Consider the following 72,089-nt stretch of genomic DNA (forward strand, 5'->3'; position numbering starts at 1 on the left):
GAGCTTCCTTCAAACTTTGCAAATGTTCATGACGTATTCCATGTCTCTCAGCTTCAAAAGAGCTTCAAGACTCCTGACCACACAGTCAACTTCGAGGACATTGAGCTCCAAGAAGATCTCTCCTATCATGAGCACCCAGTTGCTATTCTTGAAGAGACTGAACGCAAGACTCGCAACAAGTCAATCAAATTTCTCAAAGTCAAGTGGTCACACCATTCCGACCGTGAAGCTACCTGGGAACATGAGGATCACCTCTGTTCTGAGTACCCGGAGTTCTTTCAGTCCTAGATCTCGGGACAAGATCTTTTCTTAGTGGTGGAGTGTTGTAACACCCCGGATGTAACTTTCCCAATTTGTATTCCAACTCTTGCCGTTTCCGGCGTTAAGTTATATTTATTTCTCGGGTTCGGGTCTTTGTCTCTGTGTGTTGTTTTCGTTGTCATGCATCTCATATCATGTCATGTGCATTGCATTTGCATACATGTTCGTCTCATGCATTCGAGCATTTTCCCCGTTGTCCGTTTTGCATTCCGGCGCTTCGTTCTTCTCCGGTGGTCATTTCTAGCTTTCTTTCGTGTGTGGGGATTAAACATTTCCGGATTGGACCGAGACTTGCCAAGCGGCCTTGGTTTACAACCGGTAGACCGCCTGTCAAGTTTCGTATCATTTGGACTTCGTTTGATACTCCAACGGTTAACCGAGGGACCGAAAAGGCCTCGTGTGTGTTGCACCCCAACACCCCTCTAATTTGGCCCAAAACCCACCAAACTCTGCTCCATGTCCTAGAGCGTTCGATCACGATCGCGTGGCCGAAAACCGCACCTCATTTGGACTCTCCTAGCTCCACTTATGCCTATAAATAGACACCCCCCCCCCGAATTCGGATCTCTCCCTCTCCCCGAAACCCTAAAACCACCCCGCACCGACGGACGTGTCCGGCGCGGACCGGACAACGTCCGCCCAGCCCCACCACCGCCACGTGTCAGCGCCGCATTCGCCGCGCCCGGCTCCCAGCTCGCCGCCGCCGCCGGCCCGGGAGGCCCAGGAGGGGCCCCAGCGAGCCCATCTCCGCCGCCACCACGGGCCGCCCCGCGTCGCCGTCTTCTACCGCCCGCGCCGCCGTCCTCCGCTGTCCGCGCCACCGCAGCTCCACGCCGGAGCCGGCTTCCCGATGCCGGCCGGCGACCGCCGCCCCGGCCACGGCCCGAGCCGGCCCCGCGCCACCGCCGCCATCCTCGGGAGCCGCGCCAAGGCCGGCCTCCTCCTCTCCTTCCCCCGGCTTCTTCCTCTCCTTCCCCGGCAACGACGAGCTCCGGCAAGAGCTCCGGCGAGCACGACCTCGACTCCGCGACCTCGGAATCCGTGCGTGAACAGTGCTCTCAGATCTGGATCTGAGAGGATCGGTTGACTTTTTCGTCCCTAACCCTAAATTTTTATGCAAACTTTGACCTGTCGTAACTTTGCATCCGTAGCTCCGCTTTGGGCATATAACATATCAAAATGTCCGCCTCGATGAGTACATCATTTCATTCCATTGCATCATTTTTATTTGAGCTCATCTTGATGCCCAAAATGCTGTTAGAAGGGGCCTTCGTGAGTTAATTGTCAGATCTACTAGTCCATCTTAGACATTTGTCATTTTTGCCATGATTATTGTGTGCATGCTATGCCTGTGAGTCCTTCATATGTTTTGTTAAGCATTTTTTCTTCTTTCCAGAGGTGCAACCCATGCATTTTTAGGATGTGTGTGGTGACTTGTGCAAGCTTGCAAAGTGAGGCACCCGGGAAATCTGTTTTCAGAGACTTAGTTGTTTTCACTGTCTGGGATTATTTAGTTCATGATGCCATATGTTCAGCTTGTTTCCTAGTGATCCGTGCCTCTTTTGGGGTTGATCAGTAAAGGAGTTTTGTTAATCATGTTATGCTCTATCCATCCATGTCTTTTTTTGCAATTATGGAGCACACTAGCTTGAGTCAATCGAGCTCTACTTTTGCTTCATGGTGAATCTGGGCAGATCGTCAACTCGTTTGCGATTTTGCCGATGTTGTTGTAGTTGATCCGTGCATGCTATGCCATTGTTCTTGCCATGTATAGCTTGTATTTTGTGCCTTCTTAATGGATGTATGATTGCCTTGCCATGACTTGCACCGTAGTGAGTGCATCGAGCTCGTTTACATGCCTTCGTGAGTTATATTTCAGCATGTCCCAGTTTTCACTAAGTCTGAAAACTGATTGTGTTTTAGCTATGTTCGTGTGCCCGTTAGTGTATTTTGTGAACCCTTTTGGCCTCAGGTCACTTTGGGTCTTTTGTTAAGCTTGTTGAGTAGCTCCATGCCATGTTCTTAATTGTCTTAATCAGGTCATGTATCATGTTGTTTTGCTACTCCGAAGAGGCTTCGTGATCTGAAATTTCAGACGAGTGTTAATTTCACTAAGTCTGGAATCTGTTTTGCATTTGCGTTTTTGCCATGCTTGTTTGAACCTCTTAATGGATGAATTGGTCGAGGCTCAGTGCTAGTATTTTGTTAAGATCTTGTGTGCATCCCTGCCATGTATTTTGTTGTCATGTTTGGTGGCTGTAGCATGTTCATCTCATTGCATTTAGGTGCCTACTTGCTGTAAATTGCAGACCGGTGTCAATTTTGAATCGCTTGCCATTTCCAAACCGTAACTCCGATTCCGGCGTTCTTTATATCGTTTTCAAGCGATTTCATCTCATCTTTCCAGTGGCACCCTTGAAATTCCAAGTTGAGGCCAGGTTCATGCATTTCCTGTCATATCTTGCATTTTGCATCCCGCATCGCATCCCGCATAGCATATCATCATTTCGTCATATTGCTTGTTCTTGCACGTGGTTAATTGTATCCTTGTTGCTTGTTTGTCTTGTTTGGGTAGAGCCGGGAGACGAGTTCGCTACCGAGGAGCCCGTTGAGTGTGCTTTTAAGGATCCAGTCAATTCTGACAACTGTGCAGGCAAGATGATCATACCCTCGAAATCACTACTATCTTTGCTATGCTAGTTTGCTCGCTCTTTTGCTATGCCAATGCTACGATGCCTACCTTTTGCTTGTCAGCCTCCCAATTGCCATGTCAAACCTCTAACCCACCTTGTCCTAGCAAACCGTTGATTGGCTATGTTACCACTTTGCTCAGCCCCTCTTATAGCGTTGCTAGTTGCAGGTGAAGATTGGGGGCCGTTCCTTGTTGGAACATCTTTCATTTACTTGTTGGGATATCATTATATTGTCATGATTATCTTAATGCATCTATATACTTGGTGAAGGGTGGAAGGCTCGGCCTCTCGCCTAGTGTTTTGTTCCACTCTTGCCGCCCTAGTTTCCGTCATATCGGTGTTATGTTCCCGGATTTTGCGTTCCTTACGCGGTTGGGTTATAATGGGAACCCCTTGATAGTTTGCCTTGATTAAAGCTTTTCCAGCAATGCCCAACCTTGGTTTTACCATTCGCCACCTAGCCTTTTTTCCCTTGGGAGTCGCGCATCCCGAGGGTCATCTTTATTTTAACCCCCCCGGGCCAGTGCTCCTCTGAGTGTTGGTCCGAACTGAGATGCCTGCGGGGCCACCTCGGGGAAACTTGAGGGTTGGTTTTACTCGTAGCTTGACCTATCTGAGTGTGCCCTGAGAACGAGATATGTGCAGCTCCTATCAGGATTTGTCGGCACATTCGGGCGGTGTTGCTGGACTTGTTTTAACCTGTCGAAGTGTCTTGAGTTACCGAGATACCGAGTCTGATCGGAATGTCTTGGGAGGAGGTCTATTCCTTCGTTGACCGTGAGAGCTTGTCATGGGCTAAGTTGGGACTCCCCTGCAGGGATTGAACTTTCGAAAGCCGTGCCCGCGGTTATGGGCAGATGGGAATTTGTTAATGTCCGGTTGTAGATAACTTGAATTAAACTTAATTAAAATAAATCAACCGTGTGTGTTACCGTGATGGCCCCTTTCCGGCGGAGTCCGGGAAGTGGACACGGTGTTGGAGTTATGCTTGCGCAGGTTGTTCTTCTAGATTCTCGCTCGCGCTTTGCCTCCTCTTCTCGCTCTCTTTTGCGTATAAGATAGCCACCATATATGCTAGTCGCTTGCTGCAGCTCCACATATATTTGCCTTATCCTTCCTATAAGCTTAAATAGTCTTGATCGCGAGGGTGCGAGATTGCTGAGTCCCCGTGGCTCACAGATACTATAATTCCAGATGCAGGTCCAGGTGATTTCGCTCCAGGTGACGAGTACGAGCTCAAGTGGGAGTTCGACGAGGACTCTCAGCGTTATTATGTTTCCTTTCCCGATGATCAGTAGTGGTGCCTAGTTGGGGTTCGATTCAGGGCCTTGTCGCATGTTGGGTTTTCTTCTATTTTGGCTCCGTAGTCGGGCCATGAATGTTTGTATGATGGATGTTATTTATGTACTTTGATGACTATGTTCTTCCCCTTTTATTATATATTACATGGGATGTTGTAATGATTGCCTGACTTGCGACATTGCTTTCAATGCGGTTATGTCTCTAAGTCGTGCCTCGACACGTGGGAACTATAGCCGCATCGAGGGCGTTACAGTGTTGTCTACGTACCCACGCAGACCGACTGCGGAAGTGTTGACACAACGTAGAGGAAGTAGTCGTACGTCTTCCCGACCCGACCGATCCAAGCACCGTTACTCCGGCACCTCCGAGTTCTTAGCACACGTACAGCTCGATGACGCTCCCCGGGCTCCGATCCTGCAAAGCTTCGGGGAAGACTTCCGTCAGCACGACGGCGTGGTGACGATGATGATGTTCTACCGATGAAGGGCTTCGCCTAAGCACTACAACGGTATGACCGAGGTGGAATATGGTGGCAGGGGGCACCGCACACGGCTAAGGAACGATCACGAAGATCAACTTGTGTGTCCTAGGGTGCCCCCCTGCCCCCGTATATAAAGGATCAAGGGGGAGGGGTGCGGCCGGCCAGGAGGTGGGCGCAGGAGGAGTCCTACTCCTACCGGGAGTAGGACTCCCCTCCCCGTTCCTTGTCCAACTAGGAGAGGTGGAGGGAGAATAGGAAAGGGGGGCGCCGCCCCTCCCTCCCTGTCCAATTCGGACTAGGGGGAGAGGGGGCGCGCGGCCTGCCCTGGCAGCCCCTTCCTCTTCTCCACATTAGGCCCATAAGGCCCATTAACCCCCGGGGGGTTCCGGTAACCCCTCCGGCACTCCGGTTTTATCCAAAACTTCTCCGGAACCCTTCCGGTGTCCGAATATAGTCATCCAATATATCAATCTTTATGTCTCGACCATTCCGAGACTCCTCTTCATGTCCGTGATCATATCCGGGACTCCGAACTAACTTCGGTACATCAAAATGCATAAACTCATAATAACTGTCATCGTAACTTTAAGCGTGCGGACCCTACGGTTCGAGAACAATGTAGACATGACCGAGACACGTCTCCGGTCAATAACCAATAGCGGGACCTGGATGCCCATATTGGCTCCTACATATTCTACGAAGATCTTTATCGGTCAGACCGCATAACAACATACGTTGTTCCTTTTGTCATTGGTATGTTACTTGCCCGAGATTCGATCGTCAGTATCCAATACCTAGTTCAATATCGTTACCGGCAAGTCTCGTTACTCGTTTAGTAGTACATCATCTCACAACTAACATATTAGTTGTAATGCTTGCAAGGCTTATGTGATGTGCATCATCGAGAGGGCCCAGAGATACCTCTCCGACAATCGGAGTGACAAATCCTAATCTTGAAATACGCCAACCCAACATGTACCTTTGGAGACACCTGTAATGCTCCTTTATAATCACCCAGTTACGTTGTGACGTTTGGTAGCACCCAAAGTGTTCCTCTGGCAAACGGGAGTTGCATAATCTCATAGTCATAGGAACATGTATAAGTCATGAAGAAAGCAATAGCAACATACTAAACGATCGGATGCTAAGCTAATGGAATGGGTCATGTCAATCAGATCATTCAACTAATGATGTGACCTCGTTAATCAAATAACAACTCTTTGTTCATGGTTAGGAAACATAACCATCTTTGATTAATGAGCTAGTCAAGTAGGGGCATACTAGTGACACTCTGTTTGTCTATGTATTCACACATGTATTATGTTTCCGGTTAATACAATTCTAGCATGAATAATAAACATTTATCATGATATATAAGGAAATAAATAATAACTTTATTATTGCCTCTAGGGCATATTTCCTTCACCCCATTCCCAGAACGCCGACAGATAAGTTCAAGGAGTTGACTACGATGAGACTTTCTCACCCGTAGTGATGCTAAAGTCTGTCCGAATCATGTTAGCAATTACCGCATTTTATGATTATGAAATCTGGCAAATGGACGTCAAAACTGCACTCTTTAATGGATTTCTTAAAGAAGAGTTGTATATGATGCAACCAGAAGGTTTTGTCGATCCTAAAAGTGATAGCAAAGTGTGCAAGCTCTAGCGATCCATGTATGGACTGGTGCAAGAATCTCGGAGTTGGAATATACGCTTTGATGAGATGATAAAAGCATATGGTTTTATATGGACTTTTGAAGAAGCCTGTATTTACAAGAAAGTGAGTGGGAGATTTGTAGCATTTCTAATATTATATGTGGATGACATATTGTTGATTGGAAATGATGTAGAATTTCTGGATAGCATAAAAGGATACTTGAATAAGAGTTTTTCAATGAAAGACCTCAGTGAAGCTGCTTATATATTAGGCATCAAGATCTATAGAGATAGATCAAGACGCTTAATAGGACTTTCACAAAGCACACACCTTGATAATGTTTTGAAGAAGTTCAAAATGGACCAATCAAAGAAAGGGTTCTTGCCTGTATTAAAAGGTGTGAAGTTGAGTAAGACTCAAAGCCCGACCACGACAGAAGATAGAGAGAGAATGAAAGTCATTCCCTATGCCTCAGCCATAGGTTCTATATGATATGTCATGCTGTGTACCACACCTGATGTGTGCATTGCCACTTATCTGGCAAAGAGGGTACAAGAGTGATCCATGAGTGGACCACTGGATAGCGGTCAAAATTATCCTTAGGTGCCTTAAATAGGACTAAGGAAATATTTCTCGGTTATGGAGGTAATAAAGAGTTCGTCGTAAAGAGTTACATCGATGAAAGCTTTGACACTAATCTAGATGACTCTAAGTCTCAATCTGAATACATATTGAACGTGGGAGCAATAAGCTAGAGTAGCTCCATGCAGAGCATTGTAGACATAGAAATTTGCAAAATACATATGGATCTGAATGTGACAGACCTGTTGACTAAACCTCTCTCATAAGCAAAACATGATCACATGTTAGTACTCTTGGGGTGTTAATCACATGTGATGTGAACTAGATTATTGACTCTAGTAAACTCTTTGGGTGTTGGTCACATGACGATGTAAACTATGGGTGTTATATCACATGGTGATGTGAACTAGATTATTGACTCTAGTGCAAGTGGGAGACTGATGAAAATATGCCCTAGAGGCAAAAATAAAATGGCTATTATTATATTTCCTAAATCATGATAAAGGTTTATTATTCATGCTAGAATTGTATTGATCGGAAACCTTAATACATGTGTGAATACATAAACAAACACCGTGTCCCTAGTGAGCCTCTACTAGACTAGCTCGTCGATCAAAGATGGTTAAGGTTTCCTACACATGGATATGAGTTGTCATTTGATAACGGGATCACATCATTAGGAGAATGATGTGATGGACAAGACTCATTCGTTAGCTTAGCATATTGATCGTTCAGTTTTATTGCTATTGCTTTCTTCATGACAAATACATATTCCTTCTATTATGAGATTATGCAACTCCCGGATACTGGAGGAATACCTTGTGTGCTATCAAACGTCACAACGTAACTAGGTGATTATAAAGATGCTCTATAGGTATCTCCGAAGGTGTTCGTTGGGTTGGCATAGATCGAGATTAGGATTTGTCACTTAGAGTATCAGAGAGGTATCTCTGGGCCCTCTTGGTAATGCACATCATAAGAAGCCTTGCAAGCAAAGTGACTAATGAGTTAATTACAGCATGATGTATTACGGAACGAGTAAAGAGACTTGCCGATAACGAGATTGAACCAGGTATGTAGATACCGACGATCGAATCTCGGGCAAGTAACATACCGATAGACAAAGGGAATTACGTATGTTGTCATAATTGTTCAACCGATAAAGATCTTCGTAGAATATGTAGGAGCCAATATAGGCATCCAGGTTCCGCTACTGGTTATTAACCGGAGAGGTGTCTCAGTCATGTTTACATAGTTCTCGAACCCGTAGGGTCCGCACGCTTAACTTTCGTTGACGATATAGTGTTATATGAGTTATATGATTTGGTGACCGAATGTTGTTCGGAGTCCCGGATGAGATCACGGACATGAGGAGTATCAAAATGGCCGAGAGGTAAATATTGATATATAGGACGATGGTATTTGGACACCGAAAGTGTTTCAAGACATACCGGGAAGGAATCGGGTCACCGGAAGGGGTTCCGGGCACCCCTCGACAAGTTATGAGCTTAATGCGCCAAAGGAAGGGATAGACCATCCCACTAAAGGGCTGGTGTGCCCTCCACTTGTTTGGGCAGCCCTAGAGAAGAAAAAGGGGGAGGGCTAGCCCCTCCTGGCTTTCCCTCTCATGGGAGAAAGGAAAGGGAGGGGCGCCACCCTCCCCTGCCTTTACCCGCAGTCCAAATAAGGAAAGAAGCGGACGCGGCTTGGGAGGGACCCCAAGTAGGATTCCTCCTATCTCGATTGAAATTGTTTTGGTTAGGGTTAAAAAATGGTTCAAGTTTGAATTTAATTCAAACTTGAATTATTTTTACTTCCTTTAAAAATCTCCAAACCAATTTTGTTAAATAGGGCATGAATTCAGGGTCATGGGGATATTTTTATATTTCTCATACACCTCTCTTTTTTCCCTGTGCTTTTCTCTTTATTTTCTCCTTGAAGAAAATTAGAGATAAGACTAGTGCTACTTTAGGCCAGCCACAGCCCACTTGGGCCTCCCTCCAAACCGGCCCACCTAGGCCATCCTCTCCCACAAGCCCAGCTGCCAAGCCTCCCACGCCAGCCCACCTATACTTCTCCCGTAACCCTAGCCCAATCTGCCCTCAGTCCTCTCCTTCCCTTCGTCCACCTCCAGCGCCGCTCGCGCACGCAGCCAGTGCCAGGAGCCCGCGTCCCCTGCTCGATCCTCTCTCTCCTTTCGCTCTCTCCCTCACGCTTGCCTCCCCTTGCGCCGCTCTCTCCCCTCCATCCTCCTTCCGCCGCCACGCACACACACAGAGAGGAGCGAGAGCTCGTCGCGCTCAATCCCCATGGCGCCCCGTGCAATAGCCGGCCGTGCGACCCACCTACCGCGACGAGCTACGCGCCCTTCTCCTCCCTGACTCCTCCTCACCCACGACCTCCAACCTCCTCATCGCCCTGCTCTGCCTTGACCTTCGCTCCAGCTCCTCACGCCCGCTCCTCGTGTGCCGCACCTGCAAGCTCCCTGATCCGCCGCCCCTGCTATGGCCGCCGGTCCGGTCAAGTTCCTCGCCGGATCAGGCGACCTTCGCCTTGAACCCGCCGTCTCCGTCCCGTTTCGTGCCTTCTCCGTCCACGCCCTCCTCCACCAGCAGCGTCGCCGCCTTCGCCCGGTACCTCTCACGCCGTCGCCCTGTTTTTCCCCTGCTTCGAACGAGAAGGTGCAATGCCGCGCGTTGAACCCTTCTCTGCCTCGCACGGAGTCCAGCTCCAGCAACGCCCGTGGACCATGAACCGTGCCAAGACCAGTGTCAAACCTCTGCTTCGTCCTGTACCGCGCCCAGTACCACGACCATCGCGTTCTGTTTCTTCAATGCCAAGGCCGAGGGAACGCCAAGTACCAGGATGATGACGACCCGTCAAGTTCATCTACGCGCGTGTACCACTATGTGGAGACCTTGGATGCACCAAGTTCCACTACCGCAAGTCAGACCCCGAATGATCGACGTCTCGTGGACCGTGTACAACTACCATTGCCCGAAGATGTTGGAGTCATCGAGTACCTCTCCGAAAACGAACGTGGACGACTATCGTCGCTAGAACGGGACCGGAAAGTCTGAAGACCCCGAGTACCACGACTACCCTCGAGGACATTGGTTCCATCAAGTTCGACTACAACATGTGTACGACTACCGCCGCCGTGATTTTCGACAAGACGTCGTGATCCTCTACTTCCGCTACCGCTCCGATGATCACCGATGAACGATAGGACGACTACTTCGACTACCGTCGCGTGAACCACTACTTCCCTCGACGTCCGAGAACGTCTACTTTCACTACTTCCTCTATGCCGACTCGATACACTTCGAAAACGCACACTTCGAAGGTATAACCCCGAGACGATCGTCCGAGAACGAATGCTTGTGTTGTATGAGGTGCACCCTTTGTCTGCACCGTGTCCGGAGTGTCTCTCGCTTCCAGTCCATCGACTCATGGGAACCCGGTTACCGGGATCACCCCACCATCTTTTGCACGCTCCCGTCCCTTCCTTTTGCACCAGTATCCCCGTGGGCTACCGGATAACCGATATGTTGCCGTGGCAACATTTTCGTATTCGTCGCCATGGCACCCCTTTCCTTTCCACCACGGTGACAAATGCTTCATAATGCTCTTGTCAACTTTTAATAAAAATGGCATAAACTTGCACATGTCATCCGCATCATGTTTATAACATTTAAATGGTTAAAATTGTTGTTTGCATTAAATTGCTAAATGCACATGAGGATTTACCGGAATTGTTGTTTGATGTTTCCGGCCTCATTTAAAATGCCTAACTGTGTATTTTACTCATGTTTCACCTCTTGCCATGTTTAACAACATTTAATATTGTTGGGTATATAAATGAGAGAGAACTAAATAATTGATGTGGTGTTCCGTCAATATGCAACTCGTTGCATATTGAGCTCCACTTAACTTGTAGTTTTGTTTGTGCCCTTTTCCATGCCATGCATATTTAAACCGGACATGCATCATACTTGGTTGTGCATCATGCCATGTTGATGTGATGGTTGTTTACTATGTTGTTTGCTTTCTTTCCGGTGTACTTCTTCTTGGTAATCCGGTAACATCGCGTTTGTGAGGACCCGTTCGACTACGTTCGTTTGTCTTCTTCATGGACTCGTTCTTCTTCCTTGTGGGATTTCAGGCAAGATGACCATACCCTCGAAATCACTTCTATCTTTGCTTGCTAGTTGCTCGCTCTTTTGCTATGCCTATGCTGCGATACCTACCACTTGCCTATCATGCCTCCCATATTGTTAAGCCAAGCTTCTAACCCACCTTGTCCTAGCAAACCGTTGTTTGGCTATGTTACCGCTTTGCTCAGCCCCTCTTATAGCGTTGTTAGTTGCAGGTGAAGATTGGAGCTTGTTCCATGTTTGGAACATGGATATTTTGTTGGGGTATCACAATATCTCTTATTTTAATTAATTCATCTATATACTTGGTAAAGGGTGGAAGGCTCGGCCTTATGCCTGGTGTTTTGTTCCACTCTTGCCGCCCTAGTTTCCGTCATATCGGTGTTATGTTCCCGGATTTTTGCGTTCCTTACGCGGTTGGGTTATAATGGGAACCCCTTGATAGTTCGCCTTGAATAAAACTCCTCCAGCAAGGCCCAACATTGGTTTTACCATTCGCCACCTAGCCTTTTTTTTCCTTGGGAGTCGCACATCCCGAGGGTCATCTTTATTTTAACCACCCCCCCCGGGCCAGTGCTTCTCTAAGTGTTGGTCCAACCGAGCGATGTCCGGGGCTACCAGGGGCAACTCTGGGCTGGCCTACCCGACGTCTTGCTCATCCGGTGTGCCCTGAGAACGAGATATGTGCAGCTCCTATCGGGATTTGTCGGCACATCTGGGTGGCTTTGCTGGACTTGTTTTACCATTATCGAGGATGTCTTGTAACTGGGATGTCGAGTCTGATCGGATTGTCTTGGGAGAAGGAATATCCTTCGTTGACCATGAGAGCTTGTGATGGGCTAAGTTGGGACACCCCTGCAGGGATTTGAACTTTCGAAAGTCGTGCCCGCGGTTATGGGCAGATGGGAATTTGTTAATGTCCGGTTGTAGAAAACCTGAAACTTAACCTTAATTAAAATGCATCAACTGTGTGTGTAACCGTGATGGTCTCTTCTCGGCGGAGTCCGGGAAGTGAACACAGTGTTGGAGTTATGCTTGGCGTAAGTAGACTTGGATCACTTCTTAATCATAGTTTATCGACCGTGCTTTTGCCTTCTCTTCTCGCTCTCATTTGCGTATGTTAGCCACCATATATGCTAGTCGCTTGCTGCAGCTCCACATCATACCTTTACCTTACCCATAAGCTTAAATAGTCTTGATCGCGAGGGTGTGAGATTGCTGAGTCCCCGTGACTCACAGATACTTCCAAAACCAGTTTGCAGGTGCCGATGTTACCGAGCAGGTGACGCAACCAAGCTCAAGGAGGACTTCGATGAAGATCTTGTCCTTTGTGTTGTTCCGTTTCTAGTTGATCAGTAGTGGAGCCCAGTTGGGACGATCGGGGATCTGTGTAGCATTTGGGGTAGTCTTCTTTTATTTTGGTTCCGTAGTCGGACCTTGATTGTATCTGGATGATATAATGGTTTATTCATGTATTGTGTGAAGTGGTGATTGTAAGCCAACTATGTATCTCTTCCCCTTATGTATTACATGGGTTGTGTGAAGATTACCTCACTTGCGACATTGCTTTCAATGCGGTTATGCCTCTAAGTCGTGCTTCGACATGTGGGAGATATAGCTGCATCGAGGGCGTTACAAGTTGGTAATCAGAGCCTTCCCCGACCTTAGGAGCCCCCTGCTTGATCGAATCGCTGGCGTTATTGAGTCTAGAAATGTTTTGAGTCATTTAGGAATTATATATATCGGAGAGTTAGGACTTCTTTTTACTTCGCAGTCCCTTTGTCGCTCTGGTGAGGCATCCTGACGTAGAGTTTTGACTCTTCTCTTCTCAAATTTCACTAAAAAAATTAGGATCACGCGGGTATCTTGGAATCATTCCGATGGTTTTGTGACGAGAACATTGTTCTTGGTGCCTCCTGACATTTAGGGGTTGTGGCAGTGTCCCGGGGAGTTGAGCTTCGAGGTGTTGTCGTCACAATTTTATCGTTGCAGTTCTGGAATACCTGAGTTTAGTTTCGCCGACATCGAAAATCTCTTTTATGCAGTTGTTGGTGAGATAACCTCGACGCCACCCAGTACTGGGGCGGGAGTTCGGGAGTATTGCCATAACTCGTATAACGGATGCTTTTCAAAGGTTGAGGTAAACGATTTCCGAAGGTTTCTTGGTTATGTGTTGAAGGATGGATACAGCTGGATGTAGGATTTGCTAGTTTTGGGTGCGATATTATGCTTCCCCTGTATCCCCAACACCTGATTGCATAACCGGAAAATTTAGGGAGTTTATAAGTGGGAATTCAAGTAGTTCTTAGGATATCTTTCCGACAGATGTATGATATGAAATTGGGGTTCGACGTCTAGTGGTCCGCCTATCCACGGTTGGTTTTACAATGGTCTCGTTGTGTCTTAAAGAGTCCTTGGCTATGCCGACTCGGGGACGCTTCGTATGTCATGTGCACTGCCTTGTACATGATGGTGTTGTACGATCGAGCCTGTGTAGGCCCCACCACGAAAACTTCGGACGAAATCTCTATCATATGTTTGTTCTGGCTTATTTTGCAAGCCAATCCTTTGTTTTGTTTTGAGTTGTGGTATTCGAGTTGCTTCAATGTCAAGTGTTGATTCCATACCTTCCCCAAATGGTGTTTTCATACTCCGATGTGGATGCTAATCCTTCTTGATAATTGAGATTGCCATGTCAATCCTTTTTCAACCGGTGTGCTTCTCTTCAAGTGGATCCGATCATTTCAACATCCGCAAGATCAATTATCAGTTCTTCTCAACGATGTTTGTTTCATCCGTCTCCAAGTTGCTTTTGTTTTCCCGCCCACCCACCCTTCTTCTTCAAGGACTTAGTTTTCTTAATCAAATATCCATTTTATTCATGTAAAGTCTCTTCGTTCTTTTCAGTCAATGTTCGTATCCGGTGATTGTCATGAAGATTCTAACGGAGCTTCTAGTTTATCATTCTTCGTTCTTTTTCTTCTCCGGTGGATTCAAGTCAAGCCTTGTCGATCATATCTTTTCCTCGTTCCAAATGTTTTCTCTTGCCGGTGCACCTCATATTCATTCACCTCTCGCTATCCATTTGTTCCGGAGTGCTCAAGATATCTCTAAGATTCGTGTTTCCACTCTGCTTTCGTTCCAGCTCTTTCGAGGATGTTATCTCATTCAAGCCATTTAATTCAACCGGTGCAATCTCTCTTTTCAAGTAATCGTTCTACGGTGTTTCTTTTGAGTGGGCCCTAACCCACAGGTCTTTTCCTAGGATCTTACCTGACTCTTCTTATTTTTCTGGAGTTATTCTCAAATTCATTTCAAAATTAACGTAAGAATGAATTGTCATCAGTCAATTGCCTTTCTCCAAGATCTTTCAAATTCTTTTCATCATTGGCCCAACCTTTCCATTTTTCATCCCGGAGTATCTCAACAATTTGATGGTGTTTCTCATCGTCATTCCCAGATATTGAAGACCGAAGAAGAGTTTCTCTTTAATCTTGCTCCATTCTCTTCAAGATTCATGATTCTAGCTTGATGCCTTCCTCTCATAATTGTTTTCGATTGTGAGAGTTCTTTTCACCCATCCGGAGTAATTCAGAGTATTTTTAGTTTGATTCGCCGAAGGCCATCATTTCAGGATTATTCATTACAGCTTCCAGCTCTCATTTTCAATTCTTACCGGTGCATCCTTCAAGTGTTCTCTAATCAGTTCGTGATCTCTTCGTTCTCTTGTATCTAAATTCCCTTAAGCATCTTCATTCATTTTCTAATTCTTCCCGGTGTTTCTCTATCTTTCCTTTGTCCATTTTCAATTCTTACGGTGGTTTGCTCAAGATTCTATTCCATGGTTATCATATCAACCCAATCGTTTTTCGTGAGTGCCAGGTTGACACCTTATAATTGAAGATGTATTCCATAAGACCATATCAAGATTATTATTTTCGTTGTTGGTTTTCCAACAACTCCGTTCTAGTATTTGTTGTAAGTGTGCTCTCTCAAGATCGTGTTCCCCGTCGTTCATTCCATTCCATTCTTACTTTTGTTCCGGAGGCATTGTGATGTTGCTCTCTTCAACCCATCTTCTTGTTTTTGTCAGGATCGTGTTCTTTTCTTGGTTATCCATTTAACCGGAGTGTTGTGTCCTCTGCTCAAGATCTTTCATCTCGTTTCTACCGGAGTGTTTGGATGTACTTCTTGTCCATTGCAACCCTTTCTCTCATGTCTTCCAACCTACAGGGTTCTCGTGATGTTCCTTGTCCCTCTTTTCTAACAGAGTGCTTTCAACTTTGTTCATCTTCGTTGTTTTTTTCTTTCTTTCAATTTGCTCAACCTCGCAAGGTTCTTTGGTTTCACTCATTTGTCAAAGAAGCAATTAGTTTGACCTCTTCTCTTCATTTTCTGCTTTCCCTCCGGTGCCATTCTAGATCTCGAGTCGAGATCCTCTCGTAGTGGTGGAGTGTTGTAACGCCCCAAGACCGGAGCTTCAGATACCTTCCGTGGTTTCCAGTTTTCGTCGTGTGTTTTGTTTGGTTCGTTGCATTCTTCATTGCATCATGTGCATTGCACCATCCTTGTTGTTTCCATGTCCATCATGTGCATTGTCATATTCATGCATGTTGCTTTGTTGCATGCTCCATGTGTGGTTCTTGCACCGTCACTCCTTCCCTCCCTTTTCTTCCATTTCTGCAAGTGCCATTTTTCCCCTTCTCTTTTGATGTTCATCTCTTCCCCAATATTCTAACACCATGTACCTAGCCTCTCTGTCAAATTTCATCTCGATTGAAATTGTTTTGGTTAGGGTTAAAAATGGTTCAAGTTTGAATTTAATTCAAACTTGAATTATTTTTACTTCCTTTAAAAATCTCCAATGCAATTTTGTTAAATAGGGCATGAATTCAGGGTCATGAGGATATTTTTATATTTCTCATACACCTCTCTTTTTTCCCTGTGCTTTTCTCTTTATTTTCTCCTTGAAGAAAATTAGAGATAAGACTAGTGCTACTTTAGGCCAGCCGCAGCCCACTTGGGCCTCCCTCCAAACTGGCCCACCTAGGCCATCCTCTCCCACAAGCCCAGCTGCCAGGCCTCCCACGCCAGCCCATCTGTACTTCTCCCGTAACCCTAGCCTGATCTCCCCTCAGTCCTCTCCTTCCCTTTGTCTGCCTCCAGCGCCGCTCGCGCACACAGCCAGTGCCAGGAGCCCGCGTCCCCTGCTCGATCCTCTCTCTTCTCTCGCTCTCTCCCTCACGCTTGCCTCCCCTTGCGCCGCTCTCTCCCCTCCATCCTCCTTCCGCCGCCACGCACACACACAAAGAGGAGCGAGAGCTTCTCGCGCTCGATCCCCATGGCGCCCCGTGCAACAGCCGGCCGCGCGACCCACCTACCGCGACGAGCTACGCGCCCTTCTCCTCCCTAACTCCTCGCCCGCGACCTCCAACCTCCTCATCGCCCTGCTCTGCCTTGACCTTCGCTCCAGCTCCTCACGCCCGCTCCTCGCGTGCCGCGCCCTCAAGCTCCCTGATCCGCCGCCCCTGCTATGGCCGCCGCTCCGGTCAAGTTCCTTGCCGGATCAGGCGACCTTCGCCTTGAACCCGCCGTCTCCGTCCCGTTTCGTGCCTTCTCCGTCCACGCCCTCCTCCACCAGCAGCATCGCCACCTCCGCCCGGTACCTCTCACGCCGTCGTCCTGTTTTTCCCCTGCTTCGAACGAGAAGGCGCGCTGCCGCGCGTTGAACCCTCCTCTGCCTCGCACGGAGTCCAGCTCCAGCAACGCCCGTGGACCATGAACCGCGTCAAGACCAGCGTCAAACCTCTGCTTTGTCCTGTACGGCGCCCAGTACCACGACCATCGCGTTCCGTTTCTTCGCTGCCAAGGCCGAGGGAACGCCAAGTACTAGGATGACGACGACCCGTCAAGTTCATCTACGCGTGTGTACCACTACGTTGGAGACCTTGGATGCACCAAGTTCCACTACTGCAAGTAAGACCCCGAACGATCGACGTCTCGTGGACCATGTACAACTACCAATGCCCAAAGACGTTGGAGTCATCGAGTACCTCTCCGAAAACGAACGTGGACGACTACCGTCGCTAGAACGGGACCGGAAAGTCCGAAGACCCCGAGTACCACGACTACCCTCGAGGACATTGGTTCCATCAAGTTCGACTACAACATGTGTACGACTACCGCCGCCGTGATTTTCGACAAGACGTCGTGAGCCTCTACTTCCGCTACCGCTCCGATGATCGCCGATGAACGATAGGACGACTACTTCGACTACCGTCGCGTGAACCACTACTTCCCTCGACGTCCGAGAACGTCTACTTTCACTACTTCCTCTATGCCGACTTGATACACTTCGAAAACGCACACTTCGAAGGTATAACCCCGAGACGATCGTCCGAGAACGAATGCTTGTGTTGTATGAGATGCACCCTTTGTCTGCACCGTGTCCGGAGTGTCTCTCGCTTCCAGTCCATCGACTCATGGGAACCCGGTTACCAGGATCACCCCACCATCTTTTGCACGCTCCCGTCACTTCCTTTTGCACCAGTATCCCCGTGGGCTACCAGATAACCGATATGGTGCCGTGGCATCATTTTCGTATTCGTCGCCGTGGCACCCCTTTCCTTTCCACCACGGTGACAAATGCTTCATAATGCTCTTGTCAACTTTTAATAAAAATGGCATAAACTTGCACATGTCATCTGCATCATGTTTATAACATTTAAATGGTTAAAATTGTTGTTTGCATTAAATTGCTAAATGCACATGAGGATTTACCGGAATTGTTGTTTGATGTTTCTGGCCTCATTTAAAATGCCTAACTGTGTATTTTACTCATGTTTCACCTCTTGCCATGTTTAACAACATTTAATATTGTTGGGTACATAAACGAGAGAGAACTAAATAATTGATGTGGTGTTCCGTAAATATGCAACCCGTTGCATATTGAGCTCCACTTAACTTGTAGTTTTGTTTGTGCCCTTTGCCATGCCATGCATATTTAAACCAGACATGCATCATACTTGGTTGTGCATCATGCCATGTTGATGTGATGGTTGTTTACTATGTTGTTTGCTTTCTTTCCGGTGTACTTCTTCTCGGTAATCCGGTAACGTCGCGTTTGTGAGGACCCGTTCGACTATGTCCGTTTGTCTTCTTCATGGACTCGTTCTTCTTCCTTGCGGGATTTCAGGCAAGATGACCATACCCTCGAAATCACTTCTATCTTTGCTTGCTAGTTGCTCGCTTTTTTGCTATGCCTATGCTGCGATACCTACCACTTTCTTATCATGCCTCCCATATTGTTAAGCCAAGCCTCTAACCCACCTTGTCCTAGCAAACCGTTGTTTGGCTATGTTACCGCTTTGCTCAGCCCCTCTTATAGCGTTGTTAGTTGCAGGTGAAGATTGGAGCTTGTTCCATGTTTGGAACATGGATATTTTGTTGGGGTATCACAATATCTCTTATTTTAATTAATGCATCTATATACTTGGTAAAGGGTGGAAGGCTCGGCCTTATGCCTGGTGTTTTGTTCCACTCTTGCCGCCCTAGTTTCCGTCATATCGGTGTTATGTTCCCGGATTTTTGCGTTCCTTACGCGGTTAGGTTATAATGGGAACCCCTTGACAGTTCGCCTTGAATAAAACTCCTCCAGTAAGGCCCAACATTGGTTTTACCATTCGCCACCTAGCCTTTTTTCCCTTGGGAGTCGCGCATCCCGAGGGTCATCTTTATTTTAACCCCCCCGGGCCAGTGCTTCTCTAAGTGTTGGTCCAACCGAGCGATGTCCGGGGCTACCAGGGGCAACTCTGGGCTGGCCTACCCGACGTCTTGCTCATCCGGTGTGCCCTGAGAACGAGATATGTGCAGCTCCTATCGGGATTTGTCGGTACATCTGGGTGGCTTTGCTGGACTTGTTTTACCATTGTCGAGGATGTCTTGTAACCGGGATGCCGAGTCTGATCGGATTGTCTTGGAAGAAGGAATATCCTTCGTTGACCGTGAGAGCTTGTGATGGGCTAAGTTGGGACACCCCTGCAGGGATTTGAACTTTCGAAAGCCGTGCCCGCGGTTATGGGCAGATGGGAATTTGTTAATGTCCGGTTGTAGAAAACCTGAAACTTAACCTTAATTAAAATGCATCAACCGCGTGTGTAACCGTGATGGTCTCTTCTCGGCGGAGTCCGGGAAGTGAACACGGTGTTGGAGTTATGCTTGGCGTAAGTAGACTTGGATCACTTCTTGATCATAGTTTATCGACCGTGCTTTTGCCTTCTCTTCTCGCTCTCATTTTGCGTATGTTAGCCACCATATATGCTAGTCGCTTGCTGCAGCTCCACATCATACCTTTACCTTACCCATAAGCTTAAATAGTCTTGATCGCGAGGGTGTGAGATTGCTGAGTCCCCGTGACTCACAGATACTTCCAAAACCAGTTTGCAGGTGTCGATATTACCGAGCAGGTGACGCAACCAAGCTCAAGGAGGAGTTCGATGAAGATCTTGTCCTTTGTGTTGTTCTGTTTCTAGTTGATCAGTAGTGGAGCCCAGTTGGGACGATCGGGGATCTGTGTAGCATTTGGGGTAGTCTTCTTTTATTTTGGTTTCGTAGTCGGACCTTGATTGTATCTGGATGATGTAATGGTTTATTCATGTATTGTGTGAAGTGGCGATTGTAAGCCAACTATGTATCTCTTCCCCTTATGTATTACATGGGTTGTGTGAAGATTACCTCACTTGCGACATTGCTTTCAATGCGGTTATGCCTCTAAGTCGTGCTTCGACACGTGGGAGATATAGCCGCATCGAGGGCGTTACACTATATATATGTGGGAGGGGGGCGCCTAGCACACACCAGACAATTGACTAGCCGTGTGCGGCACCCCTATCCGCCGTTTACATCTCCGGTCATATTTTCATAGTTCTTAGGCGAAGCCCTGCGAGGATCACTTCACCAACATTGTCACCACTCCGTCGCGCTGACGGAACTCATCTACTACCTCAACATCTTGCTGGATCAAGAAGGCAAGGGACGTCACCGAGCTGAACGTGTGCAGAACGCGGAGGTGCCATGCGTTCGGTACTTGATCGATTGAAGCGCAGATAAGTTTGAATACATCAACCGCGTTGTCAAACGCTTACGCTTTCGGTCTATAAGGGTACGTAGACACACTCTCCCCCTCTTGTTGCTATGCATCTCCTAGATAGATCTTGCGTGAGCGTAGGATTTTTTTTGAAATTGCATGCTACGCTCCCAACAGGGAGAACCAATTGTGACAGACACCGAGAGGCTCCTGCCAATCTCGGGGCCAAGAGGGTGGTCAGGTTTGCTTGAATCTCTTGATTGCATGCATTGGAAATGAAACAATTACCCGATGGCTTTATAAGGGCAATATCAGAGTCATGTTAAGAAGCCCACCATCATTCTTGAGGCAGCTGCATCACATGATCTTTGGATTTGGTACGCTTGCTTTGGCATGCCTAGGTCTCACAATAATATCAATATGCTGCAATGATCGCCGTTGTTTGCGAGGCTGACTGAAGGAAAAGCTCCTCCTTGCCACTATACTGTTAATGGACATGAGCTACTATTTGGTTGACAATATCTATCCTTCATAGGCTAGCTTTGTCAGCACCATCTCAAACCTAGTTGACGAGAAAAAGACTCACTTTACCCAAAGACAAGAAGCAGATAGAAAGGATGTCGAGATGACATTTAGAGTTATTCAGACCCGTTTTATAGTTGTTTGTGGACCTGCAAAACAATGAGATCCGAAAACCTTGTAGGAGACGATGACATGTTGAGTGATCATGCACAGCATGATCGTCGAGGATAATGGTGACGATCCTGCCACAACTCTGAAATTTAAGAACATGGTTGATCCTATCCAACTTCCGGACCAGAATCCGGCCACATTTGAGAAGTTTATTCAAATGCATCAATAAATTCAGCATCAACCAACTCACGAGCAGCTCAAGGAAGATTTGATTGAGCATCAATGAGCGGTAAAAAAGGACAACAATGCTGGGATGTAAAATATTTGAACTTTTTTAAAATTTAACTAGTGCTGCGTGCGGCTACTTGAATTTATGTGCCCTTTGCATGCGGCTACTTGATTGTGTAGATTGAATTTTTTTTAAAAAGCCAGATGTATACGGCTACAGTTGAATGTCAACTTTTCACATCTGTATATGTGGACTGGTCACTTTTGTGTGGTTGTCGTAGGAGATGCCTTTATTCATACTCATGTCGGGAGCAAAAACCCTCGTTGTCTATGCATAAGCTAAAAACTCCAGCGTGATACTTTATCACGGCTTCCGTGGGCGGCGCAGGGTGACTCGATCGTAGGAGGCTCGGGTTGGCATGGACGGCCACCTTTCGGCACCCAAAGACCCAGATTTATGATGCATGCAATTTTTAGAATTCCATTCCATCCGTGGCTGTTGGATTTATATATATATATATATTTTTTGCATCGAATATACTGTACGTGTGTATATAAGTATAATAAAATCATACTGTATGTACGCGTCGTGTCGGCCTCGGCCATACCCTCACCGAATCCGAACATTATTCCTCTTCTTTCTCCTTCTGCTTTCCCGTTCGTATTTACTCCTCTCCTTCTTTTCGAAATTCACAAATTACGAACCTCCCCATAAAAGCCACGCCTTCGTGCTCCTCCTCTCTCTTCCTCCTCGCCCCCCACCCACTCTCGTCCCTCTCCCCCGTCCTTCGCCGCCGACGCCGACGCCGACTGCCACACGGGGGCCCTCCAGCGCAATCTCCACGGTGCGTATCCACCCCCCTCTCGTCTCCCCCTCTCTCTCGCTGATCCGATCAACGCTCCTCGGATCGCTCCCTGACTTTGTCCCAGGGTCCCGGATTTCGATTCCCCACCTGCTTTTTTTTTGTTGCTCCTCGTGGCGCACGGTGATTCCTGCCGAATAGGCGACCAGATCGATGCGGGGAGCTGCTCCAATCCCCGTCGGTGGCGCCGGGCCGCTAGATTCAGCTGGCTCCCCGTTCGGTGTTGGGGGTTTATGCCTGTCGGGCGATTCCGACCCGCAGCGCTCGATTCGCCTCGAGTCCGGGGCGCGTGCTTGGATCGCCTCCCGCTGGATCGTATCGAAAGGCTGCGCCTTTTTTTTAGCTCCCCCCCTCCCGCCCCCCCCCCCCCCCCCCCCCCCCCCCCCCCCCCTGATTTCGTGATCTCTCCGGCCGTACGATCTCGCTAGGGTTAATGATACTTGCGGCAGCACTGTCACTGTAAGTTGCCGTAGAACTCTCCTTCTGGGAGCATATAGGATCATTTGATCCGCGTAACATGTATTCCTGGCTGGGTTGTTGTACGTTCTGCGATCTGTAGTAATAATTGTAGTAGTGAATCGTAGTTTGACCCAGAGGAAAGCCGTATGAGCGCACGCATCCATCAATTTGCTCCCTCAGTACAGTATTAACATTTGACTGCCTATAGCTCTCTCCCCCCATTTAATGCTCCCGCTCATTTCACAGGCTTAATGCAGTAATCATCATCTGATAATTTCCAATACTTCTCTTATTGACATTTTTTTTTGTACATGCTCCAGAAACTACATTATTGAAGGACTTGAACTAGAATCTGCGTGTCTTATTTATCCCATCCGTTCTTTTAAAAAAATCTGAAGGCTCTATGCGTTGAAAATCACACTCTTCACTTCTTGGTGTCCCATTCCCTAGCTTAAATGTGATAGTCTCATACGTTTCCTCTCTTGCAGAAATGGAGGACCCCTGTCTTTCTACGCAGCTTATTGATGGAGATGGTGTTTTCAATGTTTCTGGATTGGAGAGTTTCATGAAGGAAGTTAAATTGGCCGAATGTGGGCTCTCATACGCTGTTGTATCAATAATGGGCCCACAGAGTAGTGGTATGCGACACTCTTTTCCTCATCGTTTCCATCCTGCTTAACTTTAAGCCGTTAGATGTTATACCATTGGTCTTCAATCCCTCCCTCCTACCCCATCCGAATCTTTTGCAGGAAAAAGTACACTTTTGAATCATCTTTTCCGCACCAATTTTAGGGAGATGGATGCTTTCAGAGGAAGGTGTGTTGGCATTCTTCTTATATGCCTTCTCTATATATGCTTTCGCGGCTTTGATGGAATCAATTTACCCTCTACGCCTATTAACTAGCATTTATTTGGAACTTCAGGTCACAGACAACCAAAGGTATATGGATGGCGAAGGCCCAGAATATTGAACCGTGCACCCTTGTAATGGATTTGGAAGGCACTGATGGAAGAGAGAGGGGAGAGGTAATGAAAATCAAGAATTCCCCAATTCAGATTTGATTGAACGTGCAATATCACAGAACACACATGTTAAGATTCACCTTTTCCCCCAAAAAAATTACTAGATGAAACATTTTCTTCCTCCAATTTCATAGTTCTGAGTTAGGGGGTCAGCCAGGGCATCTCCAGTAAGCCACATTATAGCTCTTCCAGTTTGCAAGCCTGCAAGGCCCCTCCCATCGGTTTCTTGCATCATATTGCCAACTTGTAGTGTAAGGAGAGCTCTAGTTTGAGTAAACTTTATCGTATGTTTCATGTTTGTGTCTGGACTTCTGCTTGTAAGCTCACAAGCTGAAGCTAACCCCGACCCCTGTGATTGCTTGCACACATCAGGGTATGAGATGGTTGCAAGTTACTACGTTTTGCATTATGGAGTTTTTTATTCCACATTGTATTTGCCTAATTCATCCACAAAATTTCAGGATGACACAGCCTTTGAGAAGCAGAGTGCATTATTTGCTTTGGCTGTTTCGGATATTGTGTTGATCAATATGTAAGTTTGTTTTTCTAAGTGATGGATGTTGAACCTATAATTCCCTAAATTGGACACTATATTTAATTGATCGTTTGCTTTTATTCCTTAGGTGGTGTCATGATATTGGGAGAGAACAGGCTGCGAACAAGCCTCTTTTGAAGACTGTTTTCCAGGTTAGTTTGTTAAATACGCAGTGGGGTGTTTCTGTATTAACTCTTTAGTGGTGTGGAGGCATTATTATGCCCTAATATTTCTTCTGTCTGTACAGGTCATGATGAGATTATTCAGTCCTCGCAAAACAACAATGCTATTTGTTATTCGTGACAAATCAAAGGTGAGCACTGGCAGGGTGCATTTTAGGATGCAATGAACTATGATATTTTCCAAAGCAACTGCCAGTAATCTTTTTTTTTTACTTCCTGAACCTAATTTTGTGTATGGTGATATATACAACCTTTCTGGTTTTAAACAGACACCTTTGGAAAATCTTGAACCTATTTTAAGAGAAGATATTCAGAAGGTAATTTACTTCCTGGTAGCCTGTGTCCTACTTAAATCTGACATTCGTTGTGTTTTCAGTATGCTAAATTGTTTTCATCTGTTTGCAGATATGGGATGGTGTTCCTAAACCCCATGCCCATAAAGATACTCCACTCAGTGAATTTTTCAATGTAAAATCCATTACCTTAATTATATTTGTTTGTTGAACTTGTATGCATCTGCTAGATTTACTCACTATCCAGAGTATATGTTTTCCACATACAGGTGCAAGTGGTGGCCCTTAACAGTTATGAGGAAAAGGAAGAGTTATTTAGAGAGCAGGTTGGTGTAACTACAATGTCTATTACTATATGATACTCCCTCCGTTCCAAAATCGATGACTCAACTTTGTACTAACTTTAGTACAAAGTTGAGTCATCTATTTTGGAACGGAGGGAGTACTAGGTAGATGCTTGCTGCTGATTTTCTTAGAAATATGAATAACACAATACATTACATTTCTGAAGGTTTCCAACTTGAGAGATAGGTTTCAACAGTCTATTGCTCCTGGTGGACTTGCTGGAGATCGGCGTGGTGTTGTTCCAGCATCAGGTTTTTCATTTAGTGCTCAGCAATTTTGGAAGGTTATCAAGGAGAACAAAGACCTTGACCTACCTGCTCATAAAGTGAGTATCATCCTCCATTTTCTAATTCAGCTATTGACATGATGAATATTGAGATATTTTTTTATGCATCAATTTTTTAGGTTATGGTGGCTACTGTGCGTTGTGAAGAAATCGGCCATGAGAAAGTTGCCACTTTTACAGCTGATGAGGTGATTATACTGTATATTATTAAGCTTAATAAATGCTGCATAGACTCATAAAACCAACTGATACTATATATTTATATGTATTATGTATAAAGGAATGGCAACAATTTGAGGAGGCTGTTCAAAGTGACTATGTACCAGGTTTCGGGAAGAAAATCAGCAGCCTGCTTGATAGATGTTTATCAGAGTGAGTTCATTGCCTTTTTATGGTCAATAGTGTTCCCTTTATTCTGGTTTTGGTATGTCCGATGTTCAGAAACTTATGTGGATTGGTTACAGCAAAATTTATCAGCCAGGCTGGTTGGTGGTGGGATCTCAAGTACCAGTCAGTTGGTTCTAGATTCTAGTCAAGTTGGTGAAATACATAGTCACACATATTTTCAGTAAATTACTGCATGCCATACAGTTAAGAACCCTGCGTGTGTTCCTTTTGTTTGTATCAATAACAAACACTGGCCATCCCAGGTTCTGGCCACCGGGCCACCCTTACGAAGGTGCAATTCTCCTTTTACAGGATATATGGCCCATTAGTTAGCCTAATTTCATGGGTTAGTAAAGGCAGGCTGATTCTTAAGTAATCGGGCAACCCCCCCCCCCCCCCCCCCCTAATATTTGGTTCACCCTCCGCTACTGATAGCAAGCATTTCACGCCAATTGAGGGTTGGGTTCTGGCAAATGGAAAAGCAGCCCATAAAGCATATTTAGTGTTTGCTATAGATGAATTATTTACTAGGTTATACCATCCTTCTGAGATGCAAGCCGTGCATATTTTTTTGATGGAAAACTGTAAGGGAGACCTCAACAGTTATGTAATGAGTTACAAAATAAGGTCTCGAAACTTTTCCGTGGCTTCAATTATTTTGATTTTGGTTAAATTGCAGATATGACATGGAGGCTATTTATTTTGATGAAGGTGTCAGAACATCAAAAAGACATCAACTTGAGTCTAAACTCTTGCAGGTTCCCCCTTATATTTTTTGGTCATACTCATATATCATCCATTGTATCAACTGATAATTACTTGTTCCTCACTTCCAACCATTTAATCAACAACCGGCATGCACACTTGAGGTATATATGCCATGAACCAATCAGTCATCTTCGTACACAGATGCATCCAACCAGTAATCCCTAGTTAACCCTGAGGGCAAACCTTTATGCTAATTTCATACTATTAGTGGAACAACATCATACCAGTATATCTTGAAACTAACTCAGCGAGAAAATCTTGATGCAAATATTTTAATAGAGGTGCCATATTTTGATAAGAGATTAGTAGAAGAGTGGAATATTTTGTAGTAAGGGTGTGTTTGGATCTATGGACCACACTAAGCCACATCAATTTTTTGGTCATGCCTGATATTTTGGCTCTTGCTTGGATGGTTGCCAATATTTTGGCATGCCCATGCTCCATAGCAAACTCTAGTTTATTTTTCTTGCCAACATTAGCCAAAACATGGGCAGCCAAAACCTTGGGAAAGATATTGGTTAGCTGGATTTTTGGTGGGTTAGGTTGGGGTCAAATCAAATACACCCTAAAACTAAAACCTAGTCCAATAGAAGTTTTCCTGCCATGTATATTATGTCCATAGATTTTTTTTCTTGATCCTGACTATAAATTTTATTCATTGTTCTTATCTCATGTTCCGTTCACTGTTTAGTTGTTTTGTCTTGGATTTATGCATTGTCGCCACAGTTAAGCGCTCTGTTGCATGACATAATTCTCACATGAATGCCCTTTCCTTGCCAGCTTGTCAATCCTGCGTACCAATCCCTTCTTGGTCATTTACGGACTAGAACTTTAGAAGCATTCAAAGAGTCCTTTGATAAGGCCGTTGAAAAGGAGGGATTTGCTGTTGCTGCTCGCGATTCTACCCAGATTTTCTTGGAGAAGTTTGATAAAGGATCTGAAGGTATGTCTCTAGAAATGTTGGTAATGTATTTGCCATATGCTTGTAGGAATCAGTGATCCGCTGCCGTAGGAAGTAGGAAACCAGTCAATTTCAGGTACTGCTGGTTTATTAGGCTGTACTTGGTGTCGAATTGGCTAGGTTATTGCAATTAAACAGGAATCTAGCGTGCATCTTTTGAGGTTCAAATGTAGAAAACTAAACAGCCCAAGAGTAATCAATATTCCAATTCAGTCATCCACGGAACCAACTATTCGACACTGGATGCTATGCTTAATTTTATAGCATTTAAATGTCTCAAATGGCAATTATGTGTCACATTCCTGTTGGGAAATGGTACCGGCCAGACGAAGCTGGGAGTAATTTGTAAATATGTACTCCCTTGGTTCCAAAATAAGTGTCGTGGTTTTAGAACCATGCCACTTATTTTGGAATGGAGGTAGTAGTAAAAACTTGTTAGAAACATCAAAGACTTGCTGTTATTTTTCTGCCTTTTATGTCAGCTTTGAGATACATACACTACTGATTGTCTGAGATACTGCTCTTGCTAGAAGTACTAAATTGGTGACAGCATTCAAATACCAACTACAACTTTAGTGTACCAAAAGCAGCGACAAGTAATATGGATCGGAGGGAGTAATATATTAGCTAGTATTGAACACATACTTTTAAGTATACTATGGTTACCCTTAAGGAATGTTATTTCTTATCTTATTGTCACATATCTGGATATTATTTGGCAGATGCTACCATTCAACAAGTGAATTGGGATCCCTCGAAAGTTAAGGATAAGCTTAAGCGTGACATTGAGGCTCATGTGGTGTCAGTTCGTGCTACAAAGCTTTCTGAACTTTGTGCCACATATGAGGTTGCTTGCAGTTTCCAATTCCGTTTGTTTCTCTAATCAAATGATTGGTGTAATTGCCAGTCTGTCACGAAAGGCACATGTATCTTTCTTTTTTTATAACTTCAGACCTGTGGTTTCAGGGCAAACTTACCAAAGCTCTTGCAGAACCTGTTGAAGCTCTTCTAGATTCAGCCAGTGAAGACACCTGGCCAGCTATTAGAAAGCTTCTTCAGCGTGAGACAAAAGCCGCCGTTTCAGGTCTTGAATCTGCTATTTCAACTTTTGAGCTTGATGAAGCTACTGAGAAAGAATTGCTCTTGAGGCTGGAGAATCACGGAAGGAGCGTTGTTGAATCAAAGGCAAGAGAAGAAGCTGCAAGGATCTTGATCCGCATGAAGGACAGGTGAGTGCTGCTTCATATCTAACTCAGAGAAGGTGACATCTTCTGCACGGAACTAACTGTGGAAAAGTTTACAGGTTCTCGACGTTATTCAGTCGTGATGCCGACTCGATGCCAAGAGTATGGACAGGAAAGGAAGACATCAAAGCAATTACTAAAACTGCTCGTTCAGCTGTACGTAAATGTTAATACTGTCTATTTGAAATAGAAGAACTCGTTTGAGAACTGAAACTTGAGACTCCTCTGTTACAGTCCATGAAGTTGCTTTCTACGATGGCTGCAATTCGGTTGGAAGAAGATGGTGACAACATTGATACCACTCTTTCCCTTGCTCTAGTCGATGCTGCGAGGCCAGGGACTACAGATAGAAGTATTCAATCGCTTGATCCACTCGCCTCCAGTTCATGGGAAAGGGTGTGTGGGCAATGCATCATATATATATATATATATATATATATATATATATATTTATTTATTTATGCTTGTGTGCTGAAGCAATACACTGTTCTTTTTTACGTAGACCAAGTTTTGGTACTTGCTAAATAGTTGTCGCTATTATGAACAGGTTCCAGAGGAGAGAACTTTAATCTCCCCTGTCCAGTGCAAGTCTCTGTGGAGGCAATTTAAAGCTGAAACTGAGTATACCGTCACTCAAGCCATAGCTGCTCAGGTATCCTCATAAACAACATTTCAATAACTATTCATTTTGTGATACCCGAAATTATTCGGTTGTTTCCATGTCAAAGCTCTCCTGTTTATACTCCAGTACTCCAAACCATGTATACTTCTGGAGTTCTTTTTAATTGAGGTTGGTCTACATGTTTTTAAGTGTTGTACACTGTCATTAACCATTTACTGTTCCCCACCAAAGGAAGCAAACAAGAGGAACAACAACTGGCTGCCTCCTCCATGGGCGCTCGCTGCGATGGCTGTCCTTGGTTTCAATGAGTTCATGACATTACTGAGGTATTATTTTCTTCTGTGTACAGAAACATGCATAAGTTTTGGTTAAGGCATCTACACAATTGATATGACCGGGAATTAATTTGTTAAAACAGGAACCCATTTTACCTGGCCGTCATGTTTGTAGTTTTCCTAGTCGGGAAAGCCATGTGGGTACAACTAGACATTGCCAATGAATTCCGAAATGGATTTGTAAGTATTGACCCTGCAGTTCTGTCATGCTACTATTTTTTGCGAGGAAATAACATCTGACCTAGTATTATTATTTATTGCTTGAATGTTACACAGCTTCCAGCTCTCCTTTCGCTGTCGACAAAATTTGTTCCGACAATTATGAACATTCTGAAGAGACTAGCTGATGAGGGGGCAGCGCCCGCAGCCCCAGAGAGGCAGAGAGAGACGGAGCTCCAACCAAGGAATAATAGTTCAAACAGCAACGTGACATCAGCAGGTTCCTCCAGCCTAACCTCTTCAGAGAATGGACCTGAATATTCAAGCCCGGTAGCACAATGATGAGTGGATCCCTAGCTTTTAGCTGAAAGCTCTACTAGCTGTAGCTGCAACGGTTTGAGCCTAGGAGATTGAAGTGCCTTGCGGTTTTTGTACGCTCGCTTGCCCTTCCCAACCTGATGTATGAAAATTATGTGGAAGAGTCCACAGCTGTTATATAAGGAATTTTGGGGCTGGGAATCGTTTGTAAGAAACATTGTAGAACAACTTCCGTTTCACTTTTATTTTTGTAATATCTTATATGATGGTTGTATAGAAGATTTGTGATTATTTTTGTTATATCCACCCAACCCATGAGGACAGGAAAAACAAAGTGGCCCATTTCTACACACTATGGTATATGGTTGGTTGCATAGATTGCAATTTGTGCGTATCCATTTGTAGATGTTTTTGAACTCTGGATATTCGCGTTTCTGTGATATTTTATGTTAATACCGACCAGTAGCTACAGCTTGAATGTACATTTTGCATGATTAATATATGTGCTTCACGTGATGATTTGTTCGACATTTCATCTAGAGCTTATATAAACTGCGCAACTGCTGCACAGAATGAAACAGAACAGTGCGACCATCTCAAAATTTGGTGCTCTTGGATTCTTAGACTGGTTTTTCTTAAACAGTGGAGCTTATAAGAATAAACAGTCTTTTATTAAGCAGCGGTGCTTATTAGAATAAACAGAAAATTGATGCTCTTGGATTCTTAGACTGGTTTTTCTTGAGCAGTGGTGATTATAAGAATAAATAGTCTTTTCTTAAGCAGCGGTGCTTATTAGAATAAACAGTTTTCTCTTAAGTAGCGGTGCGTGTTTCTATAGCAGATTCCCAGCTAAGCTTCTGTTCTACACAAAACACCGATGCATAAGACAAAACTTAGTTCGTTCTGGCAAATATCTGCCTAAGCACATCTCCAAAGGCTAATTTGACATCCTATTTGTCCACGGACACGTCTGGACAGTGTCCGGGTGTGTCCGCTTTAAACCCTGCATATATGATTTGTGGGGCAGCCCATCCATAAGTGATGCGGAGCATCCTATGGTCATCCCCATGGACTTATCATCGTCTTATCAAGAGCCAAGAGGACCCATGACACGAGCACGAGTTAGAGCTCTCGAGAATGAGGTGACCTCCTTTCTTAGTGATATCTCATATGATCCCTTCGAGACATGTCTACTCCTTAAAGTCGAGATGTTGTGCATGATCAGGTATCAAGAGGACCCTCCCGAAGATGCACGTGAAAACGGACAAGCCGCCAAGTCCACGAATGAAGAGGAACGCCGAGAGGAGAAGAAGGCAGCTCCAGGACCCGGACATCCGGCCGCTGGAGACTTCAACTACAACAGCCTTCCAGCCGCCGCGCATCTACAGGCCCCGGACATCCGGCCCGGACCGGAAATCCGGCCTCAAGCCCGGATATCCAGACACCACCAATCCAGAGAGTAGCAAGGCCAGCGCCTCCAGCCCGGACATCCGGCTACCCCAGCCCGGACATCCGGCCCCTCGTGAGAGCCTGGACATCCGGCCCGACGCTCGGATGTCCGGCGCCGCCTGCGCACAATAAAAGGCCGAAGCCCATGTACCCTTTAGCCCCTAGACTATATATACTCTCCTCCTACCTACGTTTTAGGGTTAGCAAGGGATTAGCTCATATTTGTGTGAGAGCTTTGCTCATCCACTTGATTACCTTCTCCTCGGAGATTGCACCTCCTTCGGAGAAGATCCCCCAAATGGATTTAAGACCCCTTTACGGGAAGAACCTCAAGACCTCCTCACGGAGAAGACCGGCTACCTTTGTATCGTCCTTAGTTGTCCGTGGATCGTGATCTCTTGTGTACTCGAGGATCTAGCACATGTGTGACTATTTCTTGTTGGTTTAGTGATCCTCTCGTGTTTCCCCTCGTGGTTTCCCTCGTGTTCTTCGTGTTCTTCGCGGGATCCGCTTTGTTCGTGAAAGATCGACCGTATAGGGTTCCACCCTACATCATCTTGGTATCTAGAGCCACGTTGATCATGATTTCGGAGCCTTCCCGTTGTGTTTCTAGCCTTGTTTTTGTTGATTTTGTCCCTAATTCGAAAATTCCCCACAAAAATATCCCCAATTTTTTTTGTGATTTGTTGGTGTGATGAAGTTTTATTGGATTTGATCCGCGGATTTCATGTGTTGCAAGTAGATCTAGCTTTCCATCCACTTTTCCCCAATTTCCGTCCATAAATTTCTCCGAATTTTGCCCGGATTTGCCACCTTCCATGCGGAGTTCGTCCGGATCCAGAGCCCGGACATCCGGCCCGACAGCCCGGACATCCGGCACCCCGGACATCCGGCCATCCGACCCCTGGCAGCAACATCTCCATCCACCGCCCCGTTTTCCATCCATATTTCGCCAAATTTTGTTCCGGTTCCCACATACACTTCCGCATACCACCACCACTTCCGCATAGCACCGCCATATACAACATACACCACCATCGCATACCATTTCCAACTCCGACAATTTTGTCTCGTTTTGTCTTGAGAATTTGAGTTGCGGTTCCGTGTACTATTGTGTTTCGTCTATTTAGGTACTGTTCGACATCAACATCACCGCCGCTCATCTTCGCCATGGACGCGTCATCGACAACAACCACTTCACCATCTTGACACCATACCGTAAGCAAGAAGCGGTAACCTCATCTTGGTATAGTGATACTTCAATCTTGCCATTACATTGATAGCCATCATAGCCTTACTCTTTCGCGTCGCTTACCCATCGAGACTAGCCTTTGAGTATTGCCGGCAAAGTGACTTGTGCACATTAGTGATCATACTTCCCATAGCATACATACATCATTGGTGCATATCTTCGTATCATCTCTTGTGTCACAAGGTTGTCATCGCATACACAATTGCTATCTTGGTTCGTGAAGCATTGCATGAGAAAAGAGCTCAAACAACAAAGAGCCAAACAAGCTTTTAAGCAAAAGGGAAAGATAAGCAAAGAGCTTTTAAGCAAGAACCATAGCATCATACAACTTTAAGATTGTCATACTAGATCATCTTGGATCATAGCAACGAAACACCATACATAGAGCATACTTTGGATAGAGGTCGTGGCATTTTTGCTTAGTAGGTTGTGCACAAGTCTTCGTATTTGCCTATTGTGCAATCGTGCTAGCGTCTCTCTAGTGTTGTGCAACAAGAGCATTTTCGTGGATTCCACATTTTGGCTCATCCTTGGTTGCACGACCCCACTTATCTCTTTGCGTGTGTGTTTCCGTGTACCTTATATTGCTTGGTCTACTTGTTGCATTGCAAACTTGCGAATCTTTTCCAACATTATTGAAGTTCACTAACAATTGAATCAAATTTTGTGCCACCATCCTAACCAAGCTCCACCATAAGCTTTTCCTTGTGTAGGCGTGAGAAACCGACAAGAATTGGTACCAATTGTGCTATTTCCTTGTTCCACATTGGAGTGATCATTGATCCACCTTCAACTTCGGTCAAGGTACATTTGGTATACGTTCTTCTCTTTCTACCACTCACATTTTTCTCTTGGAATGATGGATAGGCCAAGTACTTCTACCAACCCACTCTTCATTGAGCATGACGACGACATGAACTCCTACATCACCAAGAGCCACCTCTTTGGTGCACAACATGCTTTGCATTAAGAGTAACAAGCAATGAGTGAACGCATCGACAACCTCGCCACCGACTTGCGACTCTCCGAGCAACATACAAGGGACTACTTCGACCACAAGCTCGACGATCACAAGCAAGAGAACGACGCAAGAATGGACGAGATTCGTGCTTTGTTGCTTAACCACCCTTCTTCCACTTCGTCCTCATCAAGACGGAGCCGCTCAAGTCGACACTCCGACTTCACCCTCTCCGGCTCAAGTACACCGACATCGAACACTCTTCGACGTGCCACGCGCAATGACCGTCAAGCAAGCCTCAATCCTCTACGCGATGCCGACTCTCAAGAGAACGACAACGTCAAACCCAAGCGGCTTTTGCGCTAGCACGAGAACGGCAACGGCAACGCCAACATGAAGAGGAAGAGCGAGCGTGTCTCCACCAAGATGCACAAGATGTCGAGGCACAACGTCAAGAACAACAACTCCGTGAAGCTCAAGCACTTGAGGCGCAACGTGCCCTCCGAGATTCAAGTTGAGCCGTAGACAACCGAGGCCGACAAGCTCGTGAACATGAAGAAGCACTTCGTGAAGAAGCTCACGAACGAAGATTTCAAGCTCGCGTGCAACGTCAAGCTCGACAAGTTCCTCCGCAAGCTCGCCAAGGACATCAAGTTCACCAAGAGCATGAAGGCAATGGGAATCCTCCACAACAAGAGCAACACGAGGTCGACAACCCTCCTCGCCAAGAGCAATACGAGCTTGCCAACCCTCAACAACATGGGCGTCATCATCCACGACCCCAACACAATGAAGAGCAACGCTATGGCAAGCTCAAGTTCACCATGCCCAAGTTTTCCGGAATCAATGATCCCTAAGAGTACCTTTCATGGGCATTGAAGGTCGACAAAATCTCCCGCTTGCACAACTATGAAGAAGAGAAGAAGATCGCGATGGCATCCCTTGAGTTCCAAGACTAGGTCCTCATTTGGTGGGAACAAGTCATCGAGCACCGAGAGGCAAGAGGTGTACCACCCATCACTACTTGAGCAAGAGGTGTACCACCCATCACTACTTGAGCGCAAATGAAGGATATCATGAGAGCACACTTCGTGCCTACTTACTACAACCGCGACCTCTTCAAGAAACTCCAACTACTCAAGCAAGGAACCAAGAGCGTTGAAGAGTACTACAAGGAGATGGAGATTGCCATGATAAGAGCCAATGTCATGGAAGACGATGAGCAAACTATGTCACGTTTCTTGAATGGACTCAACCATCCTATCAAGTAGATCGCCGACTTCCAACCATACTCGAACCTCATCGAGCTAGTGCATCAAGCTACCAAAGCGGAACATCAAGTGCAAGACGATTACAAGTATGCCAAGTTCTCATCCAAGACATATGGCTTCTCCAACACCCAAGCTTCAACGACTCCAACACCGTGTACCAAGCCTTCTACAACCAACGTCGACAAGTCGAGTCACAAGAAAGCTTCGTCAACCCCAAGTCATCCTCCTACAACGAGCAACTTCAAGCTGAGAGCTTCATCATCTACAGTTCCTTCAAATGCTTCACATGCGGAGGCCGAGGTCACAAGTCCTATGAGTGCACCAACAAGCGGACCATGATCCTCAACGACGTCGACACTTATGACTCAATGAGTGAAGGAGAAATGGATGCCCTGGAGCAAGTCGCCATGCACCGGCAAGTGAACAATGAAGAAGAACAAGTATTTTGTGATGAAGATTCAAGTCCCGCTCTCGTTGTCTCCAAGGTCTTGACTCTTCAACATCACCAAGAAGAAGACCAAAGATGCCATATCTTTCATACCAAGGCCGGCATCAATGGAAGGTCCGTCAAGGTCATCATCGATGGAGGGAGTTGTCATAACCTTGCAAGTGAAGAACTTTGCTCCAAGCTCCAATTGCCCAAGACGAAGCATCCACATCCCTACAAAGTTCAATGGCTTAGCGACTCCGGCACTATCCAAGTCGAGCATCGAGTACAAGTCTCCTTCAAAATTGGTGCCTACGAAGACACTTTGGAGTGCGACGTAGTTCCAATGACCGTTTGCCACCTTCTTCTTGGACGCCCATGGCAATTTGATAAAGGTATCATCCACAACGGCCGGACGAACCACTACATCTTCAAGTTGAAAGGAAAGGAGTACGTACTTCGCCCCATGTCTCCAAGCCAAGTGATCGCTGACAAGCAAGCCACCCATCGTGGAGAGAATAGTGAGAGAGCGAGCCACCAAAAAGAGAGTGAGTGCCACAAGCCCAAATTGAGTGCCTCCACGATGAGCGACAAGAACTTTGTTCTATTTGTCACCAAAAGTGAGATAAGAGGAGTGTGTGAGAACCCATCTAGTGTCCTACACTATATCCTTTTGTGCAAGGACAATGCAACACAAGCTAACACCTCTCACGCTCTACCTTTAGTGTTGTCTTCTATTTTGCAGGAATTTCAAGATATTTTCCCGACGAGCTACCTTCGGGACTACCACCACTACGAGGCATCGAGCACCGCATCGACCTCATACCCGAAGCACCTCTTCCGAACAAAGCTCCCTACCGTGTCAACCCCTAAGAAACCGAAGAAATACAAAGGCAAGTAAAGCATCTCATAGACCATGGACATGTGCGTTAAAGTTTGAGTCCTTGTGCCGTCCCGGTCATTCTTGTGCCAAAAAGAGACGGTAGCTTTTGCATGTGCTCCGATTGTAGACCTATCAATGCTATCACCGTTCGCTATAGGTATCCCATTCCACGCCTTGATTATATGCTTGATGAACTTAGTGGTGCCACTATATTTTCCAAAATTGATCTTAAAAGTGGTTACTATCAAATCCACATACAAGAGGGTGATGAATGGAAAACCACTTTCAAAACCAAGTTTGGGTTGTATGAGTGGTTAGTCATGCCTATGGGTCTATCAGAAGCACCGGGTACTTTTATGCGTCTTATGAATCATGTCTTTCGCCCTTACATTGGTGTGTTTGTTGTGGTATACTTCGATGATATCCTTGTTTATAGCAAATCTCTTCAAGATCATGTCACCCATGTTCGAACCGTTTTGCAAACTCTTCGAAACGAGCATGTCTTTGCTAACATGGAAAAGTGCCTTTTCGGCATTGATAAGCTCATTTTCTTGGGTTTTGTTGTTTCCTCTAAGGGTGTTCATGTTGATGACTCTAAGATCAATGCTATAAAACTTGGCCCCAACCAACCAATTTGCAAAAAGTGCGTAGCTTCCTTGGTCTAGCCGGTTTCTACCGTAGATTTGTCAAGGACTTTAGCACCATTGCTTCACCTTTGCATGCTTTGAGCAAGAAAAATACACCTTTTGTTTGGGGACCATCCCAAGATACCGCTTTCAATGAGCTTAAGAATTTGCTTACTCATGCCCCCGTGCTTGCATTACCCAACTTTGACAAACCCTTTGAGATTCATTGTGATGCTAGTGGTAAGAGCATAGGAGGTGTGTTAACGCAAGGGAAGCGCCCCATAGCTTACTTTAGTGAGAAACTTTCCGGAGCGCAACTCAACTACCCCATCTATGATAAAGAGTTATATGCTTTAGTGCGAGTTTTGCATGAATGGGAACACTATCTTCGCCCTCATGAATTTATCATTCATACCGATCATGAAATGCTTAAATACCTTAAGGGTCAAACCAAGTTGAACAAGCGTCATGCTAATTCGAGTGAATTCATTGAGTCTTTTCCTTATGTCATCAAGTACATCAAAGGTAAGGAAAATGTTGTGGCGGACGCTCTTTCTCGCATATGCATGCTTGTTACTCAACTTGAATTGGATGTCATTGGCTTTGAGCACATAAAAGACTTGTATGAGCATGATTCAACTTTTGCTATTCCTTATGCCAAGTGTTTGACGCATACATCTAGGGAACGCTATTACCTCAAGAATGGATATCTTATGAGAGCTAACAAGCTTTGCATCCCCAAGTATTCTCTTCGTTTGTTGCTTTTGCAGGAATCTCATGGAGGAGGACTAATGGGAAATTTTGGACGTGACAAGACTTTTGCTACGCTCTCCAAGAACTATTATTGGCCTAAGATGTTTCACGACGTCAACCGCTTCACCAACCGATGCTCTACATGTCACAAAGCTAAGTCTAAAGCTCAATCCCATGGCCTTCACATGCCTCTCCCAATTCCATTTCAACCATGGGAAGACATTAGCATGGATTTTGTACTGGGATTGCCTAGAACTAGAAATGGAAAGGATTCGGTATTTGTCGTTGTGGACCGTTTCTCTAAGATGGCACATTTCATTCCTTGCAACAAGATAGACGATGCTTCACATGTTGCGAATCTCTTTTGTAGGGAAATATTGCGTCTACATGGAGTGCCAAAGACGATTGTCTCGGACCGCGACGTCAAGTTCCTAAGTTACTTTTGGAAGACCCTATGCGCCAAGCTCGGAATCAAGCTACTCTTCTCCACGGCTTACCATCCTCAAACCGACGGCCAAACAGAGGTGACCAACCGCACACTCTCCGCTCTACTTTGAGTGCTTATCAAGAAGAACATCAAGGAGTGGGAGGAGTGTCTACCTATCGCCGAGTTCGCCTACAACCACGCAAGACACTCAACAACCGGCAAGTCCCCCTTCGAGGTCGTCTACGGATTCAACCCTTTGTCCCCATTGGACATTCTTCCTCTACCACTACAAGAGCGCATCAATATGGACGCAAGTGCACGTGTGAACCATCTCAAGAAGGTGCATGAAGATACAAGGCACACCATCGAGCGTCAAGTCCAACGGCTTGCGACCAAGCGCAACATCAACAAGCACCCCATGGTATTCAACATTGGAGATCTTGTGTGGCTACACCTTCGCAAGGACTGCTTCCCCCACGAATGCAAGTCCAAACTTCGACCACAAGCGGACGGACCCTTCAAGGTGCTTGAACGCTACAACAACACCTACAAGATCGACCTCCCACACGACAAGTACTCCGTGAGCGACATCTTCAACATCAAGGATCTCTCGCCCTACCATGGTGATGAGGATTTTGATCCGAGGTCGGATCTTCCCCAAGGGAGGTGAGATGACGCGGAGCATCCTACGGTCATCCCCATGGACCTACCATCGTCTCATCAAGAGCCAAGAGGACCCATGACACGAGCACGAGGTAGAGCACTCGAGAATGAGGTGACCTCCTTCCTTAGTGATATCTCATATGATCCCCTCGAGACATGGCTACTACCTAAAGTCGAGATGTTGTGCATGGTTAGGTACCAAGAGGACCCTCCCGAAGATGCACGTGAAGACGGACAAGCCGCCAAGTCCATGAATGAAGAGGAACGCCAAGAGGAGAAGAAGGCAGCTCCAGGACCCAGACATCCGGCCCCAAGCCCGGACATCCGGCCGCTGGAGACTTCAACTACAGCAGCCTTCCAGCCGCTGTGCACCTACAGGCCCCGGACATCCAGCCCGGCTCGAAAACCCGGCCTCAAGCCCGGATATCCGGACACCACCGATCCAGAGAGCAGCAAGGCCAGCGCCTCCAGCCCGGACATCCGGCCACCCCAGCCCGGACATCCGGCCCCTCGTGAGAGCCCGGACATCCGGCCCGACGCCCGGACGTCCGGCCCCGCCTGTCTGCGCACAGTAAAGGGCCGAAGCCCATGTACCCTTTATCCCCCTAGACTATATATACTCTCCTCCTACCTACGTTTTAGGGTTAGCAAAGGATTAGCTCATATTTGTGTGAGAGCTTTGCTCATCCACTTGGTTACCTTCTCTTTGGAGATTGCACCTCCTTCAGAGAAGACCCCCCAAGCGGATTAAAGACCCCTTTACGAGAAGAACCTCAAGACCTCCTCACGGAGAAGATCGGCTACCTTTGTATCGTCCTTAATTGTCTGTGGATCGTATGATCTCTTGTATACTCGAGGATCTAGCACATCTGTGACTATTTCTTGTTGGTTTAGCGATCCTCTCGTGTTTCTCCTCGTGTTTTCCGTCGTGTTCTTCGTGTTCTTCGCAGGATCCGCTCCTTTCATGAAAGATCAACCATATAGGGTTCCACCCTACATCAATATGAGAGTGCCTTGTTAGAGAGGCTTTGTTTGTCCAAGCTGTCCGTCCAAACATGTACATACAATTTTAAAGGTTCGGTTAGAGATTCCCTAAGCATATTGCATTATACATAGCCTTATCCGGTCACCAGGTGGCAAATAAAATACATGCACATTTGTAGAATATGTACTCTGTTAGTGATATGGGTGAGGGGGTTCCCAGATCTATGACATGAGCTGACATCGGCCTAGCGATGGCCTTGAGGACGAGTGTGACGCCCCCGATTTGACCGCACAATAATTATACACGCAAATATGTACGATCAAGATCAAGGACTCACATGAAGATATCACAACACAACTCTAGACACAAATTAAAATAATACAAGTTTTATATTACAAGCCAGGGGCCTCGAGGGCTCGAATACATAAGCTCGAAAACACAAGAGTCAGCGGAAGCAATAATATCTGAGTACAGATATAAGTTAAACATGTTTGTCTTAAGAAGGCTAGCACAAAAATAGCAATGATCGAAAAGGCAAGGCCTCCTACCTGGGATCCTCCTAAACTACTCCTAGTCGTCGACGGCGGCCTGCACGTAGTAGTAGGCACCTTCGGTGTAGTAGGAGTCGTCATCGGTGGCGTCTGGCTCCTGGGCTCCAACATCTGGCCGCAACAACCAGGTATATAAAGGGGGAAAAGGAGGAGCAAAGCAACTGTGAGTACTCACCCAAAGTACTCGCAAGCAAGGATCTGCACTACATATGCATTGGTATCAACGAAATGGGTAGTATCTATGGACCGAACTGCAGAATGCCAGAATAAGAGGGGGATAGCTAGTCCTATCGAAGACTACGCTTCTGGCAGCCTCCATCTTGAAGCATATAGAAAAGAGTAGGTGGTAAGTTCACCAAGTATCATCGTATAGCATAATCCTACGCGACGATCCTCTCCTCGTCGCCTTGTGAGAGAGCGATCATCGGTTTGTATCTGGCACTTGGAAGGGTATGTTTTATTAAGTATCCGGTTCTAATTATCATAAGGTCGAGGTACAACTCCGGGTCATCCTTTTACCGAAGGACACGGCTATTTGAATAGATAAACTTCCCTGCAGGGGCGCACCACATAACCCAACACGCTCGATCCCTTTGGCCGGGCACACTTTTCTAGGTCATGTCCGGCCTCGGAAGATCAACATGTCGCAGCCCCACCTAGGCACAACAAAGAGGCCAGCACGCCGGTCTAAATCCTAAGCGCGCAGGGGTCTGGGCCCATCGCCCATTGCACACCTGCACATTGCGAGGGCGGCCGGTGAGCAGACCTAGCAACCTCAATTACAAAGGAAGTTGCATTATGCGGTCCAACCCGACGCGTGCCGCTCAGTCGCTGACGTCAAGAAGGCTTCGACTGATACCACGACGTCGAGTGCCCATAACTATTCCCACGTAGTTGGTTAGTGCGTATAGGCCAGTGGCCAGACTCAGATCAAATACCAAGATCTCGTTAAGCGTGTTATTTTGAAGTAACCGCGGACGCCGACCAGGGCCAGGCCCACCTCTCACCTAGGTGGTCTCAACCTGCCCTGTCGCTCCGCCACAAAGATCCACCCAGAGGGCCATTGGGACAAATGTTCTTTCAGCCCCCAATCCGTGTATCACTCGCGGGTACTCTACGAGCCAACCCGTCTTAGTCACCACATGTATGATATATTATGTATATAAGTATATACTCGTGATCACCTCCCGAATGATCATGGCCCGATAGTATAGCATGGCAGACGGACAAGAATGTAGGGCCACTAATGGAATACTAGTATCCTATACTAAGCATTTAGGATTGCAGGTGAAGGTAACAACAGTAGTAGCAAAGACATGCTATGCAACAGAATAGGAGCTATCGAATCAACAATAGTAGCAAATCTAATGCAAGAATAAGAGAGAAGAGAGTGGGCAATATCTGGTGATCAAGGGGGGTTTGCTTGCCTGGAAGCTCAGTCGAGAAGGAGGGGTCGTCAATACCTAGTCGATCGGGGCAGCAGCAGCGACGTTAGTCTCGTAGTCTACCGGAGAGAAGAGGGGGAAGAAACAATGAATACAATGCAAACGGAGCATCACAAACCATAACATGACAAAATGCGGTGCTAGGTGTGCCCTAACGCGGTAGTAGGTGCTACTGGTGAAGGGAGGAAACATCCGAAAAAGTATTCCCGGTGTTTGGCGTTTTTGGGCAGATGAAATAGAGGTGGATTGTTATATGTTCGCTATGCTAGGGACGTATGACGGATGAACGGACTGCGTATTCAGATTCGTCTCGTCGTTCTGAGCAACTTTCATGTACAAAGTTTTTTCATCTGAGTTATGGTTTAATTTCTATGAATTTTCAAAGTTTTAAAGTTTTTTCTGAAATTCCTGATTTATTATTAATTCGAAATTAAAACAGAATATACTAAGTGTACTCAGAGAAGTGCACTCAGCATTGCAACAGAGAGGCTGACCCATGGGGTCCAGGGGCTGAGTCATCTGGTACAGTCAACAGTTGACCAGTCAATGATGACTGGTCAACATGGTCAAAGGGGCCCACATGTCATTGACACATGTGTCAATAAATCATGTAACTAATTTAATCAGGGGTGTCCCACTTGCCATGGACTACAAGCTAACTTATCACTAAGTACCCCTAACAATCTTTTAATTAGGCCCTACTTGAGTGGGTTGGCCGCATGTACACAGAGCCAACCGGCCTCACACACGGCCGTGCACATAGCACAAGCAAGCCATGGCCATGACACGGGAGCGTACAGGAGCACCCGGAGATGCGCGTGGGTTGGGCGGCCACGACGCGAGAAACAACAGCGGGGTAGGAGCAGGTAGAAGGAGCAGCAAAGCAGCATCCAGGCAGCACGCAGGCAACAGCAAGGAGGCAGCAGCAGTACAAGGAGCAGCAAAGCAGTGGCAGGGCCGCGGCACGCGTGGGCGCGCGGTCGGGCGAGCCAGCACGCGGTCGACGAGGCGCGGGCATGCCGGGACAGGGCCGGCTCGCGACGGACATGCGACAGGAGCGGGCGAGCATGCGCGGGAGTGGGGCTCCGGCCATGGCGGACAACGACGCGCGGGGGAATCTACGGCGACGAATCAAGACGAGGAACAAGGGGGAAATGGAGGGGACTGCTCACGCAAGTCCGATGGCGAGGTCGGGGAGCGCGGGGGTGGCTAGATGCGACGAGCTCAATGACGAGATGCGGCGGCGGTGGCAGAGAAGACGACACAATGGCGAGGTAGCAGGTGTCCGAGCTCAAACCGATGCACGTAGTCGGTGGAGTCGGAGGCGTTGAAGCTCCAGGGCATGCTCTCAGATGACGGGGATGCCGGTGGCCGCGGGATCGACGCGGCAACGACGACCATAAGCTTCAAGCGATGAACAAACGAAAGAGAGAGAGAGAGAGAGTGCGAGGGGATAAGTGAGGATTAGGGTTTGTCTATGGGGTCGGGGGTCTTCTTATCCATCCCAGGGTTTCGCCGATGCTCGACACGACCATAATATTTAGGATGGATACCATATGTTTGGTTCATGGTCAAGCTTAGATGGGTACCATATGTTTGGTTAGAGGGATAGCCACCCAGGGGACAGGGATAGCCATATTTAGGATGGATACCATATGTTTGGTTCATGGACGAGCTTGGATGAGGCAGGACAGGGATAACCAGATGCTCCGAATATTCCTTAAAAATCTGGCACCGCAGGCGCGCGAAAATCTCGCGGACATGGCTAGCCAGGCTCGCGCCCGAAGCATTTTCGACCCTGCTCACCTCCAAAATATCCCCAACCCTATGGTTTCGTTTGTTCCCTCGAATCTCTCCTTCCCGTGGGTGCCGGCGGCAGAAAATCGAGGAGACGACCGCAAATTGAAGCTCAGTTCATCGGCCCTCTCTGCTTCCTATCTTTTCTCTCCCACTCGCAGAGATGCGGCGGCGGCGGTGGCCGCATATGGTGCGGCGGCGGGGCGGAGGCAGATGGGTGCGGCGGCAGGGGCGGCCACTGATGGGTGCGGAGGCGGCGGTCGCCGCAGCTAGGCGTGGAGCCGGCGGTAGACAAAGCTTGGCACGATGTGATAGGCAGGCAGATGCAGGGCACGGTGCTTGAGCAGCTCGACATGTGGGAATTAGATGCAGGAAGATGCGCAGCAGTACAACGCGGGCGTGCGTGGTCCGTGTTGGCCGGTTGCTGGGTGGCGTACGTGCTGGTGGTGGTGTTGACTTGTGTTCTATGTTGTGTGCTGACCTTTGATCTTATTTTCCTACATGAGCTGAAAGGGAAAAACAAAGTTCAAGTAGGGGCGACATGTTCTTATACTTACTATTGCATATATCATATTTGATTGTCTCATATATTGAAAAATGGGCTAATCTCACCCATCAACCAAACAAAAAAATGGTTATCCCCAACCAAGATTCATCCTTCAAACCAAACAAAACATGGGCTAATCTTACCCGTCAACCAAACAGAAAAAATGGCTATCCCTATCCAGATGGATAGGGATGCCCATATCCACCCTAGCATGTCCCTCTAACCAAACGCATCCCTGCGTGCGTGAGTGCGAGCACCATGGCCTCTCACTTCCTCTACTTCCTCTGTACATAGGTGGGGTGAAAGGCCGTGGTGGGCTAGGCTTCAATGCACTGTTCCAGTTAGGCCAAGTGACACAGTACTTTGCTCCCTTTTCCTTTTCTTTTTTTCTGTGTTATTTTCTAGCACCGCTATCAATTTCTTTAGTTATCAAATGAATTTTGCTACACATGATACTTTGCACACAAATCAAACACCACATACCAAGGTCACTCACAAACGTTCAAATATTTTGGAGATGTTTAAACAATTGTTTTATTTTGAAAGGTTAAACTAAACGTTGTAGGTCCACTTTAATTGTGGCTAGGGTCAAAAGTGAGAAGTCAAACAATGTTGGTTTCAACATGAAAAATGCTAGGGGAATTTTTAGGATAAAGCGAACATTTTAGTTTTTCTATTTGAAAAATATTTTATTTTACTTTATTTAAAATTTGAAATTGGCTTTGATTTTTATTAAGTGGCAATTTGGCTTAGTTAAACTTGATGACATGTAACCATTAGTTGTTGGAGAACGCAGTAATTTCAAAAAAAATCTTACGCACACGCAAGATCATGATGATGCATAGCAACGAGAGGGAAGAGTGCCGTCCACGTACCCTCCTAGACCGTAAGCGAAAGCGTTATGACAACGCGGTTGATGTAGTCGTACGTCTTCACGATCGACCGATCCCTAGTACCGAACGTACGGCATCTTTGCGATCTGCACACGTTCAGCTCGATGACGTCCCGCGAACTCACGATCCAGTAGAGCTTTGAGGGAGAGTTTCGTCAGCATGACGGCGTGATGACGGTGATGATGATGCTACCGGAACAGGGCTTCGCCTAAGCACCGCTACAATATAATCGAGGTGGATTATGGTGGAGGGGGGCACCGCACACGGCTTAAAGATCACATGATCAACTTGTGTGTCCATGGGGTGCCCCCTTCCCCGTATATAAAGGAGTGGAGGAGGGGGAGGGCCGGCCCTCTCTATGGCGCGCCCTGGAGAGTCCTACTCCCTCCGGGAGTAGGATTCCCCCCTTTCCTAGTAGAAGTAGGAGCGCTTCCAAGTAGGAGTAGGAGAGGAAGGAAGGAGGAAAGATGAAGGAAGGAAAGGGGGGCCGGCCCCCCTCCCAATTCGGATTGGGTTTGGGGGCGCGCCTCCCTCCTTTCCCTTCCCTCTCCTCTATTCCACTAAGGCCCAATAAGGCCCATATACTCCCCGCGGGGTTCCGGTAACCTCCCGGTACTCCGAAAAAATGCCCGAACCACTCGGAACCATTCCGACGTCCATATATAGGCTTTCAATATATCGATATTTACGTCTCGGCCATTTCGAGACTCCTCGTCATGTCCGTGATCAAATCCGGGACTCCAAACTACCTTCGGTACATCAAAACACATAAACTCGTAATACCGATCGTCACCGAACGTTAAGCGTGCGGACCCTACGGGTTCGAGAACTATGTAGACATGACCGAGACTCATATCCGGTCAATAACCAATAACGGAACCTGGATGCTCATATTGTTTCCTACATATTCTACGAAGATCTTTATCGGTCAAACCGCATAAAGGTATACGTTGTTCATTTTGTCATCGGTATGTTACTTGACCGAGATTCAATCGTCGGTATCTCAATACCTAGTTCAATCTCATTACTGGAAAGTCTCTTTACTCGTTCCGTAATGCTAGATCTAGTAACTAACTCATTAGCTACATTGCTTGCAAGGCTTATAGTTATGTGCATTACCGAGAGGGCCCAGAGATACCTCTCCGACAATCGGAGTGACAAATCCTAATCTTGATCCATGCCAACTCAACAAACACCATCAGAGACACCTGTAGAGCACCTTTATAATCACCCAGTTACATTGCAACGTTTGGTAGCACACAAAGTGTTCCTCCAGTATTCTGGAGTTGCATGATCTCATAGTCATAGGAACATGTATAGTTATGGAAAAAGCAATAGCAAAAAAACAAAACGATCATCGTGCTAAGCTAACGGATGGGTCAAGTCAATCACATCATTCTCTAATGATGTGATCCCGTTAATCAAATGAAAACTCATGTCTATGGTTAGAAAACATAACCATCATTGATTCAACGAGCTAGTCAAGTAGAGGCAAACTAGTGACACTCTGTTTGTCTATGTATTCACACGTGTATTAAGTTTCTGGTTAATAAAATTCTAGCATGAGTAATAAACATTTATCATGATATAAGGAAATATAAATAACAACTTATTATTGCCTCTAGGGCATATTTCCTTCAGTCTCCCACTTGCACTAGAATCAATAATCTAGATTACATTGTAATGATTCTAACACCCATGGAGTCTTGGTTGTGATCATGTTTTGCTTGTTAGAGAAGCTTAGTCAACGGGTCTGCAACTTTCAGATCCGTATGTACCTTGCAAATCTCTATGTCTCCCTCCTTGACTTGATCGCAGATGGAATTGAAGCGTCTCTTGATGTGCTTGGTTCTCTTGTGAAATCTGGATTCCTTTGCCAAGGCAGTTGCTCCAGTATTGTCACAAAAGATTTTCATTGGACCTGATGCACTAGGTATGACACCTAGATCGGATATGAACTCCTTCATCCAGACTCCTTCATTTGCTACTTCCGAAGCAGCTATGTATTCTGCTTCACACGTAGATCCCGCCACGGCGCTCTGCTTCGAACTGCACGAACTGACAGCTCCACCATTTAATAAAAACACCTATCCGGTTTGTGAGTTAGAGTCATCCGGATCAGTGTCAAATCTTGCATCGACGTAACCGTTTACGACGAGCTCTTTGTCACCTCCATATACGAGAAACATATCCTTAGTCCTTTTCAGGTATTTCAGGATGTTCTTGACCGCTGTCCAGTGATCCACTCCTGGATTACTTTGGTACCTCCCTGCTAAACTTATAGCAAGGCACACATCAGGTCTGGTACACAACATTGCATACATGATAGAGCCTATGGCCGAAGCATAGGGAACACCTTTCATTTTTCTCTCTATCTTCTGCAGTGGTCGGGTGAGGGAGTCCTGGATTAGGGGGTGTTCGGATAGCCGAACTATACCTTCAGCCGGACTCCTGGACTATGAAGATACAAGATTGAAGACTTTGTCCCGTGTCCAGAAAGGACTTTCCTTGGCGTGGAAGGCAAGCTTGGCGATACGGATATTCAGATCTCCTACCATTGTAACCGACTCTATGTAACCATAACCCTATCCGGTGTCTATATAAACCAGAGGGTTTTAATCTGTAGGACAACAGACACATCAACAATCATACCATAGGCTAGCTTCTAGGGTTTAGCCTCTCTGATCTCATGGTAGATCTACTCTTGTACTACCCATATCATCAATATTAATCAAGCAGGACGTAGGGTTTTACCTCCATCGAGAGGGCCCGAACCTGGGTAAAACTTCATGTCCCTTGCCTCCTGTTACCATCCGGCCTAGACGCACAGTTCGGGACCCCCTACCCGAGATCTGCCGGTTTTGACACCGACATTGGTGCTTTCATTGAGAGTTCCTCTGTGCCGTCGCTGTCAGGCCCGATGGCTCCTACGATCATCAATGGCGATGCAGTCCAGGGTGAGACCTTCCTCCCCAGATAGATCTTCGTCTTTGGTGGCTTCGCACTGCGGGCCAATTCACTTGGCCATCTAGAGCAGATCGAAAGCTACGCCCCTGGCCGCCAGGTCAGATTCGGAAGTTTAAACTACACGGCTGACATCTGCGGGGACTTGATCTTCGACGGATTCGAACCACTGCCGAGCGCGCCGCACTGTCATGACGAGCATGATCTAACTCTGCCGCCGAACGGTGCCCTGGAGGCCGCACCCACACCGGCTCCGACCCTTAGTTCGGAGTCAACTGCGTCGATCGAGGATGGGCGGTTGGACGCCACCTCGGGGGCTGCGATCCAAACGGCAATTGAGCCGAACACCAGCCCCGTACTCTGCGAGGCTCGTGACTCCAAGGAGCTGGACTCCTCTCCAGACTTCGAGCCCTCCGCGCCCCTGCCAGTCGAATCCGATTGGGAGCTGATCATGGAGTTCACTGCCGCAGACATCTTTCAGCACTCGCCTTTCGGCGATATCCTGAAGTCACTGAAGTCTCTCTCTTTATCAGGAGAGCCCTGGCCGGACTACGGTCAGCAAGGTTGGGGTACGGACGATGAAGAAATTCAAAACCCACCCACCACCCACTTTGTAGCCACTGTCGACGACTTAACCGACATGCTCGACTTCGACTCTGAAGACATCGACGGTATGGACGCCGATGAAGGAGATGATGAAGAACCAGCGCCTACTAGGCCCTGGAAAGCCACCTCGTCATATGACATATACATGGTGGACACCCCAAAAGAGGGAGAGGGCGATGGAACAGCGGAGGATGACCCCTCCAAGAAACAGCCCAAGCGCCGGCGTCAGCGGCGCCGCTCAAAATCCCGCCAACACAAAAACGGTGATTCCAGCACGGGAGATAATAATACTTCGGAGAGTGCCGAAGAAAACCCCCTCCAGCAAGGTTTAGCACAGGAGGATGGAGAAACCAGCCCTCATGAGAGGGCCGCAGACAGAGAGGTCGAGGACGATAATTATATACCTCCCTCCGAAGACGAGGCAAGCCTCGACGACGACGAATTCGTCGTGCCAGAGGATCCCGTTGAGCAAAAGTTTTCCAACGCAGGCTTATGGCCACGGCAAGAAGCCTTAAGAAAAAACAGCAACAGCTCAGAGCTGATCAAGATTTGTTGGTTGACAGATGGACTGAAGTCCTTGCGGCTGAAGAGCATAAACTCGAACGCCCCTCCAAGAGTTACCCAAAGCGCAAGTTGCTACCCCGATTAGAGGAGGAAGCACTTGATGCGGCCGAACGGCCACCTCGTGGCCGCGACAGAGAGGCCTCCCGGCCCTCCACTCAAGCCGCACCCCGTACCAAGGCACGGGAATATGCGCCGGACTTACGAGACATGTTGGAGGACAAGGCAAGGCAAACACGATCGATCTACGGATCACGTGGGCACCCCACGGCTCGAGACAGTAACCGTCATGCCGGCCACAAATTCGGCAGGGCCGAACATAGTAGACAAAGCTCATTGGAGCTACGTCATGATATCGCCCAGTACAGAGGCGCCGCACACCCACTGTGCTTTACAGACGAAATAATGGATCATCAAATCCCCAAGGGTTTCAAACCCGTAAACATCGAATCATATGATGGCACAACAGACCCTGCGGTATGGATCGAGGATTATCTCCTTCATATCCACATGGCCCGCGGCGACGATTTTCACGCCATCAAATACCTCCCACTCAAGCTTAAAGGACCAGCTCGGCATTGGCTCAACAGCTTGCCAACAGGATCAATCAGTTGTTGGGAGGACCTGGAAGCCGCATTCCTCAACAATTTCCAGGGCACTTATGTGCGACCCCCAGACGCCGATGACCTAAGTCACGTAATCCAGCAGCCAGAGAAATCGGCCAGACAATTCTGGACACGGTTCCTAACAAAGGAAAATCAAATAGTCGACTGTCTGGACGCTGAGGCCCTAGCAGCCTTCAAGCACAATATCCGTGACGAGTGGCTGGCCCGGCACCTCGGACAGGAAAAGCCAAAATCTATGGCAGCACTCACGACACTCATGACCCGCTTTTGCGCGGGAGAAGACAGCTGGCTTGCTCGTAGCAACAATATGACCAAGAACCCTGGTAGTCGGACACCAGGGACATTAGTGGCAGGTCGCGTCGCAACAAGCAGAAGCGCCGCATTAACGACAACAATGCTGAGGATACGACAGTTAATGCCGGATTCAGAGGCTCTAAATCCGGTCAGCGGAAGAAGCCATTCAAAAGGAATCCTAGGGGCCCGTCCAGCTTGGACCGAATACTCGACCGCTTGTGCCAAATACATGGCACCCCTGAAAAGCCGGCCAATCACACCAACAGGGATTGTTGGGTGTTCAAGTAGGCAGGCAAGTTAAGCGCTGACAATGAAGACAAGGGGCTGCATAGCGATGACGACGAGGAGCCCCGGCCACCGAACAAAAATGGACAGAAGGGTTTTCCCCCACAAGTGCGGACGGTGAACATGATATACGCCACCCACGTCCCCAAAAGGGAGCGGAAGCGCGCGTTAAGGGACGTATATGCGGTAGAGCCAGTCGCCCCAAAGTTCAACCCATGGTCCTCCTGCCCGATCACCTTTGATCGAAGAGACCATCCCACTAGCATCCGTCATGGCGGATTTGCCGCATTGGTTCTAGACCCAATTATTGACGGATTTCATCTCACTAGAGACCTCATGGACGGCAGCAGCAGCCTGAACCTGCTTTACCAGGATACAGTGCGAAAAATGGGCATCGATCCCTCGAGGATTAAGCCCACCAAAACGGCCTTTAAAGGCGTAATACCAGGTGTAGAGGCCAACTGTACAGGCTCAGTCACACTTGAAGTGGTCTTCGGATCCCCGGATAATTTCCGAAGCGAGGAATTGATCTTCGACATAGTCCCATTCCGCAGTGGCTATCACGCACTGCTCGGACGAACCGCATTCGCCAAATTCAATGCGGTACCGCACTACGCATACCTTAAGCTCAAGATGCCAGGCCCTCGTGGAGTAATTACGGTCAATGGAAACACCGAACGCTCCCTCCGAACGGAGGAGCACACGGCGGCCCTTGCAGTGGAAGTACAAAGCAGCCTCTTCAGGCAGTTCTCCAGTCCGACCATTAAACGTCCGGACACCGTCAAGCGCGCCCGGAGTAACCTACAACAAGACCGCCTGGCACGTTCCGAGTAGGCGTAGCAATGCGGCCCCAACCCCAACCCTCGCAAAAAGGCGATGCCAATACTTCACGTACATAACTACGCTCTAGAAATACCATGGGCATAGGGGGAGGGGCACCATCACGGCACGCCCAAAACACGGCTTAAACCGCACCAGGGGCTGCCGATTTTTTTACTTTTCAGGACTCTATTCTTCGGAAGGCCTGTTCGGCAGTTCAATTGCCGCACAAACGATGCAAGGACCAGGGAAGCAGACAAGCCATGCCGCATTACGGAAATCCCAGGTGGTCTCTATCACGAGTAGTATACCTGTTTCGCATACTATTCCGCAGCTTGCCCCTGGAGCAGACATGTTAAATAGTCCAACTTTTTGTTTATCGCATTACTTGTATCGTTCTGCTTTGATCGCATCTATTTTTAAACAATGCATAGCCTTTGTCTATTTTCGCATTATCTTTTTATAAATAAATGTTCCTTAACGACATGTTGCACCCGTACAACTTGGTACGGCCAAAATACGCCAGGGGCTTTTAGCACCCCTCAATATGGTGTGAGAAGTCCGAACACTTTCACAAGTGCGGCACCCCGAACTTATAGCACTATATGCATCGGCTCCGAATCATGTCTTGGGTCAATAGTTGGGTTTGCCCGGCTCCTATGTTTTGGTGCCTTACGTTCCGCTATATCGGCTAAGGTAGCACTAGGAGAACCACTGCGATTGTGCCCCAGTTGAGCTGGGCCGAGCACCTCAGTGGAGAAAGCTAAAACTGACTGTCATGATGATGCGAGAGTTGGTCGCTGTTCGAGAGGTTTTTCCGAGTCCCTAAAGACTTATGCCGCTTAGGGCGTGGAGTCGGCTCTGTCCGACCAAGGCGTGGATAGCGCCCCGAACTCGGTCTTCCGAATACTAGGGGCTTCGCCGAAATTTAAAATTATAGAATTCTGTGGCTAAGTGAGAGTGTTCACGCATTATAGTCCGATTGCCTCGTTCATTGGGCTGAGCGCTTCCCTTGAAGGACCCAAATATGGGAAAAAGAGCGCCCAGGTTTATCCCTGAACACCCCAGCACTAGCGGCAAGGGGGCAGAAGCCGACGACTCGCCATCTCTCAGTATTGATAAACAGCCGCACAGAAGGTAATATTTTAAATTCAAGCAGCATTGCTCAGCGCATATGAACAAGTTTTCAGCGCACAGGACAAACACGAGCGAGTTTTACTCAAAAATTACATCCCTAGTACATTCATCCGCCACAAGGCGGGCACCCTTCAGAACATCCTTATAGTAATTTCCGGGCTTGCGATGCTCTTTCCCTGCTGGTGGCCCGTCCTTCACAAGCTTCTCCACATCCAGCCTGCCCCAGTGCACCTTAGCACGGGCAAAGGCCCTACGGGCACCTTCAATATAGACGGAGTGCTTGATGACTTTGAGCCTTGGATAGGCCTTCACCAGCCTCCGCACCAGCCCGAAATAGCTCCCAGGCAGAGCCTCTCCAGGCCACAGCCGAACTAGGAGGCCCTTCATGGTCTGTTCGGCCGCCTTGTGGAGCTCGACCAGTTGCTTTAGCTGGTCGCTCAGGGGCACGGGGTGTCCGGCCTCAGCATACTGAGACCAGAACACCTTCTCCGTCGAGCTGCCCTCCTCGGCTCGATAGAATGCGGCGGCATCGGATACACTCCGGGGAAGATCTGCAAATGCCCCTGGAGAGCTCCGGATTCGGGTAAGTATCAAGTAACTCACGTTTATGTGTTTACTTTGCATAAAGAATGCCTTACCCACCGCTATCTTCTTCACCTCATCCAACTCCTGGAGGGTCTTCTGGGATTCGGCCTTGGCAGATTTGGCATTCTCAATAGCCACCGCAAGCTCGGACGCTTGCGTCTTCGAGTCACGCTACAAACTCTCATGTTTTTCCATGAGAGCCTGGAGCTCTTGCCGCACCTTGCCAACCTCGGCCTCATACTTCTCCCGCTCGGTGCGCTCCGAGGCCGAATTCTTCTCGGCCACGTCCAGCGCTTGCTTAAGGGTCGCCACCTCAGACGTGGCCCCTACAATAGCCACGATAATCCTGTCATTTTTTGCAATTGCACCTTTTATATATATATATTTTTAACAAGGTATTTCTTACCTTCATTGTCCTCGAGCTGCTTCTTGGCACGCTCGAGCTCTTGCTCGTACCTTTCGAGGTCCTGCTTTAGCGTGTCCACTTCCGCAGTCAGTGCGGCGGACGCAAGCAGGGTAGCCTGCACATGCATATTGACTCATTTTTGTTAGACTCCTGCGAATTCTATTTGATCCTCTATTCGGCTTTTCTTCCTGAACGCCAAACAAAGCATCAGGGGCTACTGTCTATGCGGTACTATTATTTACACTTTCTTTACTTATCTCGAAGCCTGTCAAAAGGCTAGTACAAGCTTCAGTCAGTCTGTTTTTTGCGGACTGAACCTTCTGGACCACCGCACTCATAATAGCGCGATGCTCCTCATCGATGGAGGCGCCTTGGAGCGCCTCCAGCATATTGTCCGGCGCCTCCGGTTGGACGGAGGCTGCCGACATGATGGACTTGCTCCTCTTGGAAGGAGGTCCCCCGCCGGACTCCGGAACCTTTGAAGGTTCCGGAGCGGTGTCCGGCCTAGATCCGGACTTGGAGCCTTGGGGGGTTTCATCCCCCTTACTCCTAGAGTCCGGGAGGTCGCCTTGCGGCGCCTCCGGGACCACGTCCTCCCTTCTTGGAACCTGTTGGGACAACACCTCGGTGTCGTCCGTAGGGCGGGGGGAGGAAGCCGTCGAAAGCGAGTTCACATCCGACGAGTCCAGTGAGCCGCTCGATGACGCGTCGAGCCGGTCTTTGGGTGGGCTGCATAAGCATATTTGACATAAGGGAAAGCTGTGCAATAAACGAATACTATGAATTACTCCGGTATCCGGATACTCACGATTTTGCCAGGGGCTTGGCCCTGAGCTGCCACTCATCTCCGCCGTCGTCGGCGTCGGCGGAGTAGTCCGGAGGAAGGGTTTTCCCCTTCTTGGACCCTCCGGCCTCCTCAGAGAGGGCGGCCTTCCTTTTCTTCTCTCCTCCCACTGGAGGGGGAGAGGTTTCTTCTTCTTCCTCCTCGTCTTCACGAGAGGAAGGCGCTTCGGGACCGTCGGATGATGAATCCGACACCTCCTGGCGCCGGGCACTCTTTCGAGTCCCTGTGGCCCTTTTCGTGGCCTTCTTCTTCGGCACCACATAGGGCGCCGAAACCAGCAGCCTCGCCAAGCGAGCGTCTGCTGGGCCTTTGGGCAAAGGCGCCGGACAGTTGATCTGTCCGGACGTCACCTGCCAATCCTGTCAGAGGAAAGGGAGCTTAGATCCCACATAGAGTCAAACTATGGAAAACTGATACCCTGTAAAAGGAAAAAACAGCTTACCACGAGCGCGTGACGCTGCGCGCTGAATCCGCGATCCTCGGTAGCGGATGCGGGAGCCTCGGCGCCCTTGAAAAGCATCCTCCAGGCATCTTCGTACGTTGTGTCGAAGAGCCTGTTTAGAGTTTGATGCTGCGCCGGGTCGAACTCCCACAGATTGAAGGCCCGTCGTTGACACGGGAGGATCAGGCGGATGAGCATAACCTGGACTACGTCGACAAGCTTGAGCTTCTTGTCCACCAGGGTTTGGATGCATGTTTGGAGTCTGGCCAGCTCTTCGTTTTTACCCCAAGACAGGCCTGTCTCCTTCCAGGAGGTGAGCCGTGTAGGGGGGCCGGATCGAAACTCAGGGGGTGCGACCCATTCGGTGTCTCGCGGCTCGGTGACGTAAAACCACCATGATTGCCACCCCTTCAGGGTCTCCACAAAGGAGCCCTCGAGCCACAGGATGTTGGCCATCTTGCCAACCATGGCACCGCCGCACTCCGCCTGGCTGCCGCGCACCACCTTTGGCTTGACGTTGAAAGTCTTAAGCCATAGGCCGAAATTGGGGCGGATGCGGAGGAACGCCTCGCACACGACAATGAACGCCGAGATGTTGAGGATGAAGTTCGGGGCCAGATCGTGGAAATCCAGGCCGTAGTAGAACATGAGCCCCCGGACAAATGGATGCAGAGGGAAGCCCAGTCCGCGGAGGAAATGGGGGAGGAATACCACCCTCTCATGGGGCCTAGGAGTGGGGATGAGCTGCCCCTTTTCGGGAAGCTGGTGCGCGATGTCGCTAGCCAGATATCCGGCCTTCCTCAGCTTTTTGATGTGTCCCTCCGTGACGGAGGAGACCATCCACTTGCCTCCCGCTCCGGACATGACTGGAGAAGGTTGAGGTGGTAGTGCGGACTTGGGCGCTGGAGCTCGAGTGCACAAGAATGGATAGGCAAAGGAGGAAGAAGGCGTGGATGAAAAGGTGGATCCTTATCCCCTTATATGGGTGGACGCAACTACGTGTCCCCACCAGCCTGGTAAAACTCGCTTATCTCCAAGCGCCGTAATCAATGGCGCGGTTGGGTTACCCATGCCCGTATTGATGAGAATCCCGGAATAAGGGGACACGATCTCTGCTTTAACAAGACGTGCCAAGGAAACCGCCTCGCATAACGTGCTAAGATGGGACAATAAAACGGTTCGAATAAAAGCTTGGCCGTGGTGTGATGTCACACTACGGAGTACGTCAGCAGATTAGATTTGTGTAAATGTTATTCTCTCTATGGCAATATGTGGAAACTTATTTTGCAGAGCCGGACACTATCTTTGTGTTCAAAATCTTCTATGAAGTACTTGGAGGAGGAACCCGCCTTGCAATGCCGAAGACAATCTGCGCGCCGGACTCGTCGTCATTGAAGCCTGGTTCAGGGGCTACTGAGGGAGTCCTGGATTAGGGGGTGTTCGGATAGCCGAACTATACCTTCAGCCGGACTCCTGGACTATGAAGATACAAGATTGAAGACTTAGTCCCGTGTCCGGAAGGGACTTTCCTTGGCGTGGAACGCAAGCTTGGCGATACGGATGTTCAGATCTCCTACCATTGTAACTGACTCTATGTAACCCTAACCCTATCCGGTGTCTATATAAACCGGAGGGTTTTAGTCCGTAGGACAACAAACACATCAACAATCATACCATAGGCTAGCTTCTAGGGTTTAGCCTCTCCGATCTCGTGGTAGATCTACTCTTGTACTACCCATATCATCAATATTAATCAAGCAGGACGTAGGGTTTTACCTCCATCGAGAGGGCCCGAACCTGGGTAAAACTTCGTGTCCCTTGCCTCCTGTTACCATCCGGCCTAGACGCACAGTTCGGGACCCCCTACCCGAGATCCGCCGGTTTTGACACCGACATCGGGCATTAAGTCTGACAACTTCACACCTTATAATACAGGCAAGAACCCTTTCTTTGCCTAATCCATTTTGAACTTCTTCAAAACTTTATCAAGGTATGTGCTTTGTGAAAGTCCAATTAAGCGTCTTGATCTATCTCTATAGATCTTGATGCCTAATATATAAGTAGCTTCACCGAGGCCTTTCATTGAAAAATTCTTATTCAAGTATCCTCTTATGCTATTCAGAAATTCAGTATCATTTCCGATTAACAATATGTCATCTACATATAATATCAGAAATGCTACGGAGCTCCTACTCACTTTCTTGTAAATACAGGTTTCTCCAAAAGTCTGTATAAAACCATATACTTTGATCACACTATCAAAGCGTATATTCCAACTCCGAGAGGCTTACACCAGTACATAAATGGATCGCTGGAGCTTGCACACTTTGTTAGCACCTTTTGGATCGACAAAACCTTCTGGTTGCATCATATACAACCCTTCTTTAAGATATCCATTAAGGAATGCAGTTTTGACATCCATTTGCCAAATTTCATAATCATAAATTGTGGCAATTGCTAACATGATTCTGACGAACTTAAGCATTGCTACGAGTGAGAAGGTCTCATCGTAGTCAACTCCTTGAACTTGTCAAAAACCTTTCTCAACAAGTCGAGCTTTGTAGACAGTAACATTACCGTCAGCGTCAGTCTTCTTCTTGAAGACCCATTTATTCTCTATGGCCTGCCGATCATCGGGCAAGTCAACCAAAGTCCACACTTTGTTCTCATACATGGATCTCATCTCAGATTTCATGGCTTCAAGCCATTTTGCGGAATCTGGGCTCATCATCGCTTCCTCATAGTTCGTAGGTTCGTCATAGTCAAGTAACATGACTTCCAGAATAGGATTACCGTACCACTCTGGTGTGGATCTTACTCTGGTTGACCTACGAGGTTCGGTAGTAACTAGATCAGAAGTTTCATGATCATCACCATTAGCTTCCTCACTTACTGGTGTAGGAATCACTAGAACTGATTTTAGTGATGAACTACTTTCCAATAAGGGAGAAGGTACAATTACCTCGTTAAGTTCTACTTTCCTCCCACTCACTTCTTTCGAGAGAAACTCCTTCTCTAGAAAGGATCCATTCTTAGCAACGAATACCTTGCCTTCGGATCTGTGATAGAAGGTGTACCCAACAGTCTCCTTCGGGTATCCTATGAAGACACATTTCTCCGATTTGGGTTCGAGCTTATCAGGTTGAAGCTTTTTCACATAAGCATCGCAGCCCCAAACTTTAAGAAACGACAACTTGGGTTTCTTGCCAAACCACAGTTCATAAGGTGTCGTCTCGACGGATTTAGATGGTGCCCTATTTAATGTGAATGCAGCTGTCTCTAAAGCGTAACCCCAAAACGATAGCGGTAAATCAGTGAGAGACATCATAGATCACACCATATCTAGTAAAGTATGATTACGACGTTCGGACACACCCTTACGCTGTGGTGTTCCAGGTGGCGTGAGTTGCGAAACTATTCCGCATTGTCTCAAATGAAGTCCAAACTCATAACTCAAATATTCACCTCCACGATCAGATCGTAGAAACTTGATATTCTTGTTACAATGATTTTCCACTTCACTCTAAAATTCTTTGGCGGGCATTGAGTCTGACTCAACTTCACACCTTGTAACACAGGCAAGAACCCTTTCTTTGCTTGATCCATTTTGAACTTCTTCAAAACTTTATCAAGGTATGTGCTTTGTGAAAGTCCAATTAAGCGCCTTGATCTATCTCTATAGATCTTGATGCCCAATATATAAGCAGCTTCACCGAGGTCTTTCATTGAAAAATTCTTATTCAAGTATCCTTTTATGCTATTCAGAAATTCAGTATCATTTCCGATCAACAATATGTCATCTACATATAATATCAGAAATGCTACAGAGCTCCCACTCACTTTCTTGTAAATACAGGCTTCTCCAAAAGTCTGTATAAAACCATATGCTTTGATCACACTATCAATGCGTATATTCCAACTCCGAGAGGCTTGCACCAGTCCATAAATAGATCGGTGGAGCTTGCACACTTTGTTAGCACCTTTTGGATCGACAAAACCTTCTAGTTGCATCATATACAACTCTTCTTTAAGATATCCATTAAGGAATGCAGTTTTGACATTCATTTGCCAAATTTCATAATCATAAAATTTGGTAATTGCTAACATGATTCGGACGGACTTAAGCATCGCTACGGGTGAGAAGGTCTCATCATAGTCAACACCTTAAACTTGTCAAAAACCTTTTGCAACAAGTCGAGCTTTGTAGACAGTAATATTACCGCCAGCGTTAGTCCTCTTCTTGAATATCCATTAATTCTCTATGGCTTGCCGATTATCGAGCAAGTCAACCAAATTCCACACTTTGTTCTCATACATGGATCCCATCTCAGATTTCATGGCCTCGAGCAATTTTGTGGAATCTGGGCTCGTCATCGCTTCCTCATAGTTCGTAGGTTCATCATCGTCAAGTAACATGACTTCCAGAACAGGATTACCATACCACTCTGGTGCGGATCTTACTCTGGTTGACCTACGAGGTTCGGTAGTAACTTGATCAGAAGTTTCATGATCATCATCATTAGCTTCCTCACTTACTGGTGTAGGAATTACTGGAACTGATTGCAGTGATGAACTACTTTCCAATAAAGGAGAAGGTACAATTAGCTCATCAAGTTCTACTTTCCTCCCACTCACTTCTTTCGAGAGAAACTCCTTCTCTAGAAAGGATCCATTCTTAGCAACAAATATCTTGCCTTTGGATCTGTGATAGAAGGTGTACCCAACAGTCTCCTTTGGGTATCCTATGAAGACACATTTCTCTGATTTGGGTTCGAGCTTATCAGGTTGAAGCTTTTTCACATAAGCATCGCAGCCCCAAATTTTAAGAAACGACAACTTGGGTTTCTTGCCAAACCACAGTTCATAAGGTGTCGTCTCAACGGATTTAGATGTAGCCCTATTTAACATGAATCCAGCCGTCTCTAAAGCATAACCCCAAAACGATATCGGTAAATCAGTTAGAGACATCATAGATCGCACCATATCTAATAAAGTGCGGTTACGACATTCGGACACACCATTACGTTGTGGTGTTACAGGTGGCATGAGTTGTGAAACTATTCTGCATTGTTTCAAATGAAGTCCAAACTCATAAGTCAAATATTCTCCTCCATGATCAGATCTTAGAAACTTTATTTTCTTGTTACGATGATTTTCCACTTCACTCTGAAATTCTTTGAACTTTTCAAATGTTTCAGACTTATGTTTCATTAAGTAGATATACCCATATCTGCTCAAATCATCTGTGAAAGTGAGAAAATAATGGTATCCGTCGCGAGCCTCAATGTTCATTGGACCACATACGTCAGTATGTATGATTTCCAATAACTCTGTTGCTCGCTCCATTGTTCCGGAGAATGGAGTTTTAGTCATCTTGCCCATGAGGCATGGTTCACAAGTACCAAGCGATTCAAAACAAGTGATTCCAGAAGTCCATCAGAATGGAGTTTCTTCATGCGCTTTACACCAATATGACCTAAACGGCAGTGCCACAAATAAGTTGCACTATCATTATCAACTCTGCATCTTTTGGCTTCAATATTATGAACAGGTGTATCACTACTATCAATATTTAGTAAAAATAGACCACTCATCAAGGGTGCATGACCATAAAAGATATTACTCATATAAATAAAACAACCATTATTCTCTGATTTAAATGAATAACCCTCTCGCATCAAACAAGATCCAGATATAATGTTCATGCTCAATGCTGGCACCAAATAACAATTATTTAGGTGTAAAACTAATCCCGAAGGTAGATGTAGAGGTAGCGTGCCGACGGCGATCACATCGACTTTGGAACCATTTCCCACGCCAATCGTCACCTTGTTCTTAGCCAATCTTCGCTTAATCAGTAGCCCCTGTTTCGAGTTGCAAATGTTAGCAACTGAACCAGTATGAAATACCTGGGCACTACTACGAGCATTAGTAAGGTACACATCAATAACATGTATATCAAATATACCTTTCACTTTGCCATCCTTCTTCTCCGCCAAATACATGGGAAGGTTCCGCTTCCAGTGACCAATCCCTTTGCAGTAGAAGCACTCAGTCTCAGGCTTAGGTCCAGACTTGGGTTTGTTCACTTGAGCAGCAACTGGCTTGCTGTTCTTATTGAAGTTCCCCTTCTTCCCTTTACCCTTTTTCTTGAAACTGGTGGTCTTGTTGACCATCAACACTTGATGCTCCTTCTTGATTTCTACCTCCGCAGCCTTTAGCATTGCAAAGAGCTCAGGAATCGTCTTATCCATCCCTTGTATATTGTAGTTCATCACGAAGCTCTTGAGCTTGGTCGCAGTGATTGAAGAACTCTATCAATGACACTATCATTAGGAAGATTAACTCCCAGTTGAGTCAAGTGGTTGTGGTACCCAGACATTCTGAGTAAATGTTCACTGACAGAACTATTCTCCTCCATCTTGCAGCTGTAGAACATATTGGAGACTTCATATCTCTCAATCCAGGCATTTGCTTGAAATATTAACTTCAACTCCTGGAACATCTCATATGCTCCATGACGTTCAAAACTTCCTTGAAGTCACGGTTCTGAGCCGTAAAGCATGGCTCACTGAACTATCGAGTAGTCATCAACTTTGCCCTGCCAGGTGTTCACAACATCTGGCGTTGCTCCTGTAGCGGGTTTGTCACATAGCGGTGCTTCCAGGACGTAATTCTTTTGTGCAGCAATGAGGATAATCCACAAGGTACGGACCCAGTCCGTGTAGTTGCTACCATCATCTTTCAACTTAGCTTTCTCTAGGAACGCATTAAAATTTAACGGAACAACAGCACGGGCCATCTATATACAACAACATAGACATGCAAAATACTATCAGGTACTAAGTTCATGATAAATTAAAGTTCAATTAATCAAATTACTTAAGAACTCCCACTTAGATAGATATCTCTCTAATCATCTAAGTGATCACGTGATCCATATCAACTAACCCATGTCCGATCATCACGTGAGATGGAGTAGTTTTCAATGGTGAACATCACTATGTTGATCGTATCTACTATATGATTCACGCTCGACCTTTCGGTCTCAGTGTTTCGAGGCCATATCTGCATAGGCTAGGCTCATCAAGTTTAACCCGAGAATTCTACGTGTGCAAAACTGGCTTGCACCCGTTGTATGTGAACGTAGAGCTTATCACACCTGATCATCACGTGGTGTCTCGGCACGACGAACTGTAGCAACGGTGCATACTTAATGAGAACACTTATACCTTGAAATTTGCTGAGAGATCATCTTATAATGCTACCGCCGAACTAAGCAAAATAAGATGCATAAAGGATAAACATCACAGGCAATCAATATAAGTGATATGATATGGCCATCATCATCTTGTGCCTTTGATCTCCATCTCCAAAGCACCTTCATGATCACCATCGTCATCGGCTTGACACCTTGATCTCCATCGAAGCATGTTGTCGTCTCGCCAACTATTGCTCTACGACTATCGCTACCGTCTTAGTGATAAAGTAAAGCAATTACATGGCGATTGCATTTCATACAATAAAGCGACAACCATATGGCTCCTGCCAGTTGCCGATAACTGTGTTACAAAACATGATCATCTCATACAATAAAATTTAGCATCATGTCTTGACCATATCACATCACAACATGCCCTGCAAAAACAAGTTAGACGTCCTCTACTTTGTTGTTGCAAGTTTTACGTGGCTGCTACGGGCTGAGCAAGAACCGTTCTTACCTACGCATCAAAAACCACAATGCGGTATAGTGATTGCTTTGTAATCTTCAGAAAGAACCCAGTTCATTGAATCCGATTCAACTAAAGCTGGAGAAACAGACACCCACTAGCCACCTATGTGCGAAGCACGTCAGTAGAACCAGTCTTGCGTAAGCGTACGCGTACTGTCGGTGTGGGCCGCTTCATCCAACAATGCCGCTGAATCAAGAATCAACTAGTGATGGCAAGCAATATGTATATACCCACGCCCACAATTCCTTTGTGTTCTACTCCTTTGTGCTTTGATGCCACTGTTGAGAAACGTAGTAATTTCAAAAAAAATCCTATGCACATGCAGGATCATGGTGATGCATAGCAACGAGAGGGGAGAGTGTTGTCTACGTACCCTCGTAGACCGTAAGCGGAAGCGTTATGACAACGTGGTTGATGTAGTCGTACGTCTTCACGATCGACCGATCTTAGTACCAAAAGTACGACACCTCCGCGATCAGCACACGTTCTGCTCGGTGACATCCAAGGAACTCATTATCTAGCAGAGTGTCGAGGGAAAGCTTCGTCAGCACGACGGCGTGAAGACGGTGATGATGATGCTACTGGAACAGGGCTTCGCCTAAGCACTGCTACGATATGAATGAGGTGGGTTATGGTGGAGGGGGGCACCGCACACGGCTGCAAACAATCAACTTGTGTGTTCTAGGGAGCCCCCTGCCCCCGTATATAAAGGAGCAAGGGAGGCTGGCCGGCCCTTGGGGCGCCCCAGGATAGGAGGAGTCCTCCTCCTAGTAGGAGTAGGACTCCCCTTTCTTACTCCTACTAGGAGGGGGAAAGGAAGGAGGAGAGGGAGAAGGAAAGGGGGACGCCGCCCCCTCCCTTCCCTAGTCCAATTCGGACCGGAGGGGGAGGGGGCACGCAGCCTGCCCTGGCTAGCCCTCTCTCTCTCCACTAAGGCCCATGTGGCCCATTAGTTCTCCGGGGGGGGGGGGCGGTAACCCTCTGGCACTCCGGTTTTCTCCGAAATCACCCAGAACACTTCCGGTGTCCGAATATAGCCGTCCAATATATCAATCTTCATGTCTCTACCATTTCGAGACTCCTTGTCATGTCCATGATCACATCCGGGACTCCAAACTATCTTCCGTACATCAAAACACATAAACTCATAATACCGATCGTCACCGAACGTTAAGCGTGCGGACCCTATGGGTTCGAGAACTATGTAGACATGACCAAGACACGTCTCTGGTCAATAACCAATAGTGGAACCTGGATGTTCATATTGGCTCCCACGTATTCTATGAAGATCTTTATTTGTCAAACCGCATAACGATATACGTTGTTCCCTTTGTCATCGGTATGTTACTTGCCCGAGATTCGATCATCGGTATCTCAATACCTAGTTCAATCTCGTTACCGGCAAGTCTCTTTACTCGTTCTGTAATGCTACATCCCGTAACTAACTCATTAGCTACATTGCTTGCAAGGCTTATAGTGATGTACATTACCGAGAGGGCCCAGAGAGACCTCTCCGACAATCGGAGTGACAAATCCTAATCTCGATCTATGCTAACTCAAAAAACACCATCAGAGACACCTGTAGATCAGCTTTATATTCACCCAGTTAGATTGTGACGTTTGGTAGCACACAAACTGTTCCTCTGGCATTCGGGAGTTGCATGATCTCATAGTCATAGGTACATGTATAAGTTATGGAGAAAGCAACAGCAACAAACTAAACGATCATCGTGTTAAGCTAACGAATGGGTCAAGTCAATCACATCATTCTCTAATGATGTGATCCCGTTAATCAAATGACAACTCATGTGTATGGTTAGGAAACATAACCATCATTGATTCAACGAGCTAGTCAAGTAGAGGCAAACTAGTGACACTCTGTTTGTCTATGTATTCACACATGTACTAAGTTTCCGGTTAATACAATTCTAGCATGAATAATAAACATTTATCATGATATAAGGAAATATAAATAAGAACTTTATTATTGCCTCTAGGGCATATTTCCTTCAGTCTATAGGGCATATTTCCTTCACTCCTCCCTCCTCCTCCCCCTCCTGCTCTCTCCTCCTCCTCCCTCCTCCTTCAATTCCCCTCCTCCTCCTCCTTCCTCCTCCCCCTTTCTGTAAATAGGTCTTAGTTTTTGTTAAATGTAGGTTTTTGTTTTTAGTAAATGTAGATTTTTAGTATATTTTGTTTTTAGAAAATTAGAACAAGTAATTTGAAAAGAATAAGTAAATGTAGGTCTTTTGAATAGAATAGAATTTTTTTAGAAATTTTGAATAAGTAAATTTTAATAGAATAAAATATGAAATTGAAAAAAAGTAAATGTAGGTCTTTTGAATAGAATAGGATTTTTTTAGAAATTTTGAATAGAATAGGAAATTATAAGTAAATTTGAATAGAATTAGTAAATGTAGCTTACGGAGTTTCACTAAGTCCTAAGATGACGATAATAATGTTTTTGTTTATATTTTGTTTTTGCAAAAATCAAGGAGCCCCAGCATCATCCCCGCTGTCGTCCCCGTCACCGACCCCCTCCGACCTCGATCGAGGTGATACTAGCCACCCCATGTTCAAATTGGAAAACTACTCCTACTTTGAATGCTCAAATTGGAGAGCACTATGCTTATAGGGTTTTTATTTTTGCATAAACAAGGAGCGCCTCCATCATCACCGCCGTCGTCCCCGTCACCGACCCCCTCCGACCTCAAGGTGAGACCTGCCAAATCTCCATGTCAATGTGAGTCCTATAAGACATTTTGAAATGTTTTTTTATATTTTGAACCATTGAAATGCAATGACCATCAAGTTTGAATGATCTTATGATGTAGATATAAACATGTATATCTTGTGTTGCTCAAATAGGATATGTGCTTGCCCAAGTGGCCGGCCATGTTTGCAGGTTACACCTCCGAGTGGCCTATGTTTTGCCGGAGTGTTGATTAATTTCCATTCCGGAAAATTTCAGGCGCTCGATATGTCCTTTTTTAGAAAAGGTCATGTCGGATTTTTTTGTGAATTCTGGCATGACTTGTGCTAGAATATGTAGGAAATATCGAGTTGCCTGGATTTTCTAGAAAAATAATTAAACGAAATTTCGGGTTTACTTTAAGTCTGTCGAGGCTCCATCGTCGACGGTCGAAAAATCAGTGAGGGAGTGTATCCACCATATGTGAGAGAGGACGAAGAATCCCGACTGTTGTCGTGGGGGTCGTTTTTCCTTCTTCTCCAGGTGCTAGACCTTTGTTATGAACTGGGGGAAGGAGGAGTAACGACCATCACCGACGGCCGCAAATGTTAGAGAGGAATCAGTGAGTGAGATCGAGTCTCCACCACATATGAGAGGACGAAAAATCCCGACTGTTGTCGTGGGGGTCGCTTCTTCTTCGTTCCCGTGTGCTAGATTCGGCAGACCGATAGTCAACCCGTGATGAATAATAATGTTCTATTTAGTTTTTGTAGTACATATATATTGAATTTTACAAGTTTAATCTTTGAATTATGAACCTAGGAAATGTCGTTATCGGACGACAAAAGTCTTCCGAGGGAGTGCGACTGGTGCAACGATGACCGGGGTCTGTGCGACAGGCCTCACGTGGACGAAGGTCGGCGCTTCAGCATTAAGCTCCAGTAGACCTTCGATGTTGGAATGGTACGCAATGACGACAAGTGTTTTTTCGTAACTAAGCATGACTTCAACTATTTCAATGTGTAATTTCCATCTTTTACAATTCGAGTAGCTTATCCCATGCCATCCAAGACGCTATTTCTTGGAGAGGATGGATTTTGAAGACCATGAAAATTTCGAAACAAAGAAAATTCACCTAAGGACCCATCATGGTATGGGTTTTGAAGTAAATCCGTACAATTCTGAGAGCGTAACCCATTTTGGTTGCATAAATTGGGAAGCACTTTGCAAGATGTATGGTTTTTATGAGGGTATGTTTGTCACCATGGATCTTGGTGATCCTGACATCGACCAAGACGATATGGACATTTGGGTCCTTGTTGATACGCTTCCAATTCTACCGCTATGTGAGTTTCTCAAACATAGTTATTAACTAATTTATATTGTTTATTTCAAAATAGTTGATAGCTTATTTCCATTGACAGCTTATTTTCATTCTTCAAACAATGTGCGGAAGATGGTAGACATAACCTACTACACCGATGGCTCTGAGTTAACTTATCAGGAGAAAAATCATCTGATCGCATTTTGTATTGATCTTGAGAATTACAATATCTATTATCAAACTCCTCCACATTATGGTCAATACGTGCCACTAGTGCACGTGTTGAACTACTGTAACATCCATGGAGATGCCATGGTAAGATTTTTTACTATTACGACATCCGTGCATCTTTTACATAAATTCTTTTAAAACTTAACTACATTGCTAACTACGAAGTTATTACTATGTTTTTCAACAGAAAATCCCAAAGGATTGTGTGGCTCATTTGATGTATCAGAATGGTCGCCTTGATGTTTTGAACATACGACCAAGTCATCCTACGAATCACAGCTGTCCATATCAGATTTCTAAAACTAGTGAAGACATGAAAAATCAAAGAATGGAAAAATGTATGGACAGTTGTAAGGAGGTACTTGGAAGCAACATTGTGCAAAAGGCAAGAATTGGAGACAGGATAATCTCCATTCTCCATAATGGAGAGTCAGGGCCTATCTTATTTTATGCTATTTTACCTAAGAGAAGGTAGTAGGTCCTAGCTAATAATACTCATGATCATGTGCTAAGAAGAACTAAGTAGGATTGGTTAGATGACTATGATGTGGTATCGAGTAGAAGTTGTATGATCGATGATGATGAGTATGACTTGTTATTATGATACCAATGCTGAGTTATTTATTATTATGATCGATGATGCATGATGCTAAGTTGTTATATGAGCATGATGAGTTATTATATATATATATCAGTAGGTGAAATGAACATGGATTAGATTCAAGTGGAGGTAACAAGTGGTGCACATCGAAAGTACTACTAATCCAAACTAGATCAAGTTTGGATTAGAGTAGTACTTTCAACATGCACCACATGTTGCCTCCACTTGAATCTACTCTACGTTCATTTCACCTACTGTTATATATAATAACTAATCATGGTCATAAAATCATATGATGAAAGTACTGTATATAAAACCACAACAAAAATAAGCTATATTTTTAAAAATACAGGAAAAGTTAGCAGCAACGCTTTTCAGAAGAAACGCTACTGCTACTTACTACTAGCAGTAGCACTGTCCCAACGAAGGCACTACTGCTAACTAGGTATAGCAGTAGCGCTCCTTTTCCAGCGCTACTGCTACTAGTTAGTTGTAGCGCCTTAGTGGTAGCGCTCGTACAAGCGCTATTGCTAGCTATAAAACAAGCGCTACTACTAGGGTTTTCCCTAGTAGTGTATGTAGGGACCAATATGAACATCCAGGTTCCGTTGTTGGTTATTGACCGGAGATGTGTCTCGGTCATGTCTACATAGTTCTTGAACTCGTAGGGTCCGCACGCTTAATGTTTGATGATGATTTGTATTATGAGTTATGTGTTTTGGTGACTGAAGATTGTTCAGAGTCCCGGATGAGATCACGGACATGACGAGGAGTTTTGAAATGGTCAAGAGGTAAAGATTGATATACTGGACGATAGTATTCGGACACCGGAATGGTTCCAGAGCGTTACGGGAATTTATCGGAGTACCAGGGGGTTACCGAAACCCCCGGGGGAAGTAATGGGCCATATGGGCCATAGGGGTGAGGTAGGGAAGCCCACAAGGAGGTGCCCCCCGCCATGGGGAGTCCTAATTGGACAAGGGGAGGGGGTGGCCCCCATTTCCTTCTCCCTCTCCCTCTCCTTCCCCCTTTTCCCCTCCGATAGAAGGAAGGGGGGCAAATAAGACTAGGAATCCAAGTGGGATTCCTCCCCACTTGGCGCGCCCTAGGCCGGCCTCCTCCCCTCTCCCTCCTTTATATACGGGGACGGGGGGGGCACATGTAAGCACATCAACTATTTATTAGTCGTGTGTGGTGCCCCCTCCACCGTTTACTCCTCCGGTCATATTGTCGTAGTGCTTAGGCGAAGCCCTGTGCGAATCACATAACCATCACCGTCACCACACCGTCGTGCTGACGAAACTCTCCCTCGACACTTCTCTAGATCAAGAGTTCGAGGGATGTTATCGAGCTGAACGTGTGCTGAACTCGGAGGTGCCGTACATTTGGTACTTGATCGGTTGAATCGAGAAGACGTTCGACTACCTAAACCGCGTTAAACTAATGCTTCCGCTTTCGGTCTATGAGGTTACGTGGACACACTGTCCCCCTCTCGTTGCTATGCATCTCCTAGATAGATCTTGCGTGATCGTAGGAATTTTTTTGAAATTGCATGCTACGTTCCCCAACAGTGGCATTCGAGCCAGGTCTATGCGTAGATGATATGCACGAGTAGAACTCAAAGAGTTGTGGGCGGTGATCATCATACTGCTTACCACCAATGTCTTATTTTTATTCGGCAGTATTGTTGGATGAAGCGGCCCTGACCAACCTTACATGACCACGTTCATGAGACCGGTTTCACCGACAAACATGCAACTTGTTTTGCGTAAAGGTGGTTGGCGGGTGTCTGTTTTAACTTTAGTTGAATCAGATTTGACTGTGGCCGATCCTTGTTGAAGGTTAAAACAGCAAACTTGATAAATCACTATTGTGGTTTTGATGCATAGGTAAGAACGGTTCTTGCTAGAAGCCCGTAGCAGCCACGTAAAACTTGCAACAACAAAGTAGAGGACGTCTAACTTGTTTTTGCAGGGTGAGGGAGTCTTGGATTAGGGGGTCTCCGGACAGCCGGACTATATCCTTTGGCCGGACTGTTGGACTATGAAGATACAAGATTGAAGACTTCGTCCCGTGTCCGGATGGGACTCTACTTGGCGTGGAAGGCAAGCTAGGCAATACAGATATGTATGTCTCCTCCTTTGTAACCGACCTTGTGTAACCCTAGCCCCCTCCGGTGTCTATATAAACCGGAGGGTTTTAGTCCGTAGGATGATCTCTACTACACAACCTTCTTCTTGTAGACGTTGTTGGGCCTCCAAGTGCAGAGGTTTGTAGGACAGTAGCAAATTTCCCTCAAGTGGATGACCTAAGGTTTATCAATCCATAGGAGGCGTAGTATGGAGATGGTCTCTCTCAAGCAACCCTGCAACCAAATTACAAAGAGTCTCTTGTGTCCCCAACACACCCAATACAATGGTAAATTGTATAGGTGCACTATTTCGGCGAAGAGATGGTGATACAAGTGGTATATGGATGGTAGATAAAGGTATTTGTAATCTGAAATTATAAAAACAACAAGGTAACTAATAATAAAAGTGAGCATAAACGGTATTGCAATGTGTGGAAATAAGGCCTAGGGTTCATACTTTCGCTAGTGTAAGTTCCCTCAACAATACTAACATAATTGGATCACATAACTATCCCTCAACATGCAACAAAGAGTCACTCCAAAGTCACTAATAGCGGAGAACGAACGAAGAGATTATGGTAGGGTACGAAACCACCTCAAAGTTATTCTTTCCAATCAATCCGTTGGGCTATTCCTGTAAGTGTCACAAACAGCCCTAGAGTTCGTACTAGAATAACACCTTAAGACACAAATCAACCAAAACCCTAATGTCACCTAGATACTCCAATGTCACCTCAAGTATCCGTGGGTATGATTATACGATATGCATCACACAATCTCAGATTCATCTATTCAACCAACACAAAGGACCTCAAAGAGTGCCCAAAGTTTCTACCGGAGAATCACGACGAAAACATGTGCCAACCCCTATGCATAGGTTCCCAATGTCACGAAACCCGCAAGTTGATCACCAAAACATACATCAAGTGGATCAATAGAATACCCCATTGTAACCACGGGTAACCCACGCAAGACATACATCAAGTGTTCTCAAATCTTTAAAGACTCAATCCGATAAGATTACTTCAAAGGGGAAACTCAATTCATTACAAGAGAGAAGAGGGGGAGGAGAAACATAAGATCCAACTATAATAGCAAAGCTCGCGATACATCAAGATCGTGCCAAATCAAGAACACGAGAGAGAGAGAGATCAAACACATAGCTACTGGTACATACCCTCAGCCCCGAGGGTGAACTACTCCCACCTCATCATGGAGAGCGCCGGGATGATGAAGATGGCCACCGGTGAGGGATCCCCCCTCCGGCAGGGTGCCGGAACAGGGTCCCGATTGACTTTTGGTGGCTACAGAGGCTTGCGGCGGCGGAACTCCCGATCTAATCTCCGTTCTGGAAGTTTTAGGGTACGACGATATATATGGGTGCAGGAAGTACGTCGGAGGAGCCACGGGGGCCCCACGAGGCAGGGGGGCGCGCCATACAGGGGTGGGCGCGCCCCCCACCCTCGTGGGCAGCCCGTGTCTCCCCTGACGTGCACTCCAAGTCCCCTGGGTTGCTTTCCTTCCAAAAATAACTTCTCCAGTTGATTTCGTTCCGTTTCGACTTCGTTTGATATTCCTTTTCTTTGAAACACTGAAATAGGCAAAAAAACAGCAAATCTGGGCTGGGCCTCCAGTTAATAAGTTAGTCCCAAAAATAATATAAAAGTGGATATTAAAGCCCAATATTGTCCAAAATAGTAGATAATATAGCATGGAGCAATCAAAAATTATAGATACGTTGGAGACGTATCAAGCATCCCCAAGCTTAATTCCTGCTCGTCCTCGAGTAGGTAAATGATAAAAAAGATAATTTTTGATGTGGAATGCTACTTGGCATAATTTCAATGCAAATCTTCTTAATTGTGATATGAATATTCAGATCCGAAAGATTCAAGACAAAAGTTCATATTGACATAAAAATAATAATACTTCAAGCACACTAACTAAGCAATTATGTCTTCTCAAAATAACATGGCCAAAGAAAGTTCATCCCTACAAAATCATATAGTTTAGTCATGCTCCATTTTCGTCACACAAGAATGCTCTCATCATGCACAACCCCGATGACAAGCCAAGCAATTGTTTCATACTTTAGTAATCTCAAACTCATAAACTTTCACGCAATACATGAGCGCGAGCCATGGATATAGCACTATGGGTGGAATAGAATATAATGAGGGGGGTTATGTGGAGAAGACAAAAAAGGAGAAGGTCTCACATCAATGAGGCTAATCAATGGGCTATGGAGATGCCCATCGATTGATGTTAATGCAAGGAGTAGGGATTGCCATGCAACGGATGCACTAGAGCTATAAATGTATGAAAGCTCAACAAAAGAAACTAGTGGGTGTGCATCCAACTTGCTTGCTCACGAAGACCTAGGGAACTTGAGGAGGCCCATTGTTGGAATATACAAGCCAAGTTCTATAATGTAAAATTCCCACTAGTGTATGAAAGTGACAACACAAGAGACTCTCTATCATGAAGATTACGGTGCTACTTTGAAGCACAAGTGTGGTAAAAAAGGAATAGTAGCATTGCCCCTTTTTATTTTTTATTTGGCCTTTTTTTGGCCTTTCCTCTTTTTTTTATTTGGCCTTTCTCTTTTTTATTTATTTATTGGGACAATGCTCTATTGAATGATGATCATCACACTTCTATTTATTTACAACTCAATGATACAACTCGATACTAGAACAAAATATGACTCTATATGAATGCCTCCGGCGGTGTACCAGGATTGTGATGAATCAAGTGTGACATGTATGAAAAATTATGAACGGTGGCTTTGCCACAAATACGATGTCAACTACATGATCATGCAAAGCAATATGACAATGATGATGCGTGTCATAATAAACGGAATGGTGGAAAGTTGCATGGCAATATATCTCGGAATGGCTATGGAAATGCCATAATAGGTAGGTATGGTGGCTGTTTTGAGGAAAATATAAGGAGGT

General features: G+C 46.3%; 1 protein-coding gene across 1 annotated transcript; it reads left to right on the forward strand.

Moving 5' to 3' along the window:
* Nucleotides 1-21,750: 21,750 nt before the first annotated feature.
* LOC125543861 (protein ROOT HAIR DEFECTIVE 3) lies at nt 21,751-30,271 on the forward strand. Its single transcript, XM_048707355.1, has 23 exons — nt 21,751-21,986; nt 22,952-23,101; nt 23,213-23,279; nt 23,387-23,489; nt 23,948-24,018; nt 24,110-24,173; nt 24,269-24,334; nt 24,473-24,520; nt 24,609-24,671; nt 24,766-24,822; nt 25,008-25,166; nt 25,247-25,315; nt 25,408-25,499; nt 26,194-26,272; nt 27,063-27,225; nt 27,966-28,090; nt 28,210-28,472; nt 28,547-28,643; nt 28,722-28,883; nt 29,035-29,139; nt 29,341-29,435; nt 29,528-29,624; nt 29,721-30,271. Exons 2-23 carry the CDS (start codon nt 22,954-22,956, stop codon nt 29,943-29,945), a joined length of 2,418 nt encoding a protein of 805 aa, XP_048563312.1. The 5' UTR covers nt 21,751-21,986; nt 22,952-22,953; the 3' UTR covers nt 29,946-30,271.
* Nucleotides 30,272-72,089: the final 41,818 nt, after the last annotated feature.

This window comes from Triticum urartu, chromosome 3, assembly GCF_003073215.2.
Source record: "Triticum urartu cultivar G1812 chromosome 3, Tu2.1, whole genome shotgun sequence".
Classification (NCBI taxonomy): Eukaryota; Viridiplantae; Streptophyta; class Magnoliopsida; order Poales; family Poaceae; genus Triticum; species Triticum urartu.

Coding starts and splice junctions, on each gene's coding strand:
- LOC125543861 (XM_048707355.1), top strand. CDS start 22,954: ATGGAGGACCCCTGTCTTTCTACGCAGCTTATTGATGGAGATGGTGTT. Junction 24,823..25,007: donor AAGAGTTATTTAGAGAGCAG/GTTGGTGTAACT, acceptor ACATTTCTGAAG/GTTTCCAACTTGAGAGATAG. Junction 25,500..26,193: donor CTTGATAGATGTTTATCAGA/GTGAGTTCATTG, acceptor GTTAAATTGCAG/ATATGACATGGAGGCTATTT.